This window comes from Neoarius graeffei, chromosome 7 (genome assembly GCF_027579695.1).
Source record: "Neoarius graeffei isolate fNeoGra1 chromosome 7, fNeoGra1.pri, whole genome shotgun sequence".
Taxonomy (NCBI): Eukaryota; Metazoa; Chordata; class Actinopteri; order Siluriformes; family Ariidae; genus Neoarius; species Neoarius graeffei.
This window is the reverse complement of record NC_083575.1, coordinates 62,160,011-62,232,099: the sequence shown is the minus strand read 5'-3', so window position 1 is coordinate 62,232,099 and position 72,089 is coordinate 62,160,011. Positions and strand designations below refer to the sequence as shown.

General features: G+C 41.4%; 3 protein-coding genes across 6 annotated transcripts in view; 1 reads left to right on the top strand and 2 right to left on the bottom strand.

The window, feature by feature from the left end:
• The window catches only part of LOC132888891 (L-threonine ammonia-lyase), a 24,301-nt gene extending 1,128 nt beyond the window's left edge, over positions 1-23,173 (top strand). Inside the window, exons 2-11 of the mRNA XM_060924986.1 lie at positions 4,095-4,446; positions 4,931-5,047; positions 5,812-6,053; positions 6,327-6,492; positions 9,077-9,176; positions 9,353-9,428; positions 10,413-10,538; positions 11,780-11,947; positions 22,797-22,854; positions 23,075-23,173. Of these exons, the coding sequence (XP_060780969.1) occupies positions 4,095-4,446; positions 4,931-5,047; positions 5,812-6,053; positions 6,327-6,492; positions 9,077-9,176; positions 9,353-9,428; positions 10,413-10,538; positions 11,780-11,947; positions 22,797-22,854; positions 23,075-23,173 (1,504 nt within the window). The remainder of the gene's footprint in view (positions 1-4,094; positions 4,447-4,930; positions 5,048-5,811; positions 6,054-6,326; positions 6,493-9,076; positions 9,177-9,352; positions 9,429-10,412; positions 10,539-11,779; positions 11,948-22,796; positions 22,855-23,074) is intronic.
• An 8,123-nt stretch (positions 23,174-31,296) lies between these two features.
• On the bottom strand, positions 31,297-59,520 carry tmem254 (transmembrane protein 254). 2 transcript variants are annotated; one of them, XM_060924805.1, is made up of 4 exons: positions 59,346-59,520; positions 37,965-38,068; positions 37,810-37,869; positions 31,297-32,911 (listed from the first exon to the last, which is right to left on the bottom strand). In XM_060924805.1, exons 1-4 carry the CDS (start codon positions 59,430-59,432, stop codon positions 32,788-32,790), a joined length of 375 nt encoding a protein of 124 aa, XP_060780788.1. In that variant the 5' UTR covers positions 59,433-59,520; the 3' UTR covers positions 31,297-32,787. The 2 variants fall into 2 exon arrangements, with proteins under 2 accessions (XP_060780788.1, XP_060780789.1); XM_060924806.1 differs by lacking the exon at positions 37,810-37,869.
• A 6,558-nt stretch (positions 59,521-66,078) lies between these two features.
• srfb (serum response factor b) overlaps positions 66,079-72,089 on the bottom strand; it is a 75,980-nt gene continuing 69,969 nt past the window's right edge. For all 3 annotated transcript variants that reach the window (XM_060926219.1, XM_060926220.1, XM_060926218.1), the window contains exon 8: positions 66,079-68,870. In XM_060926219.1, the coding sequence (XP_060782202.1) occupies positions 68,775-68,870 (96 nt within the window). In that variant the 3' untranslated portion in view covers positions 66,079-68,774. The remainder of the gene's footprint in view (positions 68,871-72,089) is intronic.

The following is a 72,089-nucleotide window of genomic DNA, read 5'->3' as shown; positions in this document are numbered from 1 at the left end:
TATTTGTCTCTGTGTGTCAACCCTGCGATGGCCTGGCGACTTGTCCAGGGTGTACCCCGCCTCTCACCCATAGTCAGCTGGGATAGGCGCCAGCTTGCCTGCGACCCTGTAGAACAGGATAAAGCGGCTACAGATAATGGATGGATGGAAGTAGATTTTTTTTTTCTGTAAGAGCATGACACATTTTATACCTTTCAGATGACAAACAACTCCAAATCAGAAAAAAAACCTAGGACGGTTTATTGAAATTGAAATTAAAACTGAAAACAATGATTTGTAAATAATCTTTGACCTGCTTTGCACCCAAAACAATACGTCAGCACATTATTTTATGTTTTACCTCATGAATTTTATTGCTTTTTCAAAATAAACACTTTCAATTCTGATTCTTGCAACATATTTCAAAAAAGTTGGGACAGTAAAGCATTTACCACTTTATAATGTTGCCATTCCTTCTCACAACACTTAAAAGATGTTTATGGACTGAAGAATGAAGCGTTTCAGATGTTATTTTGTCCCATTCTTCCTGCAAACAGATTGATCACATTTTTCGTCTCAAAATTCGCCACACATTCTTGATTGGGGACAGAGGGACAGGCACCCACTTCTTCCATAGCCATGCCTTTGTAATGTGTGCAGAATGTGGTTTTGCATTGTCTTGTTGAAATATCCCTGGAAAAGAGGTCGTCTTTAAGGCAGCATATGTTGCTCCAAAATCTCAATATACTTTTCTGCATTAATGGAGCACACAGCATCCATTTCTTAAAAAAAAGACCTGTAAATACTGATTCATCTGGCCACAGTACACATTTCCACTGTGTGATGGTCCATCTCGGATGCCTCAGTGCCCAGAGAAGTCGATGGCACTTCTGGACAGTTACCATAAGGCTTCCTTTTTGAACAAAGTTTTAACTGGCATTTGTGGATGTAAATCCGTATTGTAGTACTCGACAAAGGTTTGCCAAAGTAATCCTGAGCCCATGTGGTTATATCAGCTATAAATGAATGACGGTTCCCAATGTAGTGCTGTCTGAGGGATCAGAGATCATGGGTGTTCAGCTTAGGCTTATGCCCATGCCCTTTATGCACCGAAATTCCTCCAGATCGCTTGAACATTTTAATGATGTCATGCACAGCAGAGGATGATTTATCCAAATCCCTTCATATCTTTCTATGAGGAACATTGTTTTTTTTAACATTTCAATAATTTTCCCTCATATTTGTTGACAAACTGGAGATCTTCAGCCCATCTTTGCTCCTCAAACACTAGGCCTTTACTGGATACTGATTTTGTACCAAATCATGATTATAATCAACTGTTGACATCACCTGTTTCAAATCACGTCATTAGCTAATTGTTTTACCTCATTAATAGCCCTAAATTCCCCCGTCCCAACTTTTTTTGGAATGTGCTGCAGTCTTGAAATGCAGGAGTGGGTGCATATTGAGCCATGGAGCTCAGGGATGTCCTCGCTGACATCTTTAACATCTCCCTGAACCAAGCTGTTGTCCCCACGTGTTTCAAAGCTACAACCATAATACCAGTACCAAAGAAGCCCCTCCCATCTAACTATAACGACTATCAGCCCGTAGCACTGACTTCCATCATCATGAAGTGCTTTGAGCGACTGGTCATGCAGAGCATCAAGTCCATTCTCCCTCCCTCTCATGACCCATTCCAGTTTGCATATAGGTCAAACAGGTCCATAGAGGATGCTATCTCCACTGCTCTACACCCAGCCATCACTCACCTGGACTCAAAGGACACCTGTGTGTGAATGCTGTTCTTGGATTACAGTTCGGCATTCAACACAATCATTCCCCAGCAGCTAATACAAAAACTCGGACATTTGGGACTCAACACCTCTCTTTGTAACTGGGTGGTGGACTTTCTTACAGGGAGGCCACAGAACGTGTGGGTCGGCAGTAACACCTCCAGGACCATCATGCTGAGCACAGGGGCCCCACAAAGGTGTATGCTCAGCCCGCTGCTCTTCACCCTGCTGACCCATGACTGTGTACCAATCTACAGCACCAACCACATCATCAAGTTTGTGGATGACACAACTGTGGTGGGCCTCATCACTAACAACGATGAAGCCAACTACAGGAATGAGGTGAGCCAACTGGTCAAGTGGAGTAAAGACAACAATCTCTTCCTGAACATGGAGAAGACCAAAGAGATTGTAGTCGACTTCAGGAGAGGTCACTCACAGCATCCCCCTCTGACCATCGATGGTGCTACAGTGAAGAGGCTGAGCAGCACCAAATTCCTAGGGGTGCACATCGCTGAGGGCCTCTCCTGGTCCAACAACACTGCATCACAGGCCAAGAAGGCTCAAACTCGCCTCTGCTTCCTCCGCAAACTGAGGAGTGCACGAGTCCCACCCCCCATCATGTGCTCATTCTACAGGGGCACCATTGAGAGCGTCCTCACTGGCTGCATCGCTGCGTGGTACGGAGGCTGCAGTGCCTCCTGCTGGAAGACTCTGCAATGCATAGTGAACATGGCCAGCAAGATCATCGGTACCCCTCAGCCCTCCCTTACGGACATCTATCACTCCCGTCTCACCCGCAGAGCCATCAGCATCACTGGTGACATCTCCCACCCTTCACACTCACTCTTCAGCCTCCTGCCCTCAGGGAAAAGGTACCGGAGCATCCGGGCCTGCTCCACAAGACTGCTAAACAGGTTCATCCACCAGGCTGTCAGGATGCTGAACTCTGTCCACTATACCCCTGGTCTGTAACACATTCATTCACACAAGAAAACTACCTCATCCATTTGCACATCACACCACAAACATTAGCATTACTCATCTGTTTGCACATCACACCACAAACATTAGCATTACTGCTGTATCTGCTGCTATTGCTCATTTGCACTACTGTCATATACACCTCATAAGCTGCTCTTCTAGCACCTTCTCCGTTATTGTACTGTATTGCACTACTGCTATTTTGTACATTAATTTTAGAGTGTATTTTTATCTATATTATCTATATTTATATATATTGTTTTTCTTAATTTTTTTATCCATATTTATATATATTGTTTTTTCTTTTTTTTGTGTGTGTGTGTAATCTTTATCTGTTTTTTACGAGTAAGGTGAGAGAGAAACGGCATTTCGATTCTCCTATATGTTCTGGATATATAGTGAATTGACAATAAAGAATCTTTGAATATTAACAAATGAAATGAAGTTGGCCAGACAAAACATGAAATATCTTGGGTTCATACTGTCTGCAATGAAATACAAGTCAAAGTAAATTCAGAAATCACTGCTTTCTTTAATTTGCATTTTCTATCCCATCCCAGCTTTTTCTGATTTGGGGTTGTAGATCATGCACATGAATCTAGGACACAAACTGTCTTTATGCCTGTGAAGTTTGAAAGTTTGCTCAGTTACAATAAGAATATCATTATCAGATTATCTGTTATCAACTCTCACACTGCTGTTACCATATCAAAAATGGAATGGGAATAAGATCAGTCCATCCCTAAGATTATCACTTCCTTTCATAAATCCATCCATTATCTGTAGCCGCTTATCCTTTTCTACAGGGTCACAGGCAAGCTGGAGCCTATCCCAGCTGACTATGGGCAAGAGGCGGGGTACACTCTGGACAAGTCGCCAGGTTATCGCAGGGCTAACACAGAGACAAACAACCATTCACACGCACACCTACAGTCAATTTAGAGCCACCAATTAGCCTAACCTGCATGTCTTAGGGGGAAACCAGAGCACCCGGAGGAAACCCACGCAGACACAGGGAGAACATGCAAACTCCACACAGAAAGGCCCTTGCTGGCCGCTGGGCTCAAACCCAGGACCTTCTTGTTGTGAGGCAACAGTGCTAACCACTACACCACCAGGCCACCCATCTTCATAAATCATTGTCTCTTAATATATCTTTCTTGGCAGCTGTTCCAAAGAAAGCCAGTCACTACCTAGTTAGTTTCAAAGGTAGTCACGAATAATTTATTTTTCCAATCAAATGTATTCAATTTTCTTCATTTATAAATGAAATTATGATTCTTGGAATGAAAAAGGCATTTTTCCATAACAAATATTTTTATCTTTTTGTATCAGTGACCAGTATTTGAGCAGTAACATAAAGACATGCTTATCTCATGACGGCCGGTGTCAAAAAGACAGCATCATCAGCAATGGAGTCCTTACCCATCGACCCAACCTCATCTGCCCAGAGCGTCTCAGAGACTTTGGTGCTGAGGAGTACTTGAATGTGGACGTGAGACCCTTTAAGACCAAAGTGATTAAAGCGCCTGAGATGAAACTGATGGGGCCTCCTAAACCCTCCATCAACAGCAACAAGAACTACAAGCCTGCACCCAAGCCTCCTGCTGAGTACCTTGGCTTTGAAGACATCAGTGTAGCAGCATTAAATATCCAACAGTTGGGAATTCAGAAGACCCCCTGCACAGTATGTCAACCTAACCCAATTTCTAGCAGGATTTGAAAACTGGCCATCCACATGAGTCACATTCTGTATAAACATTTTGACCAAGATATTCTTTAGCCTGTAATAGCAAAAGCCATTAGATTCAACTTCAAAAGCCATCCCAACATCTTCATCCAAACAATATTCTACTCCTCAAATTTTTTGGCTAAACAACAAATGTAAACATAAATGGAGGCCAGTTTGTTTTTCCCAAAATATTTTCAGTTTAGAGACATTTCATGGTTTTTGGAGGAGGAGGAAGAGAAGGAGGAGGAGGTTAGTCTGGGATTGGGGTTGCATCTGCTGATTTTCATGCTGCAAAAATTTTAGCTGCCTCCATGTTTAGAGTAGTTTGGTTTCAGGAAGAATGAAAAGCATTCAGTAGAAAAACATTCAGTGGACTTGGACAGACAAACCATCATCCAACTCTGATGCAAACCAAACAAGTTATCATTTTGCTTTTCAGTACTCCAGACTATCTAAGCTATATGGCATGGAAATTTATCTGAAGAAAGAGTACCTCCACTACACAGGTTCAGTAAAGGAGAGAGGAGTTCTGTATCTGCTCTCCTCACTAAAACAGGTAAAGAACGCTTCACTTCTTTAAAAAAAAAAAAGAACTGAGTGACTCAGTTTAAATTAATTAGGTAAGAAATGTCAGTGCAGACAAAACAACCTTTAAAGGTTTCAGTAAGCTCATATTAAAGGAAAATTCTCCCAGCTCCAGGGTCCCTAGTTCGAGCCTAAGCTGGGCTGTGTGGAGTTTTGCATGTTCTCCCCGTTTCCATGTGGGTTTCCTCTGGGTTCTCCAGTTTTCTCCATCTGCTCAAAAACATGCTGGTGGATAGACTGGCTACACTAAATTGCCCCAGCTGTGTTTCCCTGTGATGTACTGGAGTCTCATCCAGAGTGCATTCCTGTCCCACACCAGCGTTCCTGGGATAGTCTCTGTATCCACTGCAACCAGGAGCAGGACGAAGTGGTTCCTGAAGATTAATAATAATAATAATAATAATAATAATAATAATAATAATAACTCATTACCTCTGCTGTGTAGCTAGTTGCCATCTTTATATCAATTCCCCATCTTCCACCATGCCAACAATCCACCCCTCCATCTCCCCACCCACTCCAGGACCCCAAGGGTCAAAAATCTGTTGCCATTCACGATGGATCAAACCATTTTTCAGAATTACCATTATTCCAAGCATATCCTTAAGGTGTGTTCAAAAATTAAGAACCCTTCAATTAGGCTTAGGTTTAAACCAAATTGCCGCACAAGTCTATGCAATTTTTTAAATAAATAAAGGTCTCCAAAATTCCTGAAAGTTTTGCACATATTTGCAGGATGAGCAGAAGAAAGGTGTCATTGTGGCCACAGACTGTAGTTTCTCCATGGCAGTGGCTCACCATGCAGTGCAGCTGAGAATCCCAGTCTTTGTCATAACGCCTGCGTACACTTCCCCACCACGGCTGCGCATGTACCGGGACTATGGGGCTGTGGTAATCTCTTATGGCAACACAGCACAGGACTCACAAAACCATGCCCGCCATCTGGCCAAGGAGAATGGCTACCTCTGCCTAGAGGAGTGAGTGCCTCAATGCTTTGCCTCATCCATCTGTTCTACTGCATATTTGTATGCTGAAACTCAATCATTAGTGATCATCATGATTCCAGCAGCCTCACTTAGGTGTATGAAAAGTCTAGTGGCTTTTTTCTCTCATCAATATCAAAAAGACTTTAAGAAATGTAAAGTGTGCATTAGCATTTTATCACCGAGTAATTTGGCTTTGATTGTTTTGGTGTTCATGCAAGCACTGATTCATCCACGTACCCATCTGTCTCCCTCTCCACCTTGCAGGGATGACAGTGCAGTGTACCTGGCAGGTCTGGGTACAGTAGGCATAGAGCTCTATGATCAAGTGCCCGAGCTTGACGCAGTCATTGTGCCTGCTGGGGGACAGACCGGAGTGCTGGTTGGGACTGCAGCTGCCATCAAACACCTCAACCCTCATATCTCAGTCATAGTATGTTTGAGCAAGATTCCAACCACTATACGCATGCAGACAATTTTATTATTTCTGTTCTTTAAGGCTTACTCTTACACTACCAGTCAAGTGCTTGGAGACACCTAGTTCAGTGGTTTTTCTTTATTTTTCTTTATTAAAAGGCACTTCATGTCTTAATGATGGATGTCATTTCTCTTTACTTAGTTGAGCGGTTCTTGACATAATATGGATTGCTACAGTTGTAGAATAGGGCTATTTACTGTATTTTTATTATTTACTATTTGATCTCAAACTCATTAAGACGGCAAGGAATTGCACTAATAAACTTTTGATGAGACACACCTGTTAATGAAAAGCATTCCAGGTAACTATATCATGAAGCTGGTTAAGATAATGCCAATAGTGTGCAAAGCGTCATCAAGGTAAATGGTGGCTACTTTGAAGAATTTAAAATATGAAACATATTGTTTGTTTATACTTTTTTTTGTTTACCACATAATTCCATATATGTTCCAGATATTACAGTGGTTCTCGAAAGTTTGTGAACCCTTTAGAATTTTCTATATTTCTGCATAAATATGACCTAAAACATCATCAGATTTTCACACAAGTCCTAAAAGTACCGGTAGATAAAGAGAACCCAGTTAAACAAATCAGACAAAAATATTATACTTCGTCATTTATTTATTTATTGAGGAAAATGATCCAATATTACATATTTGTGAGTGGCAAAAATATGTGAACCTTTGCTTTCAGTATCTGGTGTGACCCCCTTGTGCAGCAATAACTGCAACTAAACATTTCCGGTAAATGTTGATCAGTCCTGCACACCGGCTTGGAGGAATTTTAGCCCATTCCTTCGTACAGAACACCTTCAACTCTGGAATGTTGGTGGGTTTCCTCACATGAACTGCTCGCTTCAGGTCCTTCCACAACATTTTGATTGGATTAAGGTCAGGACTTTGACTTGGCCATTCCAAAACATTAAATTTATTCTTCTTTAACTATTCTTTGGTAGAACGACTTGTGTGCTTAGGGTTGTTGTCTTGTTGCATGACCCACCTTCTCTTGAGATTCAGTTAATGGACAGAAGTCCTGACATTTTCCTTTAGAATTTGCTGGTATAATTCAGAATTCATTGTTCCATCAATGATGGCAAGCCGTCCTGGCCCAGATGCAGCAAAACAGGCCCAAACCATGATACTACCACCACCATGTTTCACAGATGGGATAAGGTTCTTATGCTGGAATGCAGTGTTTTCCTTTCTCCAAACATAATGCTTCTCATTTAAACCAAAAAGTTCTATTCTGGTCTCATCCGTCCACAAAAAAATTTTCCAATAGCCTTCTGGCTTGTCCACGTGATCTTTAGCAAACTGCAGACAAGCAGCAATGTTCTTTTTGGAGAGCAGTGGCTTTCTCCTTGCAACCCTGCCATGCACACCATTGTTGTTCAGTGTTCTCCTGATGGTGGACTCATGAACATTAACATTAGCCAGTGTGAGAGAGGCCTTCAGTTGCTTAGAAGTTACCCCGGGGTCCTTTGTGACCTTGCCGGCTATTACACGCCTTGCTCTTGGAGTGATCTTTGTTGGTTGGCCACTCCTGGGGAGGGTAACAATGGTCTTGAATTTCCTCCATTTGTACACAATCTGTCTGACTGTGGATTGGTGGAGTCCAAACTCTTTAGAGATGCTTTTGTAACCTTTGCCAGCCTGATGAGCATCAACAATGCTTTTTCTGAGGTCCTCAGAAATCTCCTTTGTTCGTGCAATGATACACTTCCACAAACATGTGTTGTGAAGATCAGACTTTGATAGATCCCTGTTCTTTAAATAAAACAGGGTCCCCACTCACACCTGATTGTCATCCCATTGATTGAAAACACCTGACTCTAATTTCACCTTCAAATTAACTGCTAATCCTAGAGGTTCACATACTTTTGCCACCCACAGATGTGTCATATTGGATCATTTTCCTCAATAAATAAATGACCAAGTATAATATTTTTGTCTCATTTGTTTAACTGGGTTCTCTTTGTCTACTTTTAGGACTTGTGTGAAAATCTGATGTTTTAGGTCATATTTATGCAGAAATCTAGAAAATTCTAAAGGGTTCACAAACTTTCAAGCACCACTGTATTTCATAGTTTTGATGTTTTCAGTGTTGTTCTAAAATGCAGAAAATAGTCAAAATACAGAAAAACCTATAAATGAGTAGGGGTGTCCAAACTTTTGACTGGTACTATATACGTTATCAAGGATTCTGAGATGACGCATGGTTTATGGTCAAATTAGTTGGGCACTAATCGAGCATCACATGTAGGTGACATTTCATTTATTGCTTGCTCTTGTATAACTTGAATAACTTATAGCTAGTATAGGCTTTTAAAAATGTAATCGGATGATGAATGTGTTAAACGGTAATACATCTGGTAGGGTATTTGTTAAAAATGGTATGACTTATTACTAGGCATATAATTATGTTTATAGCTAATGATCAATAAAGAGGCATTAATCCTATAGCAAAAATCCCAAAGGAAAATGCAGGGGCCATTATCACTGAAATTATTACTCATCCTAGATGCTTCCCTCCCCAACAGGGTGTTGAGCCAGAGGAGTTTCCACTTCTGCTACAGTCCCTCACAACCGATTCTCTTGCCAGTGATTTGTCCCACACCATAAATAAAATGCTCTATAGGGGTAAGTGTGTTCCCCTGTCTATTAAAAAAAAAAGAAAAAGAAAAACCTGTTTCTCACTTGCTAACAATTATTTATCCCAAATCTTGTCTTATGTCTCTTTTCATCATTATGTGTTCATGGCAGGCTGTTCCATATTCAGACACATCTTTGACCTGAGCTCTTGCTTTGTTTCACAGATTTCATGCACTACTCTTTGGGAGCACACACTTTGCAAATGGCCAAGAAAATGGTGGATAAAACAATCTCTGTTAGGTACAATGTCTTGACGTACCAAACTATTTATTTATAAAAAGGGGGGGGAAAGGATGTCATGGGTTAAAAAGAATGAATGTCAATTAAGGTATTTTGAAGGTTTTAAGAAAACTAGGCTTTAAGATAAAAAAAAAAAACTAAAGGGTTTGTCACATTTTTATACGTGGCTCACACAAAGGGCCTCATTTATCAAGTTGGATAAAAACTAATGAACTAGTTCACCAAATTTTGTAAAATTCATGTAAAAATAATTCACTTGGAGGAAAGCAATCAAAAACAAATCCATAAATTAAAACAAATAAGGCCAGCCATTAGATTAGGACAAAAGAAAAGCTGCTGTATAAAAGGAGGAAGAGTTACCGTAGTGTGTGTCTAGGGTGACTGCAGGACTGTAAGTAAGCATTTACAGCATTCAGATCTCTGTGCGTTTTGCCTTTTATGGAGGTTTGTAGCGAACACAAATCAGCTATGCCATGAATGCACTGGTACTTTACAGCTAATTGAACGCAAGCAGCCATAATGACGTGTGTGAGAGTGTATTTGGTTCAGTTTGACCAACCAAAACATTCACACTTTTACGATAAGGTTGATCAATGAGGCCTCACATTCCCAGTCAGACTAAAACCATAACAGAAACCTTTGCTTTAACATTCTGATAGTTAAAATACTTAAATAACTCTGTAGAAACACATAAGAACAGACCAAGAAAAACTGGACAGCTTGAACGCTCTAGAAACCAAAAGTTCCTTAAATCATAACCTTCACAGATCATTCTGCTAATCTAAACTTGTTAGCTTCTTTTCTAAGTATCTCTTTTACATCATTTACCTTGCTAGCATCCATGGTGATTTGCTAATTCACATTAATATTAATTAAACTGATTCAGATGAGATCAACAAACCAACCAGTTTCTACTGAGCACAATTTCAGGACCATAAATGAAAGCTAAAGTCTCTTGACCCTGATTTATTGTTCTTACCATAGAGAGAAAGACAATTTGGTGGCCATGCTGAGGTTTCAGGAGTACGAGCACACCACTGTAGATACTGAGGGAGCCATTGGACTGGCAGCCATCTTGGCTGGTCAACTTCCAGAGTTAAAGGGTAAAAGGTGAGCTGCACTACAAATCATTTAATGGCCACTCAATGAGAGTAATCCTGAATGAGGTCAACACTGTAGTGAGAAAATGCTGCAATGACACTGCAGTGCTGCTACGCTACACTATATTGCTATTATAAGAAATTATAAGCCACTGAAGTGAGAGTAGTTCCGAATGGGGTCAATATGGGAGTGAAATAATGCTGCAATGACACTAGTGTTACGCAACAGGCTAATGCTATTTTAAGACACAGCATGCCACTGAAATTCAAAAAAAAAATGTGATTATTTTTTTTAAATATAGTGCACCTAGGATCAATATTAACCATAGGCACAGACTCAATATAAATGTAATGGTTTCAGAATAACATAATCCATGACTTTCTTGTCTCTAGGTAATTTAAGGTCAGTTTAAAGATACTGAATATAAACTAAATACACTCACTGGTCGCTTTATTAGGAGCACCCATACACCCGCTGTTTTACGCAGTTCTCTAATCAGCCAATCCCTTGACAGCAGCACAATGCATAAAATCATGCAGATACAAATCAAGAGCTTCAGTTAATGTTCACTTCAAACATCAGAATGGGAAAAATTGTGATCTCTGTGACTTTCACTGCGGCGTGGGTGTTGGTGCCAGATGGACTGGTTTGAGTATTTCAGAAACTGCCGATCTCCTGGGGTTTTCACATGCAACGGTCTCTAGAGTTTACACAGAATGTTGCGAAAAACAAAAAACATTGAGTGAGCGACAGTTCTGTGGGTGGAAACGTCTTGTTGATAAGAGAGGTCAGAGCAAAATGGCCAGATTGGTTCGAGCTGCCAGGAAGGATATAGTAACTCATATAATCACTCTTTACAACCGTGGTGAGCAGAAAAGCATCTCAGCATGCAACAGCAGAAGAACACATTGGGTTCCACTCCTGCCAGCCAAGGACAGAAATCTTAGAATCAAGAACAAGTTCCTATTAAAGTGGCCAGTGAGTGTATACTGATGTAAACTGTCATTCTTTTAATAACATCATCTTTTAAAGAGTAACAAAATGGGATATTTGCCTCAACATTTAAAAGGAAAGTTGACAATTCAGGATAGTACTATCATCCATCCATCCATCGTGGTGGAAACTGGAGTCAACCCCAGCTGACATGGGGATAGAGGCAGGTATAGTAGTATCATACCAGGATTATTTCTGTAGCTGTCAACAATTGTGTGTGTGTGTGTGTGTGTGTGTATGTGTGTGGACCCATACAGAGTAGCAGTGGTAGTTGCCAGCGCTAACATGGAGCTGGACTTGGTGAGGGAGTGTGTCGATAGAGCTCTGGTGCTGGACGACCGCGTGAGCCACTTCAGTGTGCAGCTAGGAGACGGGCCAGGAGACATGGCTAAACTGCTGAATATACTGGCTCGGGAAGACGTCAGGTCAGAAGAAAAGAGAAGGCTTTGCATCCAGTTAACTTTTAATTGTAGTTGTAGAGCAACTGCATGGGGATTGACAGCAATAATTTATCATTAGTAATTAATTATCACAAGAAAATGGTGATTTGCAGAAATACAGTACACACCACAAACATTCTCATATGACTGCACATGGAAAAGGAAGCAATAATCTGGTATCCAAGACAGAATTAATCAAGTTACCAGAATCTGTCAGTAAAACACACTTGAAAATACAATGCCTGGTCAAAAAAAAGTCACACTATAATATTTTGTTGTACCGCCTTTAGATTTCATTATGGCCCACATTCGCCATAGAATTGTTTTGACAACCTTATACAGTGTCACAACATTTATGTCCATCCAGAGTCACATAATTGTTTTTGCTACACTGCAAAAAATTGAAAACTGAATTTGAGGAGAAAATTACGGAATACTAGTGAAATTATCTTGCTGCATGGACAGATATTTTTACTTGATAAGACATCTTAGAATAAGTTGGTTGCAATCTAGAACTAAGTTTAATAATCTCAGAATTGGTGTCTTGTATTCTTCTAATAGGAAATGCTAGATCATTTTAATTATTTTCAAGATATTTTCACTTGCTAAGTTATCATTTTTTGCAGTGTAAGATCTTGGATTGACAACAGGAGAGTCAAACCACTCCGTAAAATCTTCTCCAAATGGGAACACATTTGGAATCCCAAAGATTTTCAGTGAGGTTAAAGGAGATATGCAGAACCTTTATTTTTAAATAAATTTCTGAGTGGATAGTATCTCCATCCTTGACTCTTGTATGCTGCATAAATGGGAATTTAAAAATATATATATATTTTTGAGAGTTAAAATCGACCACAAAGTTGGCATTCGAGCTGAGCCAGCCCTGAGCGTGTGGCATCACAGCAGGAACCGGTTTTAAGGCCGAGGCCTTTGACAGCTATAGACCAAAGTCATATAAATAAACATTTATGGTGAAAGTAAGAAATTCCGTTACCAACTTGCTCAACTAAGACTGATTTGATTTCATTGATTGTGGGTTGACTGTCATTAAAAGAGGATAAGTGTTATAACTTATGCAACATACATGTACATGCATGCATTTTCACTGATAAAACATAAAAGGCTAATTAAACAATCAGATGAACTGAGACAATCACATTCTGAAGCAAATTAAATAATCTTATACCGGTAATTTAAAGTGTTGATGACACGTTTCTTGTCCAGGGTGTACCCCGCCTTTCGCCCGTAGTCAACTGGGATAGGCTCCAGCTTGCCTGCGACCCTGTAGAAGGATAAAGCGGCTAGAGATAATGAGATGAGATGACACGTTTTTGACATCTTTGGCGATGTTTTATAACATAAAAAGTAATTCCCGATGAACCATATATTAATTCACGAAGGCGCCTATTTTACAAGTTATGATAAAAAACGCGGGGCGGCACGGTGGTGTAGTGGTTAGTGCTGTCGCCTCACAGCAAGAAGGTCCTGGGTTCGAGCCCCGGGGCCGGCGAGGGCCTTTCTGTGTGGAGTTTGCATGTTCTCCCCGTGTCCGCGTGGGTTTCCTCCGGGTGCTCCGGTTTCCCCCACAGTCCAAAGACATGCAGGTTAGGTTAACTGGTGACTCTAAATTGACCGTAGGTGTGAATGTGAGTGTGAGTGGTTGTCTGTGTCTATGTGTCAGCCCTGTGATGACCTGGCGACTTGTCCGGGGTGTACCCCGCCTTTCGCCCGTGGTCAGCTGGGATGGGCTCCAGCTTGCCTGCGACCCTGTAGAAGGATAAAGCGGCTAGAGATAATGAGATGAGATGAGATAAAAAACGCGGCTATTTGGGCAAATTTGATGGGGCTGCAGCACCCAGGAGACGAAAGAGGAGGAGGAGCTATATGACGTCAGCGAAAGAACCTTCGTCCTAACTTACCAGTTTGTTGTTGATGTGACAGGTGTTCAGTTTGTCATTATTAGTATTATATATATTAGTTATTATGCCTTCGCGTTGTGTTGCCGGCTTTTGCTCCAAAACCTACAAGGATGGGGTAAGTTTATTCAAGTTTCCCAGAGATCCCGAGCTGCATGCAAAGTGGGTGAAGCAAGTCAGGCGCACTCGTGACAAGTGGGAGCCCTCACCAACATCCGTCCTGTGCTCTGAACACTTCGATTTGGATTGTTTTGACACTCTTCCCAGCTTAAAAGAATCTCTTGGGTGTTCAGTTCAGCACAAACGTGTGTTACTACCATCAGCAGTGCCTACACAGTGTTGCCAGATTGGGAGGTTTCCCGCCCAGTTGAGCGGTTTCAAGTGCATTTTGGTGGGTTTTGAACATATTTTGGGCTGGAAAACGTCACCAGTATCTGTTGCCAGATACTGCTGACGTTTTCCAGCCCAAAATATGTTCAAAACCCACCAAAATGCACTTGAAAACACCCAACTGGGCGGGATTCCTCCCAATCTGGCAACACTGCCAGTATTCCGGAGGGGGTCTACTAGTAGCTATGCCGGATCCAAAGACAGTCCTCCTGTCAGAACATGTGTTGTGAAACGACATAAGATAAAGGTACGTAGAGCTATAGATTCTACATGATAATCATAAATGTAATCATAAAGTCGGCGTGATATCAGTCATGTATTTGCTTGTGAAAGCTTGCGGCTTTCATGTAACTGCCGCCTAGCAACGGGAGGCAAAGGGTAAAGAGGGCAGGCTATCATAGATTCTATTCGGAAGAGATCAACACAATTCTAGACTCCCAGAAGAAGAAGAGCTAGCACTAGAGAGTTCACCGGCGTTTTCGTGCACCATTTCCATTGAGTAGAACCAGAGTAGAACAGCCAGTGAACCGCAGCATGTTCTTCCGCTGACGTCACAACATGGCCGCGAGCCACGGACCCAGTTTTCTTGCGCTGTGCAATTAAAAGTTGGATATTTGCGTAACAACAGCTTCTTTTCATGTAATTATAACAGAAATCTAACATGTTTGCCGTGTTGTATAGTTTATTTAAGAAATTGCATAGTCATGTTCGTGTCATCAGCCCTTTAAACACACAATATAAGTTATATGTATTAATCTAAATGCAGGTAAACAACGATTGTTGTTGATTTTGTTGTTTTGTATGCAAATGAGAGTCGCAGCTTACCTGTCCGTGTTCTCGCTTCTTGAAGGCCGACCTTGTGGCCGATTGTTTTGAAACAATCTGACTTTCTGTTGTTCGTTCAGTTCTCCGTTCATTCACTTCATCCACGTAAGAAGCGAATGAATGGTGAGATATTGTTGCTGAGGCAAGCATATCCAATGGAGAAATCAGACGGCTGGTCCACTCATTCTCCGTTTTCTCCATACTGAGTACTCCGCCATTACTGCTCGGCTCAAACAATTACTAAAACCTGGGATGGGACGTCACCGGTTTTAGCAACAACCGCGGGGAGGTCACTGCCCGAGCAAAAATATGTCCCGTCCCATCCCAGGTTTTAGCAACATCCCTCAGCTCACACTCTGGGAGAACTGGTGCACCTGAACTTGCTTTCCTTTTCTTGTAGTTTTCTTTTCCTTTAATTGTTGGTACTGCACCCTCTTTCAATACGGGCTTATAGCCAATGCTCCTCAACAGATCAGAGGTTTTGCATGAGTCTTCAGTAAAATCTGCAGAGCAGAGGAGAGACCACTTCATAGGCGCCCAATGTGCCCGTGAACTTCTCGCAAAACGCATCCAAATCTTTGCAGTTTAAACATTCTTGGGCCATGAATGCAACGTAAATCCACCTTCTGTCATGTTGTTGCACCTGCGAGCAACACATCTACATGGCTTGGCGATAAATTAGCTCAAAATGGAGGATCGGAGTTGCAGTCAGCTCTGTGTTTTAGTATCGCGAAAATGGCGATGAGACCAGTAGCCTTACCGCGGTGACGCCACAGATGTCAAGGTAATTCACTCAGACCGCTACCGATATGAATCATTTTAATCATAAAAATGACTATATTAGATGTATTGTTAACGCTTAAAACTATTCCTGTGCCATTCTTGAGGTCTCAAGGCATTTATAAACAAAAAGTGAGGCCATGGTTCTGCATATCTCCTTTAAGGTTAGAACTCTGGTGGCCAATTCATGTGTGAAAATGATTCCTCATGCTCCTTGAACCACTCTTTCAGTATTTGAGCTCAATGAATCCTGGCATTGTCATCCTGGAATATGCCCATGCCAGCAGGGAAGAAAAAAAATCCATTGATTTGATAATCCCGTCATTCAGAACATTCAGGACTTCATTTTATTGCCCCATAACGTTGCTGAGCCTCGACCTGACCATCTGAAGCAACCACAGATCATCACACTGCCTCCAGAGGCTTGTACAGTGGCCACTATACATGATGGCTGCATCAATTCATGAGCTTCCCTTCTTACCCTGACACGCCCATCACTCTGGAATAGATGAGTTCACAAACACGGCAACGCGCAAGGAGTTGTGGGAAAGGTCAAAGGTTAAGGCCTCATAAACGAGCAGAAGTAGAGCACGTCAACAATGGCGGAGGCTACAGGCTCGCTGTGCGGACACTGTTGTGTTGTCGATTGCCACAATGGACGTTGACTGCGTGAACAGTGGATGTGAGAAGACTGTAGTGTACATTTAAGTGAGTGTATACAGAAAAAAGTATGTGAATCCAAGCACCCAGTTTAATGCAAAGGTTCGTTTACAGTGGTGCTTGAAAGTTTGTGAACCCTTTAGAATTTTCTATATTTCTGCATAAATATGACCTAAAACATCATCAGATTTTCACACAAGTCCTAAAAGTAGATAAAGAGAACCCAGTTAAACAAATTAGACAAAAATATGATACTTGGTCATTTACTTATTGAGGAAAATGATCCAATATTACATATCTGTGAGTGGCAAAAGTATGTGAACCTCTAGGATTAGCAGTTAATTTGAAGGTGAAATTAGAGTCAGGTGTTTTCAATCAATAGGATGACAATCAGGTGTGAGTGGGCACCCTGTTTTATTTAAAGAACAGGGATCTATCAAAGTCTGATCTTCACAACACATGTTTGTGAAAGTGGATCATGGCACAAACAAAGGAGATTTCTGAGGACCTCAGAAAAAGCGTTGTTGATGTTCATCAGGCTGGAAAAGGTTACAAAACCATCTCTAAAGAGTTTGGATTCCACCAATCCACAGTCAGACAGATTGTGTACAAATGGAGGAAATTCAAGACCATTGTTACCCTCCCCAGGAGTGGTCGACCAACAAAGATCACTCCAAGAGCAAGGCGTGTAATAGTTGGCGAGGTCACAAAGGACCCCAGGGTAACTTCTAAGCAACTGAAGGCCTCTCTCACATTGGCTAATGTTAATGTTCATGAATCCACCATCAGGAGAACACTGAACAACAATGGTGTGCATGACAGGGTTGCAAGGAGAAAGCTACTGCTCTCCAAAAAACTTGCTGCTTGTCTGCAGTTTGCTAAAGATCACATGGACAAGCCAGAAGGCTATTGGAAAAATTTTTTGTGGACTGCTGAGCCCAAAATAGAACAATTTGGTTTAAATGAGAAGCGTTAAGTTTGGAGAAAGGAAAACACTGCATTCCAGCATAAGAACCTTATCCCATCTGTGAAACATGGTGGTGGTAGTATCATGGTTTGGGCCTGTTTTGCTGCATCTGGGCCAGGACGGCTTGCCATCATTGATGGAACAATGAATTCTGAATTATACCAGTGAATTCTAAAGGAAAATGTCAGGACATCTGTCCACAAACTGAATTTCAAGAGAAGGTGGGTCATGCAGCAAGACAACGACCCTAAGCACATAAGTCGTTCTACCAAAGAATGGTTAAAGAAGAATAAAGTTCATGTTTTGGAATGGCCAAGTCAAAGTCCTGACCTTAATCCAATCAAAATGTTGTGGAAGGACCTGAAGCGAGCAGTTCATGTGAGGAAACCCACCAACATCCCAGATTTGAAGCTGTTCTGTATTGAGGAATGGGCTAAAATTCCTCCAAGCCGGTGTGCAGGACTGATCAACAGTTACCGGAAACGTTTAGTTGCAGTTATTGCTGCACAAGGGGGTCACACCAGATACTGAAAGCAAAGGTTCATATACTTTTGCCACTCACAGATATGTAATATTGGATCATTTTCCTCAATAAATAAATGACCAAGTATAATATTTTTGTCTCATTTGTTTAACTGGGTTCTCTTTATCTACTTTTAGGACTTGTGTGAAAATCTGATGATATTTTGGGTCATATTTTTGCAGAAATATAGAAAATTCTAAAGGGTTCACAAACTTTTAAGCACCACTGTATATCCTGACCTTGTCAGCTGTCAGATTCATGTTCATGGACCTGCCTTGATTTTCACTCTCGCCGATAATCATTGTCTGTAGTGAGTATTATCATGAATGCGATCACTTCCCGTCGCTGGGCACCCTTATTCAAAGACATCATTAGCCAACCCCTTGTATCTGTGCGTTTAATTGATCTAGTAGATCTTGTTTATTTCAGTATCTATCCAATCTAGCTTCTTCACATTTATATGATGTAATTTTAGGATTCAAGCACAATGTTGGCGCCTGCACATCAGGGGCACAGATAGGATTTTTGAACTGGGGGGGACTGAGCTGTCAGCAAATGATTCCATTTTGTATATTATATATATATATATATATATACACACACACACACACACACACACATACACACACACATACACACACACACTACCGTTCAAAAGTTTGGGGTCACTTTGAAATGTCCTTATTTTTGAAAGAAAAGCACTGTTCTTTTCAATGAAGATCACTTTAAACTAATCAGAAATCCACTCTATACATTGCTAATGTGGTAAATGACTATTCTAGCTGCAAATGTCTGGTTTTTGGTGCAATATCTCCATAGGTGTATAGAGGCCCATTTCCAGCAACTCTCACTCCAGTGTTCTAATGGTACAATGTGTTTGCTCATTGCCTCAGAAGGCTAATGGATGATTAGAAAACCCTTGTACAATCATGTTAGCACAGCTGAAAACAGTTGAGCTCTTTAGAGAAGCTATAAAACTGACCTTCCTTTGAGCAGATTGAGTTTGTGGAGCATCACATTTGTGGGGTCGATTAAATGCTCAAAATGGCCAGAAAAATGTCTTGACTATATTTTCTATTCATTTTACAACTTATGGTGGGAAATAAAAGTGTGACTTTTCATGGAAAACACAAAATTGTCTGGGTGACCCCAAACTTTTGAATGTTATTTCACCTCCCTCACTGCCATCACCAGGAACTACCTCCAGGCCAGGACAATGATAACATTTTAACATAGCCTATGGAAATCCAAAGTTTACACATTATCATCACGCACAGAAATTGCAAAACTGCAAAACTAGTTTTAAAACCGCTAAGTTCCAACTGTTAAACATAGCGAGAGGCTGGGCTACGTGTGTGTGTGTAAAGTGTAAACCAGTGCATCCTGACTTTCTAACTCTGCCTGTGTGTTGCGTGAGCGGCAGTCAGTCAACAACTCTTCGCAAAGTTTCCTTATGAAACAATATGCTCGCTGAAATTATGGCAGGGAACGCCAGATTAAACATTAAAACTGCCTTCTGAGCACTGTATCTACAGGCTACCACCGAAAGAAGGAGGCTACCAGAAAGGCATCTCTACTCCGTACGATTTTACTTTCACTACGACATTACTTTGAACAGACTATCAAAAAATTGCAAGGTGATATGATAAAGTAAGGCACAGTTTACTTACAGTCGTGTTTTTTTTTTAAACGATGCAATCGTTTTCTGCCTTTTGGCACCCTTCATCATGCCGTGTTGGGGTCCTGAACTAGGAGGCGCTGTCCCTGATATGCCTGTCAAACTTGTGGGTAACCATAGCAACCAAGCTCGAGCTCGCAACCTGTGCAGTCTGCGCAGTTCCAACTATGTATACACTGCTGTGCACCTCAATAAACCGAATGGTAATTAGTCTTTTGATTTTTCCGTGAGGTTTGCCTTATGCAAAGAAATAAGACAGCATAGACGTTTTTTCCTCCCTATAAGTGGGGGGGACCGAACGAGGTGAATTTAAATCTGGGCGGGACGAATCCCCCCCGTCCCCCCCTCTATCTGCGCCCGTGCTGCACATGCCCTCCACCTTTCTTGCTGTTCACCTTTCCTACTGAAAGGCAGAATCCTGATACACAGAAAAGAATGGATTCGGAAAAAAAGCAAGCTGGTCATGTTGTACTGGACTAATCTATGACTGATGCGTATAGTAAGTGATACTAGTACTGATACAATAAAACAGACAACTGTAATCTGGTAGGCAGCACGACTTATATTATTTCTCCGTGTCAGATATAGAACTATAACTATGAGTCGTTGACCTGTCAAAAACTGCAGTGGGCGTGGCAGTATCACCGGGTACATACCTCGATTTTTCTTCATCTTCCTTGGACGGTACAGGCTGGATTTTCAAAATATCTGTGGCATATGCAAGCGCCCTTAACTCTTCTACCCCCATGGTAGTTGGCAATCCCCGTTCTCTCATATGCCTCTGCAATTCTGCCTTCTTCCATAAGGCGTATTTGCTAAGGTTTGGCTTGTTTGCCACCATGTTTTCATCTCTGATGAGGCCTCGACCTTTGACCCCTGCGCATGCGCGGTGATACGTGTGAACTGGTCTATAGGGTAAATCTGGACTCATCAGACCACATGGCCTTTTTCCATTGCTCTAGAGTCCAATCTTTAACAAGTGGCTTTCTTATGGCCACACAGCTGTTTAGTCCCAATCCTGTGAGTTCTTGTCGCATTGTATCTATGGAAATGCTCTTGCATTCACGTTTAAACATAGCTGTGTGTTCTACTACCAATTTTGTACAATTTGACTTCACCAAGCATTTAAGTGATCTCCGACCACATTTCTTCCACAAAGTTGACGGTTCACCACAATCCTTCCATGTTTTAATAATGCGTTAGACATTTCTTAATCCAATTCCAGTAATTTCAGCAATCTCCTTAGTTGTTTTGTTTGCTTGATGCAGGACAATAATGTGTTCCTTCTGAAATACAGTAACATCTTTTAAATAATTATGGGATACGTTTTCTGACATGGTTTTTAAAGAAATGAGAACCCTTACAAAAAAAGAAGTTTATTCAAGTGTGCTTCTAGTATACTTCTTTTCAACTAAAAATAAGAGTATGCTTTCAGTTTCCTTTTTATTTACTTAGAGATATACTTAATAAAGTTATACATAAGTATACTTGACTTATACTGAAAAGTATATCGAAAAGTCTAAGTATATTAAGCTTATACTTAAACTTTTGATCAAGATATATTTAACAAAAGTGTAATAAAGTATTAAAATATTTGTGCCTTATGTTTAAGTGTACTCGCCCTGTAGTTGTGCTTATCCTTTTGATAGTAGCCTATAACATACTTCTTTTTCACACATATTGGCTTCTTTGTGATATACGGCAGCATGTTTTCTGTTACTGCTCTTTGCTGGGTTAGACAGCATTGTTGACTCTTAGATATGTCTGTGGTTCCATATAAGGTTTTTTATTTAATTTATTCATTCATTCTTTAGAGCTTGGATGTCAATTTCAGTTGTCATTGCCATGTTTTTATACTTTGGCATTTAATCCAATGTTGCTTTAAATTTTGATTTTTAAAGAAAATGAATGTTCTTAATCCTGAGTATCTGTTGTTATTTTGTGAATTCTTACCTTTATAACTTCATTGTAACTTAAGGTACAAAACACTTAAGTTGTCTACTGGTAGTGTCCATGAGATAAGGGTTAGAGCTAGAAAACTAATAGTATACCTCGAAGGGTAACTGCAGTACACTTCCAAACTAAAAAGTGGACTAGATGTATATAGCCAGTAACCAGTATATTTCTAATATGCTATAAAGTATATTTTTATAAACTAAAAAGTGGACTAGAAGTGTGTAACGAGTAAACCAATAATATATTTCCAGTACACTACAAAGTATACTTTAATAAACTAAAAAGTAGACTAGAAGTATAAAACAAGTAAACTCCTAGTATATTTCCAGTATACTATGAAGTATGCTTTTGTAAACTAAAGAGTGGACTACAAGTATAGAACTAGTAAACTATTAGTATACAAGTTTACTTGTGGTCTACTTGCAGTGCAAAATAAAAAATACTAGTTGTATACTCAGAATGTATTTCTCTTAGACTTAAAGTATACTTTTTATAAAAGTAGGCCAATTTAGTCCTAAGAAGTATTAGATTAGTTTACTTACAAGTATACTGGAAGTACACTGATAATCAGTATACTTGGTACACAAAAGTATACTTAAGGAAATATACTTTACTTAAGTATATTTAATAAAATGAACTTGAAGTATACTTCTTTTTGATAAGGGAAACTATTCACTGCATCAGTTAGGGTTAAAAGAATTGGTGCCAACTGAAACACGTTAATCAATGCAGTAATTATCCACGCCAAACAGGAAAGCCATGGTCTAATGGTTAGAGAAGCAGCTTTGGGTTGAAAAGGTCACCGGTTCAATTCTCCAGATCAGCAGGAATGGCTGAAGTGACCTTGAGCAAGCCAATTGCTCACCAGGCTGCTCTGGATACGTTGTACCTGTACGTCACTCTGGAAAGGAGCTTCTACTAAATGCTTGTAATGTAATCAGTCAGACTTTTAAATATGTGCTTAATCCAAATGGCTTTTTTTTGGCCAGGCAGTGTATGTTAGTACTTTGTCAATGAAAGAATAAGAAAATCCAACCGAAATGCTAACATTGAATATGAAAATGCTATTGATTAGTCCTGTTTCACAGAGACTAGCTATTTGTTTTGTGCCACTGATATTTGCACATATTTTTCTTCAGGTTGTTGGATATTTGCCACAGGAGGTACAGTGATGGGGTAAATCTCTTCCAAGTACAGGTAAAAAAAATAGCTTCTTGTGTCAGCAGTCTATCCCTGCCTTCATTTCCTGTCTGTATTGCATAATGGAGGCTTAAAGAGATCACTCAGGCTGTCACTTGCACATGCTTAAGCAGCCACTCACTCCACAGAACTAAATAGCACACTCACATCCTATTAACACAGTGTTGCTTATTCCAGAAAGGTTTTTCAGCCAAGATTGTGCTGCGTGTTTGAACAGGTTGAGTGTGTCGTGGAGCTGAGGGATAAAAATCAGAACTGTCACCTACGCAGGACGTTGTCTGATCTCTACCCCACACTGCACTGGCTGGATTGGTGAACTTGTGACTACGGACAACATAATGACTGCTGCTCTGTTAATGCATGCACAAACTCGCACACACATCATCAATAGCTTTTACAGACAAAAACACATCAATAGACAGAACCCAAACATAACTCAGACACAACAAAAACATAAATGCACACGTAGCATAAATATCACATACATCCATATTCACTGATCCACTGAGTCAGTGTTAATGCGAACTTTCTACAGCAATATTTCTAGTTATGTTGAACATGTATTAAAGTAGAACTGAAGGCAATTTTTTTTAATCAAAATTCTATTTCTCATTTTATTAAATACAGGAATGTATTTTTGATAGCTATTTTGTCGCTGCTAGAGCAAGTTATGAGTGTTTGAAATACGCTCTGTAATATGTCAGTCCATATGTCAAAGCAATGGCCGTAAACAAGATTCGTTGAGACCTGTGCGAGACATCGTAGGACGGAAGTAAAATGTACAGCGGAAATCAAAGTGACCAACATCTGCCAACGTTATCAAAAGACGCGCGCGCCCTCTTTCGAACGCTGATGTAATCAAGCCGGAAGTTTTGTTTGTTTTGATAGCAATCAGGAAAGTTTGAAAAAAGTAGGCAGTAATCGTCATTTAAACTCGTTTTTGTGCAATATTTCGTTTGGAAAACAGTTTTCAAAATGACAGCGCTGACGCCTGGCTGACACTTAACGTTTTGAAGTCTCGCAGAAGTCTCGTGAAGATCGCGCAGATAAGTGACGCCTGCCGTGGACCAAACGAACTAAATTCAACACGGCTAAAATCCGAATAGGCCGCTAAGTATAATATTTAATTGCAATTAGCTGCCAATATGAGTCAGGATATAAGGTTACTAAAACCGAAAACGTAATTGAAGAACATGTTAATTAAGAAATAAAGCAAGTTTAAAAATTACTTCAGTTCTTCTTTAAAATAGATGATTTAATTAAAACAGAAAGATTAGAAGTGACATTTGTTAAAAGGCACCGTAAGCACTACTGCAAATTTATAGGAAGTTTAGTTGTACAAAGAATATAAAATGCTGGATATTTTTGTAAAATGTATCCTATTATCAAGAAAACCCCATGTATTATTATATTAGGATTCATAAGAGATTCTAGTATCTGCAAATAAATGTTCTTAGTATAAATACACAGGTGATTACAGAAAATCATGCGCACTGATTGGTCGAGAAATTTGGACTATTTCTTGATAATCACCTCAAGTGACTAGACAAAATGGCGGCCAATCGTTTGTCACTGTAAGTGAGGAAGAATTACACATTATGAAAGAAAATGCTGTTCCTAAAAGCACTAAAGATGCTACGAAGTTTGGTCTAAAATGGTGGAATCGTGATTCATTTTATCTATTTCAAAACAAAGTATTTTATGTGACTCGAACAGACAAGTGACAAGTCTGTGCGTGCCTTTATTACATTTGCATGCCGCTTTTGAAGTTTTAAATAAATGATTTTTTAAAATACGATTAAAATTTTTTTTAAACAATTGCCTGTGTATTTATACTGGAACAATTATCCGCCTCAGGGTCAGTGAATATTGGTGAACTTTGTCTCGAATTCATCTTGGTTATTATTCACTGATATTCACTTTGCCTTCGGTGAATAATTGTTAAATAACATAGCCACTGTCCACTTTATTAGGAACACCTGTACATTTATGCAGTTATCTAATCAGCCAATCGTGTGGCAGCAGCATAACATTTAAAAAAAAAAAAAAAGCTTCGGTTAATGCTCACATCAAAAAGAAGAAAAAGCGTGATCTCTGATTTTGATCATGGCATGGTTGTTGGTAGCAGATGGGCCGATTTTTCAGAAACTGCTGATCTCCTGGGATTTTCACACAACAGTCTCTAGAGTTTACACAGAATGGTGCGAAAAACAAAAATCATCCTGGGTTTGGAGGGTCTGCAGGCTGAAACACCTTGTTGATGAGAAAGATCAGAGGTTTGATATGACAGAAAGTCTATAGTAATCACATAAATGTACAGGATTTTACCAGTTCTGTCTCTGTATTATACACACTCATACCTACTACATATATAATGAATGGAGATAGAGAGAGAATATAATATTTTCCCCGAGCTGACTGTGTATTTCATCCTTGTGAATAAGGCTCATGACTGTAACTCACTCCATGATGACCTTTTAATACTGTGTGATATGCAGAGTGAATGACGCCGCCAACCTGCATCAGCTGTCATTAGCTCTTCCATCCATCACTCGAACTGTTAAACACAGTTTGGCTCTTGTCCTGGTGTGTGAACATTAGTTCTCAGCCTCATCACACAAGTAAATGGTGCATGTTAAGATCTGCCGCAGAGGGAGATGTATGTTAAGATGGATAGTGGAAAGAAAGTGGTGCAGCAAGGACGGCATGCTCTTGAGTAAAGACCGGCGAGAGTGCTTGGAGAGAGGGGTGATTAGCGCAGTGTAATCTTTTAAGTCCATTAGCTAAGGTCATTCTGTCCCATAGACCCACAACCAAATGCAGGACACGAGACGCCCTAAAATAACAGGACAGACTGGTTACGGTAATCCTGTAGTCTTCTCAGAGCTGATTTGTAGTAATAGACCTATTATTTTTGTTATCGTGCAATATAAATGTGCTGCACTTAGCTGTGTAAGCTAAGAAAGCACACAAACATATTTATGCATTTGTGCAAGTCTCTAAAAGGTCATTTGCTTTTCTCTTGTGAAAAACCAACTGATGAAAATAAGTCGAAATGATACTTAGCAATAAGCCCAACAAACGCTTTGAAAGTCGTTATTGTTAAAGCAGTTTGATTTAGCATGACTGAAGCAAAGAGGAATGAGGTAAGCTCCTGCTCAGTCTTGCAGAAAAATGAGTAAGGTTATGCTTAGTGAAGGATCAAATTCACTAAGTATGGTTTGAAGCTAATTGCAAACCCCAGGCCTGGAATTTGGCTGGAGAACTCAGCCTTAATTCTGCAAAGAACATCAAAATAGTTGGTCGTTTGAGCTTTTTAAATGTCCGATTACACATTTTGGTTCTGTATAATAATAGATTAATATATTTTCCACTGAACAAACTACAAAACAAAATAGTGAAATGGTACTAGGGTTGAACTTTATAGGAGCGGTTTATGTGTCAGACACATAGATCATATTTTGAACCCAAGAATGATCAGTTCAGATTTGTTTCTGTCTCCTGAAATATTCTGCCAGATAGTATGTGTGGAAGTCTGGGAAATCCATTGAGATGCTGCTGTGTCTGAAGTCTAGCCAATATTATATTGGGGTAAGGAACCAGTTTAACAAATGCATTGGTAAAAACAGTCAGTAGCCTAAAGATGTCTAAAACCATGCTATCAAATCATGATGTGTGTTTTCCTCACACAAGGAATATCAGGCTTTAATCAAGTTTTTTTTTTTTAAATAGCTATGTGTCTTAGCAACACATTTTCAACAAAGGTTACTTTCAGCTTATGAAAGCTGAACATTAAAATGTTTAAAAATTAAAATTCCAAGACTACTCGTTAAATCATTGCTTTACTTTATGTACAGTGGTGCTTGAAAGTTTGTGAACCCTTTAGAATTTTCTATATTTCTGCATAAATGTGACCTAAAACATCATCAGATTTTCACACAAGTCCTAAAAGTAGATAAAGAGAACCCAGTTAAACAAATGAGACAAAAATATTACACTTGGTCATTTATTTATTGAGGAAAATGATCCAATATTACATATCTGTGAGTGGCAAAACTATGTGAACCTCTAGGATTAGCAATTAATTTGAAGGTGAAATTAGAGTCAGGTGTTTTCAATCAATGGGATGATAAGTCAGGTGTGAGTGGGCACCCTGTTTTATTTAAAGAACAGGGATCTATCAAAGTCTGATCTTCACAACACAAGTTTGTGGAAACGTATTATGGCACGAACAAAGGAGATATCTGAGGACCTCAGAAAAAGCGTTGTTGATGCTCATCAGGCTGGAAAAGGTTACAAAACCATCTGTAAAGAGTTTGGACTCCACCAATCCACAGTCAGACAGACTGTGTACAAATGGAGGAAATTCAAGACCATTGTTACCCTCCCCAGGAGTGGTCGACCAACAAAGATCACTCCAAGAGCAAGGCGTGTAATAGTCGGCGAATTCACAAAGGACCCCAGGGTAACTTCTAAGCAACTGAAGGCCTCTCTCACATTGGCTAATGTTAATGTTCATGAGTCCACCATCAGAACACTGAACAACAATGGTGTGCATGGCAGGGTTGCAAGGAGAAAGCCACTGCTCTCCAAAAAGAACACTGCTGCTCATCTGCAGTTTGCTAAAGATCACATGGGCAAGCCAGAAGGCTATTGGAAAAATGTTTTGTGGACAGATGAGACCAAAATAGAACTTTTTGGTTTGAATGAGAAGTGTTATGTTTGGCGAAAGGAAAACACTGCATTCCACCATAAGAACCTTATCCCATCTGTGAAACATGGTGGTGGTAGTATCATGGTTTGGGCCTGTTTTGCTGCATCTGGGCCAGGACAGCTTGCCATCATTGATGGAACAATGAATTCTGAATTATACCAGCAAATTCTAAAGGAAAATGTCAGGACATCTGTCTATGAACTGAATCTCAAGAGAAGGTGGGTCATGCAACAAGACAACGACCCTAAGCACACAAGTCGTTCTACCAAAGAATGGTTAAAGAAGAATAAAGTTTTGGAATGGCCAAGTCAAAGTCCTGACCTTAATCCAATCGAAATGTTGTGGAAGGACCTGAAGCGAGCAGTTCATGTGAGGAAACCCACCAACATCCCAGAGTTGAAGCTGTTCTGTATGGAGGAATGGGCTAAAATTCCTCCAAGCCGGTGTGCAGGACTGATCAACAGTTACCGGAAATGTTTAGTTGCAGTTATTGCTGCACAAGGGGATCACACCACATACTTTTGCCACTCACAGATCATTTTCCTCAATAAATAAATGACCAAGTATAATATTTTTGGTTCATTTGTTTAACTGGGTTCTCTTTGTCTACTTTTAGGACTTGTGTGAAAATCCGATGTTGTTTTAGGTCATATTTATGCAGAAATATAGAAAATTCTAAAAGGTTCACAAACTTTCAAGCACCACTGTATATAAAGCGGTATACACACACAAAAAAAAAAAACAAATCAGGAAAATGTTGGGACGGTATGGAAAGTGCAAAAAAAAAAGAAAGCAGTGATCTCTAAATTTACTTTGACTTGTATTTCATTGCAGACAGTATGAACCCAAGATATCGAATGTTTTGTCTGGTCAATTTCATTTCATCGGTTAATATACTTTCATTCCTGTATTTCAGACCTGTAACACATTCCAAAAAAAGTTGGGATAGGGGAAATTTAAGGCTAGTAATGAGGTAAAATAATTAAATAACGGTGTAATTTGAAACAGGTGATATCAACAGGTGATTGTAATCATGATTCGGTACAAAATCAGTGTCCAGAAAAGGCCTAGTCTTTGATGAAAAATGATGGGCCGACGAGCTCCAGTTTGTCAACATATGTTTGAGAAAATTATTGAAATATTTAAAAACATTCCAGAAAGAATGATAGGAAAGGATCTGGATATTTCCCCCTCTATGGTGCATATCATCATTAAACAATGCAAAGAATATGGAGGCCTTCCGGTGCATTAAGGGCAAGGGCGCAAGCCTAAGCTGAACACCCGTGATCGCAATCCCTCAGACGGCACTGCATTAGGAACCGTCGTTCATGTATAGCTGATATAACCACGTGGGCTCAGGATAACTTTGGCAAACCTTCGTCAAACACTACAATAGAGTGTTACATGCACAATTGTCAATTACAAATTTACTGTGCAATAAGGAAGCTTTATGTCAACTGTATCCAAAAGCACCATCAACTTCTCTGGGCTCAAAGGCATCTGGGATGGACCATCACACAATGGAAATATGTATGTAGTCAGATGACTCAGTATTCCAGATCTTTTTTGGTTGTGTCAGTGCCCTCGGCAAAGGTAACTCGCGTTTCTTTGATGGCAGCATTAATGCAGAAAAGTACATTGAGATTTTGGAGCAACATATGCTGCCTTCAAGACGACGTCTTTTCCAGGGATATTTCAACAAGAGAATGCAAAACCACATTCTGCACACATTACAAAGGCATGGCTGGGGAAGGAGAGGGTGTCTGTCCCCAATAGAGAATGTGTGGTGAATTTTGAAATGAACAGAGGTGGACAGTAACAAAGTACATTGACTTGAGTATCTGTACTTGAGGCTTTTTTTTTTTGGAAACTTTTGACTTTAACTTCACTACGTTTGAAAGAGAAATATCGTACTTTTTACTCCACTACATTTCTATCAAGGTCCTCGTTACTATGAAGCAGCTTTGAAAGTGGATGTGTTTTTCTTTTCTAAAACGTGATTGTTTTTTTTGCAGGTGACCCTGAGACAGCCTATCAGTAAATCACTAGGGTCACGTCCACAGACTGTATAAAACCAAGTTCAATGATTTCTCAGCAGCATATGATCAGTTGATGGTGGAATGGAAGGAAGCGGTTCTTCTGGGGAATGCACACACCCATGGCTTTACCTAGAACCCATTTTTCAGTTTTCTGAAAAGATTAAAGATTCATTTTGTTTTAAACGTTTGCTTTGTTTGCCAAAAACGAACCACATCACAGCCTCCAAAAGCTCGCCATCCAACCTGCGGAAACATATTGAGGTATATAAACGTTTTATTCCACGAGAAAGCTTGCAACGAAGTTGTCTGTGCTTTTAGAGCTAGCGATAACGTTGCAATAGCTATGCAGTCTGGTTAGTCAAATGATTTTCTATGGATTTACCTGCCAAGTTGCCGTAGCCTTGTCCACGGCTAACGATAACACATAGCTAGTTAACTTGGACACTGTTAGTTAGCATGGAAACATGGAGTTATGCTAACATGAATAACGTTAACTTATCTGAAGTCCTTTCAGAAATACATGTTTTAGCATAATCTTGCCAAATAAACAATGTAGAAATATTTTTCTAGTAACATTAGCTACCTGATATGATTTTGAGTTTGAAAAGAGTTTGCTAGCATGTCAGGTGGTGTTTCACTGACTAGCTAGCTTAACATTAAACCGCCATGATGCACAGCATGCGTTCATTTTGTGAATTCACATTTCTGTCTGGGCGGCACGGTGGTGTAGTGGTTAGCGCTGTCGCCTCACAGCAAGAAGGTCCTGGGTTCGAGCCCCGGGGCCGGCGAGGGCCTTTCTGTGCGGAGTTTGCATGTTCTCCCCGTGTCCACGTGGGTTTCCTCCGGGTGCTCCGGTTTCCCCCACAGTCCAAAGACATGCAGGTTAGGTTAACTGGTGACTCTAAATTGACCATAGGTGTGAATGTGAATGGTTGTCTGTGTCTATGTGTCAGCCCTGTGATGACCTGGCGACTTGTCCAGGGTGTACCCCACCTTTCGCCCATAGTCAGCTGGGATAGGCTCCAGCTTGCCTGCGACCCTGTAGAACAGGATAAAGCGGCTACAGATAATGAGATGAGACATTTCTGTCTTTGGTCACGGCATTAGGTTTTGTAAATGTTGTGGCAATAATACAATGACGTGTTGACAGAAAATGTACTTTTAAGACTTAAGTAAAAATTTGAGTGGACAACTTTCACTTGTATCGACGTAACATTTGACCAGTGGGATCTGTACTTTGACTTAAGTAATGAAGTTGGGTACTTTGTCCACCTCTGGAAATGAAAAATATGACAATGACCCTGTACTGTTGCACACCTTAAGACCTGTTTGCAGGAAGAATGGGAGAAAACACCTGAAACATTTCATCGCTTGGTGTCTTCAGTCCCTAAACATCTTAAGTGTTGCGAGAAGGAATGGCAACATTACAAAGTGGTAAAGGCTTTACAGTCCCAACTTTTTTTGGAAGTGTGTTGCAAGAATCAGAAATGAAACGTGTTTATTTTAAAAATAAAATGAGGTAAAACATTTAATAATGTGCTGTTGTATAGTTTTGAGTTCAATACAAGTTCAAGATTTTTTTTTTTTTTATTTCAACATTTTCTGATTTGGAGTTTTATATCATTCTGATTCTTGTAACATTTAAAAATAGGTTGGAGTTACACACACACACACAGAGTCCACTATATAAGGCTTTATTATGAACACCTAATACACATATGAATAGTATATAATTAAAAATCCATTGCATACAAGCGCTACAATATTTTTAAAAATCTCATTCAATTCATTCCTTATTCCCATAAACCTATTAAACCACTTTAATTCTTTTTCTGTGTCAGGAATGCTGAGCATCACACATCTGTAAAACCTGTAACCTGATGTTTCACTCCAGCCACTGTGCTGTGATTAATAGCGGATGTCAGACTGGTGCCCTGCTGTTATATAGCTGGAATACATGAGACTGATTCTGCAGGAAATCTAATGTGAAACTGCACCAAATGGTTTGCATAGGTATATTTTATTTGGCAGTGTGCAATCTTCTGGTATGCAAAAGTATTCACTTCAAAAGGTGATGCAAATTCAGTTCAGTGAGTAATTGAGGGCATTCTGGAAAACAGTCCGGTTAAGACCAGCCTCATCCAGTTTAATACTGAACTTCTTGGAAGAAGCTGACCTACATTATCAAGTAATCACAAAAAAGTTCTTATCAAAAGGGCTATTCAACATATTGCTTAAAATATTGCTAAGTATTATTTGTAACTCTGATTTCCAAAAAAAGTTGAATTATTAAATATATAACTTTCAGTGAGGAGCTGATTAAGGGTAAAATATAAAATCAGGAGAGAGACAAACTTTGTCAGTATGGCTGACTGTCATTGTGTTCAAGCTTGTCTGATAACACAAAGGCATTTGAAGCAACCTCTCTATATTCCAAAGCAATTGTGCTCAGTACAATTTAAAAAAAAAAAAAAAAAAAAAAACCCCTTCCTACTCATGTTTGCCAATTTTATCCCAGTGTTTGACATACCGTACACATTTTCCATTCAGGTGGCCCGTTCTCTAATCTGTGACAGCACCAATAATCTACGTGGGTGAAGGCATAGATTATAGTGTGTGAATCATGGCTCTGTGAAATTGCTAACTGCCAAACTAAAATGATGAAACTCCCACCCAGTGAGTGCTTAAACCCCAAGTCACATTCGGTGCAAGGAACAACAGGGTCTTAAATTCAAATCTTAAAACAATTTTAACTGGTTGACTTTAGATGCCATTATGGGCAAGGACATATCCGGTTACTTATCCCCATCAAGAAATTATTAGACCCAGAAAACTGGGTACGAGTCGAAGGCACGCATTTTCATTGCTCTGAAACTGGGTCTCTAACTTGGAAGAGCATCGACAGTAAAACTAATAATTCTAGTTTGTGTATGGAGGTTAGTATTTAAATCTTCCATTAAAAAAAATAAAATGTATTCTTGTCAGGAATGTTACTCTAAGAGGTTGTGTTCATGCCCAGAACTTGGTCATATCAGATCCTGTTTCATAGAGCTATGTAGTTCTACATCTGTTTTTGAAATATGGTCCACATATTTGTATTTGATTAGAAGACTCTAATCCTGATTTATCCATTGGAAAATAGCGTTCCATTTCAGAGCAGCGTACGTCTGTAGCTGCTCAGTGCCGTTTGGCATGACCACCCGCCTTATATTTGAAGAGCAAACCCAGAGATGCAAAGCCAAAGAAAAACGTCTGAACAAACCACAGGAGCCGAGTTGATGGACTGTCGATGCCTTTATCACTGCAGAGAGAGAGAGAGAGAGAGAGAGAGAGAGAGAGACACAAACAATGGTTAGAGTTACAGTGATGTAAAAGTAGTCACACCAAAAGATAATGTGGCACTCTACTGCCCCCGTGTGGCAGAAAATGAAAAAAGTCTTGAATTCTGATCAGTTTGGATATTGGGCGATTCTTCAGCAGCGGCGCCAAAATTATGAAGACTGCTTTAACTTGTCAGCTCAGTGATATTACTAAAAAGTATGGAATCCAAGGCAAAATGTACTGAAAACCATATTTTAAAAAATCACCACCCCAATTATAGCAACGTCTCTTCAGAGAAATCATGGTTTGAATTTTAAGAAAGGAAAGGTCAGTTTTTTCTGGCACAATTTCTTGACTAAAAAAAAAAAAAAAAAAAAAAAAAGATTGTGTGTTCAGGGTTAAACACAGTCAATTTTCCATGCTTTTTAGGGTCAAAAGATACCTCATACAGTGTGAAATTTTTATTTAACACCATTACCTTGAGTACTGCAACTAAAAAAAAAAAAGTTACGACATTCTGCTGTGAATGTAATTCCATTACTAAAGAACTACCCATATATACAGTGGTGCTTGAAAGTTTGTGAACCCTTTAGAGTTTTCTATATTTCTGCATAAATATGATCTAAAACATCAGATTTTCACACAAATCCTAAAAGTAGATAAAGAGAACCCAGTTAAACAAATGAGACAAAAATATTATACTTGGTCAGTTATTTATTGAGGAAAGTGATCCAATATTACATATCTGTGGGTGGCAAAAGTATGTGAACCTCGAGAATTAGCAGTTAATTTGAAGGTGAAATTAGAGTCAGGTGTTTTCAATCAATGGGATGACAATCAGGTGTGAGTGGGCACCCTGTTTTATTTAAAGAACAGGGATCTATCAAAGTCTGATCTTCACAACACACGTTTGTGGAAGTGTATCATGACACGAACAAAGGAGATTTCTGAGGAACTCAGAAAAAGCGTTGTTGATGCTCATCAGGCTGGAAAAGGTTACAGACCATCTCGAGAGAGTTTGGACTCCACCAATCCACAGTCAGACAGATTGTGTACAAATGGAAGAAATTCAAGACCATTGTTACCCTCCCCAGGAGTGGTCGACCAACAAAGATCACTCCAAGAGCAAGGCGTGTAACAGTCGGCAAGGTCACAAAGGACCCCAGGGTAACTTCTAAGCAACTGAAGGCCTCCCTCACATTAAGCAAATGTTCATGAGTCCACCATCAGGAGAACACTGAACAACTGTGTGCATGGCAGGGTTGCAAGGAGAAAGCCACTGTTCTCCAAAAAGAACATTGCTGCTCATCTACAGTTTGCTAAAGACCACATGGACAAGCCAGAAGGCTATTGGAAAACATATGTTTTGTGGCTAGAGGAGACCAAAATAGAACTTTTTGGTTTAAATGAGAAGCGTTATGTTTGGAGAAAGGAAAACACTGCATTCCAGCATAAGAACCTTATCCCATCTGTGAAACATGGTGGTGGTAGTATCATGGTTTGGGCCTGTTTTGCTGCATCTGGGCCAGGACAGCTTGCCATCATTGATGGAACAATGAATTCTGAATTATACCAGCAAATTCTAAAGGAAAACATCAGGACATCTGTCCATTAACTGAATCTCAAGAGAAGGTGGGTCATGCAGCAAGACAACGTCCCTAAACACAAGTCGTTCTACCACAGAATGGTTAAAGAAGAATAAAGTTAATGTTTTGGAATGGCCAAGTCCTTAATCCAATCGAAATGTTGTGGAAGGACCTGAAGCGAGCAGTTCATGTGAGGAAACCCACCAACATCCCAGAGTTGAAGCTGTTCTGTACGGAGGAATGGGCTAAAATTCCTCCAAGCTGGTGTGCAGGACTGATCAACAGTTACTAGAAATGTTTAGTTGCAGTTATTGCTGCACAAGGGGGTCACACCAGATACTGAAAGCAAAGGCTCACATACTTTTGCCACTCACAGATATGTAATATTGGATCATTTTTCTTCAATAAATAAATGGCCAAGTATAATATTTTTGTCTCATTTGTTTAACTGGGTTCTCTTTATCTACTTTTAGGACTTGGGTGAAAATCTGATGATGTTTTAGGTCATATTTATGCAGAAATATAGAAAATTCTAAAAGGTTCACAAACTCAAGCACCACTGTACCTTATATTTTACCCAATATGCAATATATACACACAATTGATTTTAATTATTAGCGATATACAATCACTGTCCGCTTTAACGGGTTCATCACGTGGCAGCAGCGCAATGCATAAAGTCATGCAACTGCAGGTCTAGAGCTTCAGCTAACGTTCAAATCAAACATCATAATGGAGGGGAAATGTGATCTCAGTCGCATGGTGGTTGGTGACAGATGGGCTGGTTGAATATTTCAGAAACTGCTGATCTAGGATTTATGCACAACAGTCTCTAGAGTTTATACAGAATGATGAAAAAAAAAATTCCAGTAAGATTTGGTTCTGTGGGCAGAAATGACTTTTAGAAAAGGAGAATGGTTCGAGCTGACAAAATAATCAAGTGACATTTTTCAAATCTTCAGCTGTCCAGTTTTAACGAGCCTGTGCATTTAGTCTCAGATTCCTGTTCTTAACTGACTGGAGTGGAATCCATTATGGTTCGAGTTCTGTGCTGTTGGAGGCCATCTGCCTCAAGGACTGACATGCTGTGCATTCTGAGATGCTTTTCTGCTCACCACATTTGCCAAAAATGTTGATTTTGTTTACCATAGCCTTCCTGTCTGCTCAAACCAGACTGGCTATTCTCCTCTGATCTCTCTCATCAGTAAGGCATTTCCATGCACAGAACCGCCGCTCAAGTCCAGCCTTCTGTTTTTCTACATCGTTCTGTAGAGACTAGCCGGTGTGAAAATCCCAGATCATCGGCGGTTTTTGAAATATTCAAACCAACCAGTCTGAAAGTCACGGAGATCACTTTTTTTTTTTTTTTCCCTCATTCTGATATTTTATGTGATCACTCCCTGAAGCTCTTGACCTCTATCGGATTGATTTTATGCTGTACACTGCTGCCACATGGTTGGCTGGCTGAAGAAATCGCATAAAGGAGCAGGCAGAGCATTTTTTAAGGATTTTCCACTAGGAGACCAACTGGTCTAGGCAATACAATCACAGGCCCCAGAGTCCATGCGGCTGCACCGCTGCGGCATATTCTGTGATGCAAAATGGTTCACCAATCACCATACAGACAAACACACTACAGTGACTACACAGCTATCAAGAGCAATTACCAAGCACAAATGTTGTCAAAGACACTCAAAGTTACACAGTAATGACATCGGATTCTGACATCAGCCATCTCAGTAACCAAATTTTAGTTTTGTTTTTCTTAACCAACATGATCTTGTGTGTATATATCTTATAACATAGATCTCTGTTTTCCTTGTTAAATGTATACTTGCATGGTACTTGGTTAATTAATTGCAACTGATTGAACCAACTGATAAGACATAACTTGGTTTAAAATTTGGTCTCCCAGTGAAGCTGGTTTGGCATTGACTAGGAGACCAAATCTGGCCACTGGGAGACCATCTGGTCTCCCAGTAACCATGTTAAAAAATGCTCTGGGAGCAGGTGTACAGGAGTTCCTATTAAAGTGTCTGGTGGTTGTGTATAGAGCAGGGGTTTTCAAAGTGTGGGAGAGTCAGCCCCCCTCAGAGAGCAAATAAACAACAGCGCCCCCCCTTACAATTTTTGTTGTTGCTATACTTAATGTTCCATTCGTCTTTAAAAAAATGGCTGTTGTACACTTTTTTCTTTTACACATTTGAAACATCTGTGCTTTTTAAAACATCCTTTTTACACATTTGAAACATCTGTGCTTTTTAAAACATCTTTTTTTTACACATTTGAAACATGTGCTTTTAAAAAAAAAAAACAACACATCTTGTTTTACACATTTTAAACATCTCATAGCATCGTTAGCTAGCACCTCTTGGCAGACAACACACTGTGGCAGTGGAGCATCTTCAGATCCAGTCCATGAAAATCCAAACTTTAAATAATCGTGGTCATACTTCCTTCTTTTTTTTGCTTGGCCCAGACTGTCTCCTCACTCACTGTAGCTTTAGGTACTAAAAATCGATCCATTTTGTCTCTGGTAAAGGCTAGCTGAAGTTGGCTAAATGTCCGCAATAGTAACTTATTCTGGTTTATTTTTCCTCACGTTGCGCCCCCCCTGAAGAACTCTGGCGCCCCCTAGGGGAGGCGCACCCCACACTTTGAAAAGCCCTGGTATAGAGTATTGTTCATGACAGGTGTGCGTGCGCGCTCAGGTTACAGGCACAACAATCATGACTGCTATTTATACAAACTCTTAACTCTCATTTCAAAATGACCTGAAAGTAAAAGTATAACTACACGAGTATGGGCTTTCCCCCCCATGCTCATTGGGTAAAGGTGAAAGCATAGAAAGTTTCATGTTTAACATGTTTTTTCACCTTTAGCAAAAAACTGTAAATGAGCGAAACGGTCAGTGCAATTTCTTTAAATCTGCCAAATTAGAATCATCTGTTAAGACGCATTATACCACAGCGCTGCTGAATTCATAACTCTGATCAGATGATTAATTTTCTACAATAGCAGCTCTGACAATAGTGTTGGCTGCTAGATGAATTGCATGTTTAGATTATACTCCTCATTATTACTACTATGGTAACAATTAACATAGGTATAAGAGGAACACTTGGAGAAATGTGGTTAATCACATGACCTAGTTTTTCATCATTTTCCTAGAACACGATGCCTCATGTTTTATTCCTTGCTTAGAAATATAAAGGTGGTATGAGCTAAGGTTCCACACAGAGCCAGAACTGCTCTCCCCCCCAATTACGGTTATACGTTCAGTCCTGTTTACCTGCATACTTTCAGTGCCACCAAAGCTTCACACACATGGATAGCCCAAGCAAGCCACCATCTGAAACACACCCAACCACAACACACATAAATCTCCATTTTTATAGGCAGAGAGTCCGCCAAAGAACAGCATGCGTACAGAAGAGATAGACTCACCCCTTGTACATGAAACTGTGATATTCCTCGACCAGGTACTTTGTGAACGCTCCGAATGGACCCAAAGTGTCATAAGGGAGATGCTGTGGCCAAAACACTGCCCACTGCAAAGCACGAAACGTGATGTTCACTATTACCAAACTCTTATACTCAGTGTAAAAATATAGTGCAAGCACATAAAAAGTGAGTCCTATAAAAAGTGTAGTAACTCCAGGAAGTATTAGGGGTTAAACATTTTATCTTGTTCGTGGTGATGGCTGGTAGTGACTGAGAATGTGATATATTTGTAGATAAAAATGGAAGTACACGGGGTGGATTATTAATTTTCTGAAATGCTTTTGAAGGAGAAACTCTAAGGAACAGATTAAGCACACACTATCCAATCCATGTACAAATTGCACACAACAGAAATGGTTTAGTGTTGACCGAAAGGGATACAACTGCAATGTTTACCATGTTTGGTATTCAGAGGAAACACGGCAAGAAGCCAGTAGAGTGTTGCAGACTTTAAAAAAAAAAAAACACACATGAATGCAGCTGGCTATCTGCCTTTAAGTGTGTGTGTGTGTGTGTGTGTGTGTGTGTGTGTGTGTGTAAAAAAGTAATACTTTATCTCCCTTCATCCTTATTACATAGATGAGACCGTACGATATAATAAATTGCTCAACTATAAATAGGCCAGCTCACCCTTCCCAGAACCCTCTGCACTATGCAGCAAGTCACCATTTTCTACACACACAATATTCCAAAAACAATCCAGTGACATCCCAGGCTATAAATCTTAAACTGACGGGGCCCTTTCTGTATGGAGTTTGCATGTTCTCCCTGTGTGTGTGTGTTTTTTTTTCCTCCAGGTGCTCCGGTTCCCCCCCCACAGTAAAATACCCAGCCACTGGGATTGTACAACCCTGATTCCAAAAAAGTTGGGACAAAAGTACAAATTGTAAATAAAAACAGAATGCAATGATGTGGAAGTTTCAAAATTCCATATTTTATTCAGAATAGAACATAGATGACATATCAAATGTTTAAACTGAGAAAATGTATCATTTAAAGAGAAAAATTAGGTGATTTTAAATTTCATGACAACACATCTCAAAAAAGTTGGGACAAGGCCATGTTTCCCACTGTGAGACATCCCCTTTTCTCTTTACAGCAGTCTGTAAACGTCTGGGGACTGAGGAGACAAGTTGCTCAAGTTTAGGGATAGGAATGTTAACCCATTCTTGTCTAATGTAGGATTCTAGTTGCTCAACTGTCTTAGGTCTTTTTTGTCATATCTTCCGTTTTATGATGAGCCAAATGTTTTCTATGGGTGAAAGATCTGGACTGCAGGCTGGCCAGTTCAGTACCCGGACCCTTCTTCTACGCAGCCATGATGCTGTAATTGATGCAGTATGTGGTTTGGCATTGTCATGTTGGAAAATGCAAGGTCTTCCCTGAAAGAGACGTCGTCTGGATGGGAGCATATGTTGCTCTAGAACCTGGATATACCTTTCAGCATTGATGGTGTCTTTCCAGATGTGTAAGCTGCCCATGCCACACGCACTAATGCAACCCCATACCATCAGAGATGCAGGCTTCTGAACTGAGCGCTGATAACAACTCGGGTCGTCCTTCTCCTCTTTAGTCCGAATGACACGGCGTCCCTGATTTCCATAAAGAACTTCAAATTTTGATTCGTCTGACCACAGAACAGTTTTCCACTTTACCACAGTCCATTTGAAATGAGCCTTGGCCCAGAGAAGACGTCTGCACTTCTGGATTGTGTTTAGATACGTCTTCTTCTTTGAACTATAGAGAGCGTGCACGACGTCACGAGGTCACATGATATTTGTTTATCTGCCATCTTGGACGTCATGGCCGCGCATAGAACTTAGACGAACCCGTTCTAATTATCAAGTGTGTGGGAGTAGATCTTTCGAGAATGGTTATATCTTGTTCAGCATTTGGTTGTACCAATAGACAGGGCCAAAAGGAGGGCCTGTCATTTTATAGATTCCCCGCAGACGAGGAGAGACGCGCAAAATGGGTGTCCGCTGTGCGAAGAGAAAACTGGTACCCCAGTTCTACCAGCCGAATTTGTAGTGAACACTTCATATCAGGTAGGTGTAATCTTCTAATTCAATACTCCTAGTACATCTGTTAAGTTGATTTTCGGATTGAATGATAGCTGCATACTTAGAAACTAGACAGAATAGTGTTTGTGGCCGTTAGTCCGCTTGATCTCTAATGTTTAAAATGGCTATGCCTAGCCCTACTACCCTGGCCTAGTCTATGACAATGTTTTATCTTTTTGGCTCATATATGCCTTTGAAAGGCCAATCCATAGTAGGGATGGCGAAAACTAAAAAAAAATCTTGACTGACCACCGGTTAAAGTCGGTTAACCTACGAGTTTAAACAGGGATGCATAATTCTGTGCAGATAAAGATAGCGGTGATTTGTGATTTTTTTTCAGACAAAAACATACATATTTACAACCCTGTCATTATCTGGAACTGAGTTTAGATTTCGAACATTCCTACGACAAAACGTCCTGCATAGTCTCTTTATGATAAACGTCTTAATGCCACTTACCCGTGAGGTTATCAAGTAGACTTCCTTCTTCGGAACCTTCCAGAGGTATAGTTGGGATACCCATCCCGCAACAAAATATTTATAAGCTTCCAGGCTCTTGTAAGCTTTGAGGGCTTTGCCAGTGTAACACGATTAACGGGAAAATTGTAAAATGTCGTGGTAGGCCAGATCGGGCAAATCGCCGGCACCGCAGCTCCGAATTTCCCTGAACAAGGATTGCGGCAAGTTGTACAGATCTGCAATCCCCAACCTGGAACACTTTTCTACGTAACGCTGCCTCACGTCACCTTCAAGATGCTGAACAAACTTAGACAAGTAATCGCGCGATGTAGATGGGGTATTTTCCGAATTTTCTTGGGGATTACTCCCTGGATCCATTACGCTCGCGCAAGATAAACAATCCTGATGCCGTCCAATATGGCGGAGTACATACATGCAGGTCACGTGACTGCACATCCTCTATAGAGTTTTAGCTGGCAACGGCAGATGGCATGGTGAATTGTGTTCACAGATAATGTTCTCTGGAAATATTCCTGAGCCCATTTTGTGATTTCCAACACAGAAGCATGCCTGTATGTGATGCGGTACCGTCTAAGAGCCCGAAGATCATGGGCACCCAGTATGGTTTTCCGGCCTTGACCCTTACGCACAGAGATTCTTCCAGATTCTCTGAATCTTTTGATGATATTATGCACTGTAGATGATGATGTGTTCAAACTCTTTGCAATTTTACACTGTCGAACTCCTTTCTGATATTGCTCCACTATTTGTTGGCGCAGAATTAGGGGGATTGGTGATCCTCTTCCCATCTTTACTTCTGAGAGCCGCTGCCACTCCAAGATGCTCTTTTTATACCCAGTCATGTTAATGACCTATTGCCAATTGACCTAATGAGTTGCAATTTGGTCCTCCAGCTGTTCCTTTTTTGTACCTTTAACTTTTCCAGCCTCTTATTGCCCCTGTCCCAACTTTTTTGAGATGTGTTGCTGTCATGAAATTTCAAATGAGCCAATATTTGGCATGAAATTTCAAAATGTCTCACTTTCGACATTTGATGTGCTGTCCATGTTCTATTGTGAATACAATATCAGTTTTTGAGATTTGTAAATTATTGCATTCCATTTTTATTTACAATTTGTACTTTGTCCCAACTTTTTTGGAATCAGGGTTGTACAAGCCAGTACATACTTAGTGCTGGTCCCAAGCACCAGGGACTTGGGATTGTGGAGGGTTGCGTCAGGAAGGGCATCCGGGGTAAAACCTATGCCAAATCAAATATGTAGAACAGATCCGCTGTGGGGACCCCTAATAGGATCAACCAAAAGAAGATTCTGTTGTAATGGACCCAAGCCAGCCTCAGCCATCTCATGTGTGGTCGTGAAGGAAAGGGGAAAAAAATAAGGCATGTTTTGCTCAAAGTTTCCACATATTAAGAAAACGTTCATGGGTAAAATTTGCGGCGGTTTTGCTGCACAGCGAACTAGCAGGAAGCGGTCACATGCTTTCAAAACAAACAACGAATCGGATACTGGGAAGGGCAAGTCGGTCCCTTTCATAGTTTCAAAGTAGATGCTAGATTTTAACCTTGTCATCTAATATCACAACCAGCCAAATTACTGCTGATTTATATTTAAGCTACAGTTTACTGTGCTGTGTTATCATATTGTCAGCTGTGACTATTGTAGGGCCCTCAAAACGATAAACTCCTGCTTTAATATCTGTAGGCTAGACCATTTTTGTTTAAATGATCAGATGATACAGCTCTTAGAGACAGTGGCTATGAATGTTTCATGTTGTTTGAGGTTTCTGAATTTTAAAATCAGACATTATTTCACTAGAAATGTTTATAGCCAACTTGTAATAGGATTTAAATTAAAACGGCCTCATACATCATTCCCAACTGTACTTACTCGTACATGTTTAATATTAAAAGGAAAGGAAAAAAGTCAGCAGGTACTCCTTCCTAAAACCAGGAATCATGTAAAATCACAATCGTTCTGGTTTTAACCATTAGAAAACACTGATCTAAGGGAGCGCACGAGTGCTCAGAGAGGGAAGGAAAATGACAGCAGGACACCTGTTGAGACGCTGCTCAACTAGTTAGCGGGCTACAAAATATCAAACATGTTGGCACTGATGGTGGGATTACTATGAAATAAAGTTTCAGAATTTTATTGGGTTGAGCAGAGTGTACAAATCATAAGAGACCCGAGAGAAACTCTCGAGTCTGTTGCACATGACAAAGCACAGATCTGATTTAAATTTTCTGAAATACTCAAAACAGCCCATCTGGCACCAACAACAATGACATAATCAGTGTAACTGAAATCACGTTCAAGCCTCTTTCTGATGTTTGATGTGAATATTATCTGAAGCACTTCACACCTGTTTCAGTGTTTTCCCCAGAAAAAAATTAAAGCCCTAAATTCTGTTCTGATAATACACAGACAATTGAGCGCCAACGGCATGAAGTGAAACTAGGGGGGTCCGGGGGCATGCCCCCCCCGGAAAATTTTTTGAAAACAGATGCTCTCAGGGGGCGGCACGGTGGTGTAGTGGTTAGCGCTGTCGCCTCACAGCAAGAAGGTCCGGGTTTGAGCCCCGTGGCCGGCGAGGGCCTTTCCGTGCGGAGTTTGCATGTTCTCCCCGTGTCCGCGTGGGTTTCTAATGAATTAAGTTTTCTACTCCTTTAAAGCGGATTAATTCTCCTTGGCTTTTGCTTGGCCCAGTGTTGGGGAACCCTCTCATAGTCCATCTTGCTGTCATCCATGCTGATGTGGATCAAATTGTCCAGCGAGTGCTTTTTGAGCCAGTCGCTGTGATCAAAATTGATAATGTTTTCGTTGTCGTGACAGTTGTCTGGTTTTGTGCGCCATCACTCACGTGGGTTTGTTGACGTTTAGTCAACCAATCTTTGATCGAAGCCATAATGATAATAGACGAGGTCAAACTTTTGTGATCAAAATCAGTCGGCTTTGTCCGTCTGGTGGGGGGCAACATCGGCAGCCAATGAGATCGCTGATAATGAATCGGAAAATTCCAGGATGTCTGACATTTTCTTTCAATATTTTTATTGGACGGTTTGAACACGTGATCTTGACATAGCCAACAGATTACAGTTTGTTTCCATCATACCACGCGGACATATTACTTTGACAGAATCAACACAAACACTGGGGAAAAAAAGACGACTTAACACAAATATCAATCAATATGTAAATGGATCTGTTATTTGCTCTCCTATGTATCTAGTTACTTGTGGGTAGGAAATTTAACGTATCGGTATAAATCTAAGCATATCGGATTTTAACTAAAGCAACTAAGCATATCGCCAGGCAGAGCAAGCATATCGGGCCCGATACGTTAAAACGCTTTGAGGAAAACCATGCTGTTTGTTTCTGTGTGATTTTATGTACTACAATACTGGCACAGAATTGTCCGATTCTTGCATGAATACGCAGAGATACAAGTGTTCCTATTAAAGTGGTCCGAGTGCATGCGTTTGCATGTTCTATTTACTAAAGCACAAATGGCTTTTGGGCGGCACGGTGGTGTAGTAGTTAGCACTATCGCCTCACAGCAAGAAGGTTCTGGGTTCAAGCCCAGTGGCCGACAGGGGCTTTTCTGTGTGGAGTTTGCATGTTCTCCACGTGGGTTTCCTCCAGGTGCTCCAGTTTCCCCACAGTCCAAAGACACGCAGTTTGGTTAGCATGGGGCGGCCTTAGGCTGGGGTATCCTTGAGCAAGGCACCTAACCCCCAACTGCTCCCCGGGTGCTGTTAGCATGGCTGCCCACTGCTCTGGGTGAGTGTGTACATGCGTGTGTTCACTGCTTCAGATGGGTTAAATGCAGAGAGGAATTTCACAAGTGTACATGTGATTAATAAAAGTTGTTCTTCTAAATAAATACTCCATATAGATGATTTGGCAGGAGTTTTATGCCAGGTGTCCTTCCTGACGCAACCCTCCCCATTTATCCAGGCTTGGGACTGGTGCTTTGGGACTCTGGCTTGTGCACCTCACTGGCTGGGTTATCATCCACAGGCTCCAGAATTCTGGAGATGGAGTTGCCAGGTAGAAGGAAAAGAGGAAGAGCAAAAGGTAAGATTTACAGATGTGGTGAAGGAGGACATGAGAATGGTTGGTGTGACAGAAGATACAGAGGCACAGTGGTTAGTACTGTCACCTCAGAGCAAGAAGGTTCTGGGTTTAAGCCCAGCGGAGGCCTTTCTGTGTGGAGTTTGCATGTTCTCCCTGTATCTTCATGGGTTTCCTCCGGTTTCCCCCACAGATCAAAAAGATGTGCGGTTAGGTTAACATGGGGCAGCTATGGCCTGAGGTCAGGCTGAAGTGCCCTTGAACAAGCACCTAACCCCCAAGTGCTCCCTGGGTGCTGTAGTATAACTGCCCACTGCTCTGGGTGTGTGTGCACGTTCACTGCTTCAGATTCAGAGGAGGAATTTCACTGTGTGCTTAAGACTGTGCTTAAGTGTACGTGTGACACTCCTTCAGAGGACAGGAGGTGATGGGACATTATCCGCCGTGGCCACCCATAACGGGAACAGCCAAAAGACGACGACATAAAAGCTCCAAAGTCTGACATGCTGGATGTGATGTACATGAACACATCAAAACCAACGAACCCAACTAGCACTGAATTATGGGACACAGGTTCCAGGTTTAAGCTGGATGTAACAGCTATGGAGCCCCCTAAGGGTCGGGATTTTTTTAAGCCGCTTTGTTGGTCCCTTGCAATAGGGAGGGAAAGTGAAACACAGCGATCCTAGTGGTAACGTTCCTAAGCTGAGAGCCATACTATTGAAAATCCCATAGACCCGATTTTTTTTAAAATCCCACCAAGTTATGACGTGGAACTTGTACACCCCCCAAAAATATGTTGTATATGTTGGGATTATCTACCAACTGTGAAAGTATCCTTCTAGGGCTTAGTGGTCACATGCGTGGACAGCACTTTTTAGAAATTCGGAACAAGAATCCACATATGTGGACATACTTTTTCTCTAAAAGTACATTTTATCAAAAGATGATGCTTAGTTTTTATTCTAATCAGGTTCTAATAAGCGCAAATAGCAAAGAGAAATAAAAAAATGCATGTAAAAAAACAGCTTGGGCCTTAGGAGGTTAAAAAGATATTTAAAAAAAAAATCCCCACCATGACCCTTAGGGGGCCCCATAAACCGCTTAGATTAGTTGGGTTGAGTCATTCTACGCATTAAGGCCAATTTATGCTGACAACACAGTCCTCGCAGATGGCGTCGCAGACAGCGTCTGCGTAGCCCCCCCACCTTCGCAGACGCTCTGCGCGCACCTCCCAAAAATTGTGACCACTGCAGAAGCCTCGCAGACAGCGTCGCAGACAAGAGGGCTCTCATTGGTCCACTCTACATCCGCTGTACACGCACTTCCGCTTCCCTACTTTCCCGGTTTGTTTTGTTTTCACGACCGCCATTTTTAAAAACACGAGCGAAGATGGAGCAGCACGAAGAGCGGTTGATCGAGGAAGTACATATACGACTCCAGTTCTAGTCATTATAAGTAACCGGAGGATAAACACTCCACTAACCACACCCACCAACTACTCCTAGCGATTTCGCAACTTCGCGCCCCCTTGCGTTGTGCCGGTGAGTAACATCGCGCATGCCTATTACTCCCCGCTCAACGATAAATTACAACTGTCTGCGAAAAGCTATCTGCAAAAGCCTTGTCGCAAGAGCATGCAGAGGCCATTAGTTTTGGTCTTTGGCTGACTTGATAGTCAACGTGATCAAATTCATAATGAGTGTACATTTACAAAAACAATAGTGTATCAGCTTGAAGATTAAATATCTTGTCTTTGGATTATATTTAATTAAATACAGGACAAAATGGATTTACAAAATCACTGCATCGTTTTTATTAGCGTTTTACACACAGTCCCAGCTGTTCTGGAATCAGGAGTGAGGAAACACGGGTCTTTTTTTGGGGGGTCACCGGAGATTCCAGCCAATGAGGGTCATGCTCTGATGTCACGAAGGAGAGCACGTGCAGCCGTCTTGCTCGCGCGAGGTTTTAAGGTCTTGTGACACGGCGACGTTTCGCAGCGCTGCCGAAAGTCGGACAAAAAAAAAAAAAAAGTTTGTAAGCCGCGCGTGCCAAGTTACAGCAGCGCTGCGATTAGCGCACCCTTTAATCCACTGCTGTACAGCACGCGAGCCCACAGCCTCTCAGGACGCGCTGCCACAGCTCATCTGATTTATTTGGCAATAATACAGTACATAAAAATGATAAGCGTAACAAAATAATCCAAAATAAACATGAGCACAAAAAAAAAAAAATAAAATTAAAAAAATAAATATTGCCAGGGATAACAAAAAAAAAAAAGTTAAACTTATTTCCACTGTGGTCCCCATAATACAAGATGTGACAGAGATATATAAACCTAATACTAATAAAAATATGAAAATTATTTTTTTTAAATAGAAGTCATAACATACAAGCCTTAACATTTAACCAAGACTGACTGAAGTAGAAGGAAGACTATTCCATAACTGAGCACCAGTGATACAAAATGAAGACTTAGCAAAAGCACCAAAATGAGGAATGATTAGCGAATGTTAACATGAACGAGTATTATGAGAATGTCTTCCTGAGATGGAAAGGAATTGGTCAGAAAGGTACTTAGGAGACGTCCCATCAAGCACTCGGTACATATGATCTAGTTTTAATTGCTCTACTCTATATCGGATAGGGAGCCACCCTAAGATTTTAAAGTGCTCAGTAAATAACGATGGTCTTGGCTGTAAATTTAGAGTAAAACGAACCAATTTATTCTGAGAAATCTGCAGTTTTGTTTTCTTAGTCAAACTTGACTACCAAAAAGAGCAGGCATAATCATAATGACATTGTACCAGTGCTGATGCCAACAGTTTCTTGGTTCTTAAATCTTAATTTTGATTTTTGATATAAACATTTTAATCTGGCGTGTACCTTACTCAGTACCTTTTTGGCCATTGCCTCTCCATTTAAGGATTGGTCCAACTCTGCACCTAAATATTTTACTTTCAAGTAATATTTGATTTCAATACCAAAACATTGGCACCCCACAGGGATGCGTCCTCAGCCCCATCCTCTACACCAGGCCTATTCAAATAGCAGCCCGGGGGCCAAATTGGCCCGATTGAAATTTAATCCGGCCCGCGGCAGATTTAAAAAAAAAATTAAAAAAATCATATCTACGTATCTGCCGCGGCACACAGTTTTCTCTACCGCTCTGGCACAGACCAGAGTACAGGTCGTCTCCATGGTGACAAACACTCATTCTCGCGCTGTGACACTCCATGCAGCTACAGCAGTGGCAACATGGCGCTGTCCAAGCAACATCGCAAAGTTGACAGAGAAAACCGTAAATTTCAAAGCGAATGGACTGAAAAGTACTTATTTACTTTGCCAACTACGGCAAGCGATAGACCTGTGTGTTTATTGCGCAACGAATCAGTAGCTGTGGCCAAAGAGTACAACGTGAAGAGACATTTTACAACAAAAGATGCTTGATTTTCTGAGCAATACCGAGAGGGCTCCGAGGAGAGACGAAGGAGAATAGACAGACTGGTAACTTCTTTTGAACAAAGTCAGCGTGCAATTGGTGGCTTTTGCACAGAACAAGAGAGAGCTCACTGATAAATACGGTAAACTAAAGGAGGAAAAAACTATTCTTGTGAGTAGTTAGTTTCCATCAAGAGTATGTTTACAGCACATAGTTTTAATTAGCAGATTTGTACTTACTTACTGTACACTTGAAATGTTGATCTCGTTTTAAAATGAGTACTGTTTTAAAGGTATATTTCAGGGATATTTGAATGTTATCACCCCAAATAAGATTTGATACTTGAAACTGCAGTTGCAGTTTGCACTTATGGCAGCTTTATTTTGATTGTCTGAATTTGTTATACAAGCTATTACTTATGTTTACTGTTTTAAGGGTAAAATTTGTGTATATTTCTCAGTATATTTGTTATCACCCCAGGTCTTATGCAGTATTTGCATTGCAGTTTTGCACTTAGGGAAGCTTTTGTTGTAATCATTACAACATGTTCAATGTGTTGAATGCTTTCATAATAAAGAAAAGGAAAAATGTACCTTATTTTATTTCATATATTATGTACCTTAGTATAGTATATTTTAATTGCCTTTAGCTGATATCAATTTTATGTCAATTGCCCCTCCGGCCCTCACAAATTTTATAATTTTCTAGTTTGGCCCCCCTGCAAATGTATTTGAATAGCCCTGCTCTACACCCTGTTCACCCACGACTGTGTCGCCTCCCACAAGGACATCATCCTGAAGTTTGCGGACAACACCGCAGTGATAGGACGCATCACTGGCGGAGATGAAACGGCCTACAGGAGGGAGGTGGGCCTGGCACGATGGGCGGGCCTTTGGGGGCCTGCCCTAGCGTGGGCCCGCCCGCCGTCATAGGCTAGGGCCAACAGCTTAACACAATATTTAAAATAAATAAATAGCAGGCTACTACAATTAAAACGCTTTTTTTTTAAAAAAGGCATAATATTAAAGAAAAAGTCCTTAATTTAAAATGTGTTAAAACTATTTGTAATCATCTGATTGGTTATTTCGTAATGATCTGGGTTAAACGGAAATGGTGTAGCAGCTAAGCTTCTATCAGAACTTAGCGTTAATGTTCCTTAGCCGTTATGAGCAGTCATTAGATGAAGACAAATCTCAAAATAACATGACGAAAGTGTAAACTAAACAAGATGGACATACGACGGTTCTTCAACAGACAATTCGAGGAGGACGTGGAAGAAACCCAAGCATCTTCAAGCGTCAATCATCAATCTTCAGGACACACTGTTTTCTTAACGTTTCGGCCTGCGCCCAACTCGTCAGCCCTGCGCGGTCATGCACTTGGTGTTTGATTTGCAAACTAAGCACTGGAGGTAAGAAACTGGTTTTGACGTTTCAGTTAACCTACAAAACACATCTGTATTAAAGATTAATGTTGTCATGCTTCACAAAACTAGATTTGAGACATAAAACTTTTAATGCGCATGGTTTCACTTAGAAGGGATTCAGTGACTGCAGTTAGGCTTTGTGCAAGGAGGATGAGTGTGGCACGGGGGTACGAGTGTGATGTAATCTGTTGCGCACTTTTTTTTTTTTTAAAGATATGTTTTTGGGCTTTTTTCACCTTTTATTGGATCGGATGGTGTAGAGACAGGAAATGAGCGGGAGAGAGAGACGGGGAGGGATCGGGAAATGACCGCGGGTCGGAATTGAACCCGGGTCCCCGGATTTATGGTATGGCGCCTTATCCACCTGAGCCAAGACGCCCCCCTGTTGCGCACTCTTAATTGTAAATATCAATCTTAATTTGCTGTCAACATTGATCACAATCATCCGTTTGCGCATTCAGTGTTGGGTATTCAGAACGAGTTTACAACATGACTCGTGCGCAAACGGAATACTGCCAATATTCCTTATGAAACGGAATATTCCCTGCAAATGCGCTCAGTGACGGACAATATATAGCAGCGGAACAGGGTGTATGAAGAGCTCAAAATACACCATTTTAGAGTGTTTTTTTTTTTTTTTTTAAATTTCTTCCAGGGGAGCATGCCCCCGGACCCCCCTAGTAAAATTGGGTTCGCCGATGCGTGCCCACCCCCAGCCAGTGCAATGCCCGGCTACTAGACCGCTTCTGCCGCCGGGTCTGGAGGGAGGTGGCCAGTCTGTTGTCATGGTGTGAGGACAACAACCTCACCCTCAACACAGACAAGATGAAGGAGATGATAGCGGACATGAGGAGACTTCATCGGCCACTGTTCATCCGGGAGCTTGAGGTGGAGAGAGTGACCAGCTTCAAATACCTGGGTGTTCACATCAGTGAGGACCTCACATGGACACCCAACACCACACAGCTGGTTAGGAAGGCTCAACAGCAACTTTACTTTCTGAGGAGGCTGAGAAAGTTTGGTATGTCGCCCAAGAGCCTCAGCAACTCCTACAGCTGCGTGATTGACAGCATTCTGACCAACTGCATCACTGTGCTGCCATACCACACAGTGATGCAGTTGGTCGGCATGAAGCTGGACTCTCTGGTGACGGTGGCAGAGAAGAGGTCTATGGACAGACTATTGAACATCATGGACGATGCCAGTCACCCTCTGCACACCGTCATCAGTGCAGGTGCATTTGGTAATTGAGTGATCAAGCTCATTGAATCTGAAGGTTAATAATTAAAATCATTCATGGAATCAGTCTCATTAATTAATACCATTAATTTTGGTGCTTAATAAGAAATTACCAAACAGCTAAATTATGGTATTTCCAAATTATTATGATCACTTACCGTATTACACAACCTATATGCACCTTTGAATTCTTTTGAGATTGTGTGACTTCATAAATATCGGAACACACAAACACAGTTTCAACAATAAATGAATTTATTATAACAAAGATAAAAATGAATAATGGCAGTTGAAATATATACAAATATGATATATATACTTGAGTGCGTGTGTGTATGCGTGCGTGTATGCGTGCATGTGTGCGCGCGCGTGTTTGGTGAAGACAAAAGATTAGCTTTGTGTGCTAATTAAGATGTGTTTGTGAGGCCTGGTGACCACGTGTTTCTGAGTAACACAAGAGAGTTAGCTTTGGTTGCTAATTGAGATGTGTTGACCACATGTGGAGGCACGGATTAGCCTTGTGTCGCTAGCTAAGACAAAGGAATGCTAGCCAAGGTGTGTTTGTGCTAGCTAAGGTGTGGGGGAGGGTGACCACGTGGTAAGGCCTTACAGTCCCTTGAGACAATGCAGTTAGCTCTGGATGCTAATGGGACAAAAGAATTAGCCATAAGCTAATTTCACTAGCTTATAACAGTACTAAATCCACTGAAATTTTGATGCGGTCAAGATGCGTGTAATTAATGAAATTAAAGTGTTAGAAAGAGAAAGAGCATGCAACCTATCTATTAAACAAAACAGAGATCATAGAACAATTATGGAAACAAAAATCAGTGTGCACACTTAAACAGTTCCTGAGTTTAAATTCACACTACTTCAATAAAAGCAAATTCCTAAGACTAGGTTTTATGCCCAAATGCCAATCTACTCCAGTTTCTTGTTTATAGCAAGATTATGGAGACATGTTCAGAGACTTTGGAGTTTCCGTTGTGAAGCACGTGAGTTGCTTCTGTAGAAAACGCAGAGAATTTCTTGGTCCGATGGTCGCTCGTGATGAAAAGAAAGTCTCTGATCAGAATAACGTGCACAGCGCTTTAATTAGGAGGAATTTCGGTCGCTCCCAACTTTTAATTAAAACTGCTCTGGTTGCAGTCGTACGTACTTATAATGAATAAAACCGGTTGTAACTCGACTGGAGTTAAAAATCGCGCAATTCTGGATTTTTACCGTGGCCAAAGGTAAGTTTAAAAAAAAAAGCACGAAGCTCTGATTCTTGCAAGAAAGAAGAAAAAAGAAAAGACGTCTTTATCTTGGATGCTCTGGTGAGCGGGCCTCCTTATCTCTGCAAAACGCGCCGGTCATGACGAGTTCACAGCACCAAAGAGGAAGAAGGAAGTGTTGCGCTGTTACTTATTCCTTCATGGAGAATGTGACGTAGGTGATCCCGCCCCGGCATGACGTAGGTCAACGTAGAAGTTGGCTGATGGGAAATGTAGTTTCTTAAAGGGACTGTATGTACCTATATCAGCAACCAGAGGAGCCTGTTCAGTGACAGAATGCTCCTTCCCAAGTGCAGGACAAACAGACCCAAACTCCTTTGTCCCTCATGCCATCAGACTGTACAACTCCTCTCTTGGGGGGAGGAGGGGTAACAGGAGGACAGAGGACGGGAAGGAGCAGTAGCCTAGCCTAACAATAAGCAATACTGGACAATGTGCAATATCTCTCCTACCGCCGCCCCTTCCCCCCACCTCCCCCATATCTTATTCTTTTTATATTTGTATATGTAAATACTTTATTTTATCTAGAAGTCTTCTCTATTTCTTTTCTTTGTTTATCTGTAATGATGCTGCTGGAATCTTAATTTCCCTGAGGGAACCCACCCAAAGGGATCAATAAAGTTTTATCTAATCTAAAATCAGAGGGTGGTGAAGACTGCTGAGAGGATCACCAGAACTCCAGCATCTAACACCACAGAGTCCACAGGAGAGCTGCTTCCATCCTCAAAGACCCCACACACCCCCAGCATGGACTGTTCACACTTCTACCCTCAGGCTGGAGGTACAGAAGCGTGAAATGTAAGACTGTCAGACTAAAGAACTCTTTCTTTCCCCACCAGCATCAGACTCCTGAACAGCTGACAGGAGTCTATAACCATGAACTTGTTTGTTTTATCTGTAACCGCTTATCCCATGCAGGGTCACAGGCAAGCTGGAGCCTATCCCAGCTGACCATGGGCGAGAGGCAGGGTACACCCTGGACAAGTCGCCAGCTCATCGCAGGGCTAACACACACACACACAAACAACCATTCACACTCGTGGTCAATTTAGAGCCACCAATTAACCTAACCTGCATATCTTTGGACTGTGGGAGGAAACCCACACAGACACTGGGAGAACATGCAAACTCCACACTTGTCGGCCACTGGGTTCCAACTCAGAACTTTCTTCCTGTGAGGCAACAGTGCTAACCACTACACCACCGTGCCACCCAACCATGGACTACCTCCCTGTAAACTGTCCTTGAGGGCAATAACTGACAACACTCAGAGGGTTTAAAATTAAACTGTGTGGCTATTATAGAAAGAGCAAACTAAACAAATGTATGATGACTTAAAGGCCCAAAGGCCATCTTGGACAACACAGTTTTCCCCAGATATGAATAATTTATTGAGTGGCATGCAGAGAACATTGGTAACTGAGGCAACTTAGAAAATTCAACAACTGTGAACACACAAGTACAAACGCCGATTTCTGTGAAACTTGTTGCAATTTTATTATCTTTTCCAACCTTGCTTTTAACATGCCATAGAATACAATGAAAGAAATCAACTATGAAAAATGTTTAGAACTGATATTTGAGATCATGGAATGTACAATAACTGACGCAACGTTCTGGGTAACTAATGCAACACTTTCCAAATTTACATATGATTTGATGTACAGAGAGCGATGAAATGTGGCAAGTCTCTCTTTCTTAGTCATATCATCAATCAGTGAACAAAGCTAGATCTAAAAGCGAACAAAGTTAGATCTAAAAGGCCCCAAAGCCGTGATACTCAATGGAATCAATTTTTTCATGGAAATGTAAAGAATAAGGTCCATTTGATATTTAAAAAAAAACCCACACAGTTTAACTTACCTGCTGAGGACTTTTGACAGCGGTTTGAGTGCTTCTTTGTGTCTGTTAGTTTTGGGTTTCAAGTATGTGCTTGCAGCTGCCAATTTCAAAATGGCCGCCAGTCATGTGACTGGAGTTCAGCACAAAAACATTGACTGCAGTGAATGAACCAATCATTATGAATAATAACCCAATCAAATTTAACACCATATATACAAAATTAATTTTCACCCCTTGGGTTGACCATTTTGTGGAATTGCCCTTGACTGTTTACATCTGTTTGCACATTACCGCCCTTCGTCCAATCACTGCCTTATTGTTGTATTATACTGCCTATTTTGCACTTAAAACAGAATGCATGTGCATCAGTGAGAATGGGGATGAGTGTAGTGAAGATGCAAGGAGTAGATAAAGAAAGTTGGTGAATTCAACTCCCCACAACTCATCTCATCTCTCATCATCTCTAGCCGCTTTATCCTGTTCTACAGGGTCGCAGGCAAGCTGGATCCTATCCCAGCTGACTACGGGCGAAAGGCGGGGTACACCCTGGACAAGTCGCCAGGTCATCACAGGGCTGACACATAGACACAGACAACCATTCACACTCACATTCACACCTACAGTCAATTTAGAGTCACCAGTTAACCTAACCTGCATGTCTTTGGACTGTGGGGGAAACCGGAGCACCCGGAGGAAACCCACACGGACACGGGGAGAACATGCAAACTCCACACAGAAAGGCCCTCGCCGGCCCTGGGGCTCGAACCCAGGACCTTCTTGCTGTGAGGCGACAGCGCTAACCACTACACCACCGTGCCACCCCTGGGGACAATTGTGCAGGAAAATGGGGGCTGCGATAGTGAGGTGAGAAAGAGAGTGCAGGCAGGGTGGAGCAGTTGGAGAAGGATTTCGGGAGTCATTTGTGATAGCAAAGTCCCAGCAAAAGTGAAAGGTAAGATGTACAAGACAGTAGTGAGACCAGCTGTGATGTACGGATTGGAGACCGTACTCTTAACGAAGAGACAGGAGGCAAAGTTGAGGATGGTAAGGTTTGCGATGGGAGTGACACAGTTGGACAGGATAAGGAACGAGCACATCGGACAGCACATGTGGAGAGCTTGGGAATTAAGCTAAGCGAGGGGAGACGGAGATGGTATGGGCACTAGGGTGCATCAGTCGCCCTCACTTTCATAAAATCTGATGCATTTTTGTTCGGGTGTTCCTTTTCACCAATAAAGACAGCCTGTAAAATTTTTTGACCATATTCAAAAGTCTAATGGTGGCACCATGAGGTTCATTTTTTTTTTTGCCAAAAAACGCTTATTTTATATATGTTTTCGCGTAAGGTTTGAAATCACAATGTTGGACTCCATTTATTGATTTCTTGTGACCCAGAGATCATGTTAAGAACCTTTGCAAGGGATTGAGAAGCATTAATGTGATTCATAATACATTTGTATTGTTTAAAAGTAGTTGAACAATGATTCAGTGAACAGCTAAAACTCAAACTGTGCTTGATAATATATTTAGAATATGTACTAAAAATGTGTATCTAAGATATCTGGTATACTCTATAAGGTGCCATAATGTCTCATGAAAAGTGATCGAAATTTTGTCATAAAAGTCATAAAATAGCAGCTTTTTCCATAACTTTGAGCTCCTGGTGCCACCATTAAACTTTTGAATTTTGTCAAAATATTTCACCCAGTGGGCGGCACGGTGGTGTAGTGGTTAGCGCTGTCGCCTCACAGCAAGAAGGTCCTGGGTTCGAGCCCCGGGGCCAGCGAGGGCCTTTCTGTGTGGAGTTTGCATGTTCTCCCCGTGTCCGCGTGGGTTTCCTCCGGGTGCTCCGGTTTCCCCCACAGTCCAAAGACATGCAGGTTAGGTTAACTGGTGACTCTAAATTGACCATGAGTGTGAATGGTTGTCTGTGTCTATGTGTCAGCCCTGTGATGACCTGGCGACTTGTCCAGGGTGTACCCTGCCTTTCTCCCGTAGTCAGCTGGGATAGGCTCCAGCTTGCCTGCGACCCTGTAGAAGGATAAAGCGGCTAGAGATAATGAGATGAGATTTCACCCAGTGTGTTTTCTTACCAAAAGGAACATAAAAACAAAAATGCATCATGATCGGAGGAACTTTTCATTTTTAGGGGGCAACTGATGCACCCTAATGGGCACATCCTGAGAAGAGATGCAGAGCATGTTGGAAGGAGAATGTTGAGGATGGAGCTGCCAGGCAAACGAAAACGAGGAAGGCCAAAGAGGAGATACATGGATGTGGTGAGAGAGGACATGAAAGCGGCAGAGAAGGAAGCAGAAGACAGGGAGCAATGGAGACGAAAGATCCGCTGTGGAGACCCCTAATTGGGAGCAGCCAAGAGAAGACGACGACTGCCTATTTTGTACTATATTTACCTTTATTTTGTACTATACTGGGTTTGTGCTTTTATTTTGCACTACATTGCCTTTACTCGGCATGGTGGTGTAGTGGTTAGCGGTGTCGCCTCACAGCAAGAAGGTCCGGGTTCGAGCCCCGTGGCCGGCGAGGGCCTTTCTGTGTGGAGTTTGCATGTTCTCCCCGTGTCCGCGTGGGTTTCCTCCGGGTGCTCCGGTTTCCCCCACAGTCCAAAGACATGCAGGTTAGGTTAACTGGTGACTCTAAATTGACCGTAGGTGTGAATGTGAGTGTGAATGGTTGTCTGTGTCTATGTGTCAGCCCTGTGATGACCTGGCGACTTGTCCAGGGTGTACCCCGCCTTTCGCCTGTAGTCAGCTGGGCAAGGCAAGTTTATATGTATAGCGCATTTCATACACACAGGCAATTCAATGTGCTTCACAAAAAATAAAAGCATAAGAACAGTAACAAATAATTAAAGTAAAATCATTAAAATCCAAGATTAAAAAGAAATTAAAATAAAGTAAAATCATTAAAATCAAAATTAAAAGAAATTATATTAAAGGAAATTACACTTTAGGTAAAAATTAATCAAGTGAAAGCATCTGAAAACAGCTTTGTCTTGAGCCTGGATTTAAAACTAACAACAGTAGGAGCATTTTTGATCTCATCTGGAATTTGGTTCCAAAGCTTAGCAGCATAGCAACTAAAGGCTGCTTCATCACACTTCGTTTTGACAGCTGGTATTACTAGCAAGTTTTTCTCTTGTGATCTTATAGACCTAGTTGATGCATATAATTGAAACATATCCAGTAGGTAGCTGGGTCCCATCCCATGTAATGTTTTAAATAGAAGAAGTAGTGCTTTAAAGTCAATTCTATAGCTCACTGGGAGCCAGTGCAGAGACCTTAGGATTGGAGTGATATGGACTACCCTTTTTGTTCTTGTAAGAACCCTGGATAGGCTCCAGCTTGCCTGCGACCCTGTAGAACAGGATAAAGCGGCTAGAGATAATGAGATGAGATTGCCTTTACTTTGTATTATTTCTTCCACATATTTATTTATTTGTAATTGAGATTCATGGAGGCGGCACGGTGGTGTAGTGGTTAGCGCTGTCGCCTCACAGCAAGAAGGTCCTGGGTTCGAGCCCTGGGGCCAGCGAGGGCCTTTCTGTGCGGAGTTTGCATGTTCTCCCCGTGTCCGCATGGGTTTCCTCCGGGTGCTCCGGTTTCCCCCACAGTCCAAAGACATGCAGGTTAGGTTAACTGGTGACTCTAAGGCCCAATCCCAATTCTAATTTCTGCCCTTCCCCTTGAAACTGAGCTACAAGGGATAGGGCTTGAAATTCAACCCCTACGTATTGGGATAGCCCTTCAACGATCGCATACGTCATCGCGTACCTCCGTCAGCGTTTACGTTAGCAAAACGCGACCAAATGCGTCATTGGCTGCGACCAGCCGCTACAGTCAGAGCCAGAGGCAGAACCAGAAATCTCTGCTGGCAGGGTGTGATTTGTTAACTAACACCACTGAATGGGATATCTTTGGCGCTTCGTGCACCACATCCGACAGAATGAGGTGTCAGAACACTCATGTAAACAATAAAAGCGAGAATAACAGAACAAAACGTACGCAGTCAAGCAACCGAAAACAATACTCACTCCCAAAGCTTTTTAGCAGCAGCTTGGATTTCAGAAATCGCTGCTCATTCTCAGCTTGAAAGCGAATCAAGCGGCGTGTTTCCTCTGGATAACAACTTAAAACACGTAAATAATGGAGAAAATACATTTATGACAATCTTTCGCCGCGGGAACCGCCATCTTTCTGAAATCCGCATGAAATCTCGCTGAAATCCGCATGGCATTGTGGGAAATCACTCAAACCCCTTCGTTCGGAGTCAGCTCCAGGAAAATCTCCGTTTGGAGGGGTACAGAAGCCCTACCCCTTCGCGTTAACTGGGATTGGGATACCCCTACCCCTTCACGTGAACGCGCAAAATGGAGGGGAAGGGCCAAGGGGTTGGTCCAAGGGGTGAAATGGGATTCGGCCTAAATTGACTGTAGGTGTGAATGTGAGTGTGAATGGCTGTCTGTGTCTATGTGTCAGCCCTGTGATGACCTGGCGACTTGTCCAGGGTGTACCCCGCCTTTCGCCCGTAGCCAGCTGGGATAGGCTCCAGCTTGCCTGCGACCCTGTAGAACAGGATAAAGCGGCTAGAGATAATGAGATGAGATGAGATTCATGGAGGACAGCAAACTCAAAATTTCATTGTACAAGAGGACATGTCCTTACTGTGTATAGGACAAAACACTTTGAACTTTGCACACAATGTCCAAATTAGGATTTTTCTTCAAATTACTTTTAGAGCCAAACACCATAGATAAAGTTTTCCAGGCTGTAAAGCGAACACCTGTTAGCCACTAGCCAATCACTAACAGAGGATAATTCGATGAGCGCGTGCATGTGCGGTAGACAGAGCATGCGCAGTAAATCGAGCATGCACATCTTTTAAACATCCCTGATATTATTATTATTATTATTATTATTATTATTATTGGGGGCCATTTTGGCAGCTAGCCATTTCTAAGCTCTACACACACACACACCAAAACCACTATTCATCCACTGACCTGCCCGTTATTTCACTAAAGCTGCCATTTCGGCGTTTTATTTTCACCGTTAGCCAGAGTAACCTCACACACCACTGAATAATGTAGGACTCTGACCCTTCACCACACTTAGACTTTATCCTATAAAGCAAATAAACTCTTCCACACACCCACACCATGCTGTTTTATCTGAAGTGTAATAAACAACACGCTTCACCTTTACTCTAGACACAGTACATCACACACAGTACTCACAAAATCCAGCAAACTCCACTAAAAACTCACTGCACCTGCCACGTCACAACCTTCTAACTGCAAAAACATCGGCATGACACTCATTTCCCTGCTGCAGTTAATATTCAGCTACTGATACACAGAGAATGAATAAACCCCATGAGTCACGGTGCATGGATGGACAGTATTAAGTGTTTCACAGACTTTTAGTTTATCTTCTTGCTAATTAAACCAACTTACCGTGTAGTAACCCATGGACAGAGTTACAGTTACTATCCAGAAGAGACTGCACCTCCTGAAATATGAGCTGCCATCACTTTGAGCCATTTGTGATGCACTCAGGTTTGTCCCAGTATCAGGTCTGAAACACTCTGTTTATTACTCAGCGACAGGACAGTGAGGCAAAGCGGGCTCTTTAACAGCAACCGGAAGCGACAATTTCAAATTAAAAGTCTCTAATATGTCTTACACGTGCGTTTAAAGCTCAACGGCAACGGTTTTAATTTTATGCACATTTGAAACTTTATATGTTAAAAACCCCTCTGTAATTTTCTTCTGGTCCCAAGAAGTACTGTTAATAATAATAATTAAAATAAGTTAGTGCGAAATCACGGCGAATTTCTGTTCGGCTGTTTCCATGACCACTCGGCGCGTGACGTCATTTAAGACAAACAAACCGCTTGAGTTGAGCCCACTTCCAAAAATATATTTTGAGTCTCTGTCACATATCGAATCCAACAAAAAGTGCTCATCAGCTATTCAATTATTCAAATTACATTAAGTGAAATTGTCTGTCGTTTCAATTTGCCCTGTTTTATATCTCCTTTTCTTTCTTTAAACTTATTTCTATTTATTATTTTATGTTATTTTATTCACTTATCTCATCACCCCTATTTTTTCCTCTATATTACTTATTTTTTTATTTATTCCTTTGTCATGTCTTGGAATGTCTGTCACTTTGTCTTTCTCTTGTTCTTACTGTTTTGTTGATGTATTGTCTAATCTTAAACTAAATAAAAAATGGAGGGGGGGAGAGCGAGTCCACTTCCGGGTATTTTCATTGCCGCTCGGCTTGAGTGTGTTCAGGAATTTAAAAAAAAAATAGATAGAACTCGACGCCAACGGCGTCGATGGGAATGCCTCCGCCCGGTAGACTACACGCCTTATAAAGTTGTGATTTGGGGATGGACATTTGACCTCACAGTAATCTTGACCTGGTGAAATTACTTGTATTAGCCTTGGAGATACTGTGTTCACAAGGTTTTCAGACAGACATTTGACCTCACAGTGACCTTGACCTTAGACCTTTTGATCTCAAAATCTAATCAGTTCATGTTTGTCCCAAAGCGCACAAATGGTGAAAGTTTGGTGAAATTCCTTTCATCTGCCTTTGAGATATCGCGTTCACAAGGTTTCAGGACTCACGCACAACCCAAAAACATAATGCCTCCTGCACCTTACGGTGGCGGAGGCATAAAACCATGCCTTATGGCCCTTTTCCACTACCCTTTTTCAGCTCGCTTCAGCCCGACACGGCTCGCGTTTCGACTACCAAAAAACCAGCACGACTCAGCTCGCTTCAGCCCTGCTTAGCCCCTAAAACTCGCACCGTTTTGGAGTGGGGCTGAAGCGAGCCAAACCGTGCCGACTGAGGTTGGGGGCGTGAGCAGACACTCCCCTGTGCACTGATTGGTGAGGAGGAGTGTCCTCACATGCCCACACACGCCCCGCGAGCGCGCTGGGATCTGTAAACACCGCAAACCCGGAAGGAGAAGAATTACGAGAATTTCTGAAGCCTTATGCGCCTCGCCTCATCTATACGCTCTTGCCAGTATCTGTCCGCGCTGTCGGTGACAACAAGCCACAGCACCAAGACCAGCAACACTAACGACTCCATGTCCTCCATGTTTATTGTTTACTATCCGGGTCGTGAGACTACCGCTTAAAAGATCACTGATGTCACTGTTTGCGCTGCTTAACGACATCACGTGACGTCCACCCACTTTCGCTAACTCCACCCAATGTGTCCACCCACTTCCAGCCAGCACGGTTCAGCGCGGTTGTAGTCGAAATGCAACTCCAACAGCCCCGCTCAGCCCGACTCAGCACGGCACGGCTCAGCCCAACTCAGCCGCGTTGGTAGTGGAAAAGCGGCATTATTGTTGTGTAGTGAACTGTAACAACGGGACCGGTTCAGGAAGAAGTTTTTAACCTTTTTCCAAAAAAGGAGAAGAGGCGGAGAGAGTGGGTTGGCTTTTTCTGAAAAAGTAGAAGAGGCGGAGCGAGTGGGTTGGCTTTTTCCGAAAAAGGAGAAGAGGCGGAGCGAGTGGGTTGGCTTTTTCTGAAAAAGGAGAAGAGGCGGAGCGAGTGGGTTGGCTTTTTCCGAAAAAGGAGAAGAGGCGGAGCGAGTGGGTTGGCTTTTTCCGAAAAAGGAGAAGAGGCGGAGCAAGTGGGTTGGCAGCCGGGTAAACGCGCCGCTCTGGGCTCTGATCACTTGGAGGTTGATTTGTGAAGAATCCCCATCTGTTGGAGAGTTTAGGTGTCAGTGTCGCACAGAGAAGCTCAAACCTGACGCTGTTCCGACAAAACTCGAGCACAAAAGCAAGCAGTCAAAGAAGAAACTGACCCGCAATGCTCAAGCAAAAAGGAGAAGATTGGAGATAAACATTTTTACCTTTGCTTGCAGTTTTTCAAGTAAAGAATCCTGAGTGATCCTGAACAATCACTGTGGAAATGAGACAAAAGGGAGAGTTTGTCATGGCTACCTGCCAGCGTGCTGACATGCTGTTGACTAACATGATAAATGTCTCTGTGAGTCCAAATGCAAGTGTTCCTAATGAAGTGGCCACTAAGCTGAAGTGATACCTGCGGCCATGCTAACATGCTAACATCTCACATGCTATTTGCACGCTAAATGTATGTGCGTGTTTATACAGACACACGTGTTCCTAATAATGTGGCCTTGAAGTTGATTAGTCACTGCTCGCCGCTCACATGCTCAGTGGCTGAGCTGCTCAGTGGATGGTTTTACGCAAGTGTTCCTAATAAAGTGGCCACTAAGTTGAAGTAGATTTGCAGTGGCTCCCTGCCAGCGCGCTGCTGACTAACATGATGAGTGTGTGTTTAGAGTCGCTATAAATAATGCTTGTATTAATGTTAGCAATATAAACGAATCGGCGTTCTGTTACAGGGACTGAGTGTGTGTGTCAGTGAGGAAGCGCATTAAATGTCCTGGTGTGTGTTATTGAATGGTTGTGAATCCGCCCTGTCTGTTTCTCTCCAGCAGAATAATAAAGTCTATTGATGAAGCGGTTAAATAAATGAGGCTCCTCACGGCGCGCGCGGTTCGCAGGGAAACACAGAGCTGCTCCCGGTCTGTTTGGCTTAAATGACGTCACGCCGCCCCCTGGTGGTGAAAGTGCGGATAAGTGAGATGGAAACAAACCTTCGGACTGGAGCAAAGCAGCATAGTTTAACCGTTTTATTCAATTTTAGGGTGCAAATTACACACCAGGAAGATTTAATTCGCTTTTTGGGTCGTTCTTCTAGACAATAAAGTTGATATTCTACGTTTCACCTCTGACCTTGCCTGTGACCTTTAAAAAGATGTTTACATCTCACTTATGCGCACAGCTCTGCGTTTACTTGCGAACTGAGCACACGTGTACAGACTTTGGTCGTGAGAGGTTGTGTAAAATGTCTGAAAGCGATAGCAATTTTGAAGTAGGAACTCTCCAAATTGAATATCGAGAGGTGAAACCATATGAACCTATGGTCGTTGCGAAGCAATCGGTGAATGTGGCTCACTGGTTTGACCGTGCGGCCTCGGAATCGGGCAGCGACTCGGCCGACTCTGATCGCGGTGACCCCGGGCCTCAACAAGACTCGCCCAAACGATTTATCCTGGTCGTTATGATAAATTCCTACTTTCGTCGTAATACTAAAGAAGAGCCCTTTATGGGGAACGATTACCGGACAGTGCGCCGGTAGGCCACATTAGCCTGCCATCCATGGCATTATACTATTTATAGCCGACTCTAAGCGAGGAAATATCCCTTTGTCTCATTTCCACAATGATTGTACAGGAACCCTCAGGATTCTTGATTTGTCAATTGCAAGCAAAGGTAAAAATGTTCACCTCCAATCATCTCCTTTTTGCTTGAGCGTTGCTGCTCCGTTTCTTCTTTGACTGCTTGATTTTGTTTCACGCGCAGAATCCACTCTCTCCGCTTCGTCTCCTCTTCCGGAAAAAGCCAACCCTCTAGCTTCACACGCACAATCCACTCTCTCCGCCTCTTCTTTTTTCGGAAAAAAACAACCCTCTTGCCCCGCCTCTTCTCCTTTATCGAAAAAAAACAACTCTCTTGCCCCGCCTCTTCTCCTTTACCGAGAAAAAACAACCCTCTTGCCCCGCCTCTTCTCCTTTACCGAAAAAAACCAACCTTCTTGCCCCGCCTCTTTTCCTTTATCGAAAAAAACAACTCTTGCCCCGCCTCTTCTCCTTTACCGAAAAAAACAACCCTCTTGCCCCGCCTCTTCTCCTTTATTGAAAAAACAACCCTCTTGCCCCGCCTCTTCTCCTTTATCGAAAAAAACAACCCTCTTACCCCACCTCTTCTCCTTTTTTGGAAAAAAAAACAACCCTCTTGCCCCACCTCTTCTCCTTTATCGAAAAAAAACAACCCTCTTACCCCACCTCTTCTCCTTTTTTGGAAAAAAACAACCCACTCTCTCCACCTCTTCTCCTCTTTTGGAAAAAGGTAAAAACTTCTTCCTGAACCGGTCCCGTTGTTACAGTTCACTGCACAACAATAAGGCATGGGGTTTTTCTTTGGAAATTCCTGAACGCACGTCTGCGCTCAAGCCGAACGGCAATGAAAATACCCGGAAGTGGGCTCAACTCAAGGGGTTGGTGTGTCTTAAATGACATCACGCACCGAGTGGTCATGGAAACAGCCAAACAGAAATTCGCCGCGATTCGCGCTAACTTATTTTAATTATTACTTATTAACAATACTTCTTGGGACCAGAAGAAAATTGCAGAGGGTTTTTTTAACATATAAAGTTTCAAATGTGCATAAAATTAAAACCGTTACCTATGAGCTTTAAAGAAGTGTCAACATTTTAGGAAGTGACAAATGTGAGATTATTGAACGCATGACCTACAGGAATAACTGTGGCACAAAATGCAAGGCTCAGGCATCTTTCAATATGTAAACGTTGTGATATTAACCCGGTTTAGGGGAAAAGAGAGGCCTGAAGGGTGTGTTTATTTTAATATTAATAGGATCTAAGAAGGTGGCACGGTGGTGTAGTGGTTAGCGCTGTCGCCTCATAGCAAGAAGGTCCGGGTTCAAGCCCCGTGGCCGGCGAGGGCCTTTCTGTGTGGAGTTTGCATGTTCTCCCCGTGTCCGTGTGGGTTTCCTCCGGGTGCTCCGGTTTCCCCCACAGTCCAAAGACATGCAGGTTAGGTTAACTGGTGACTCTAAATTGACCGTAGGTGTGAATGTGAGTGTGAATGGTTGTCTGTGTCTATGTGTCAGCCCTGTGATGACCTGGCGACTTGTCCAGGGTGTACCCCGCCTCTCGCCCGTAGTCAGCTGGGATAGGATCCAGCTTGCCTGCGACCCTGTAGAACAGGATAAAGTGGCTAGAGATAATGAGATGAGGATCTAAGAATAAAAGATGTGGATACTACTTTTTTCTGTTGAACCATTATTAAAAAAAACATTAAAAACCATTTTTGGCTGAGCAGTAATAGTTTAAAGCACAATTCATACACTTGCAATGTGTAAATTTCCCTGAGGGAACCTCCCAAAGGGATCAATAAAGTTCTATCTAATCTAATCTAATCTGTGTGTGCTTCCAAGTTTGGGGAAGACACTTTGAGAAGCTAAGTACATGAGATCTAAACTCGTTATTCTTAAAACCATTCCATGATCAATATATACTAAGGTTGAAATAAAAAAAAAAATTATATATATATATATATATATATATATACACACACACACACACTAAACCATATCTCATCCCCTCTGGAAGTGAAATGGCAAGGCCAGGTGTTTTGTTTTTGCTATAAAAAGACTTGATTCAGATTTACATTTAGACGTGTTAAACTCAAAACATAGCACCTTTTGTTTGAACCCACCCATGTTTCCAGTGATCAAAAATACTGGAACACGTGACTGACTCCATGTTCCTTGATGCCCAGGTACGCCCTGTTAGGTTGTTCATTTTAAACAGCAGCTCTGAAAGTCTACTCCTGGTTTGAGGCTTGGGTTTCACCTCTGAATTTTACATTTGATGTTAAAAAGGATAAACCTACATAAAGACCAGAGAGATGTCTATGGGAGAAAAACAAGTCATAATGAAGCTTAGAAAGAAGAAAAAAAAGAGGGAAATTGATCAGTCACTGCAACAGCATAATGAGAGAAAACTGGTCAGTCATGTGAGCCAATATTTTTGCAAATAAATGTTAACCCAGTATTCAGTTGTTCTGTATCAATTACTAAACAAACCCATGTTTAAAAAAAAAAAAAAAAGAATTTGGGCAGCCCGATGGTGTAAATGGTTAGCACGGTTGCCTCACAGCAAGAAGGTTCTGGGTTCGAGCCCAGCGGCCAGTGGAGGCCTTTCTGTGTGGAGTTTGCATGTTCTTCTCGTGTCTGCATGAGTTTCCTCCACAGTTCAAAGACGTGGTTAGGTTAATATGGGCCGCCTAGGGCTGAGGCACCCTTGAGCAAGGTACCTAACTCCCAACTGCTCCCCAGGTGCTGTTCGCATGGCTGCCCACTGCGTGTGTATGCTCATTGTGCATGTTCACTGCTTCAGATGGGTTAAATGCAGAGAGGAAATTTCACAAGTGTGTGATGAATAAAGTTGTGCTTTCTTTCTTTTCTTTTCCAGATATAACCCTAAATGTTGGGTTGCATGTTCATTACTCTGAACCTTCTCCAAACAAGGAAGGAGATAAAATCAATAGAATTTTATTACAAAACTTTCTGTACACTTGCTGTTACATGAGGATTTCCCCCAAAAAAGAAAATAAATGGAAAAAGCAAGCAACAACCTTAAAATCCTAACAATAAAGGAACCAGTGTTCGTTCTGTTTCTCACGCCACTTTATAACGATAAAAACAAACATCCAAAAATGTATCAAAGATTTCAGTGAAAGATTTCACATTTTCTACAGGAGAAAACAGTGTGGGAGAAACAGTGTTTGGCTTGAAGAGAACCTTGCACAACTCCATGCCACCAAATGATAAACTGGGCACTGAATACAAAATCGTGAAAGCTGCATCAACCAAGAAACAGAAAGCCATTCCCACAAAAATGCAGATATAAATAAACAAACATGTACAATACTATTCCAAAATACAGCATTTCTACAAAAAGGCATAAGGGCAACGTGTGCGAGAGCTGCAGCATGATCATACTTTGTCATTTGGTAAAACGAGAAGTCAGAGTGTCAAAACCAGGGGTGGGGGAACGGGACCTGTCTATTGTATTGAACCAGTCCAAACTCTCCCTCACGCCGAGGCCTGGTTCAGAACCAGCGGTTGAATAAAACTGGGCTTGAGCAAATATAGGCGAGGCTGCGATTTTAGCAGATGTTTATCTTGGTAGGTGCTGGTTAAAATGAACAGAGATAAAGCCGCATTGTGAGTTTTGTTTGACGGATTAACAGTCAACTGAGCCCTTAAGCATATACAGAGTGACTTCAGTATGAAGAGTTCAGGTTGCTCTCATTACATGGTCATTGGACAGAGTCACCTAAAGCTCTTACAAACTGCATAACAGTTTGATGCTCATTTTGCAAAGGCTTTAGTGTTGTTATAAAATGTACACCATTGTATTAAGTACGTACACTGTACCTTCCCCCCCCCCCGATAAGGTTCCAACATCAGAGAGAAGTAGAAATTTCCATTTCATATCCTTGATTTAAATCACACCGTCTCAGTTCTGAGTGTGCTCAACATTTATAGTGTCTTGTACAAGTATTCACCCCTTTGAACCTTTCCACATTTATTATTTGTACTGTTAGACCCTGGAACTGAAATTGGCCCAACTGGAGGTTAGATGTTCTGAAACTACACACAACACACACCATATTCTCTCACCTGCAAGCTGAGCAACACTATCCAATTGGGGGCCTGAGAACTTGTGTATACAGGAGAGGACAATTGGTACTCTCTCCAAAACGTATTCCACTGCCTAGCGATGCCGAATGGGCAGCAGTTTGAGGAAGGGATCCAGTGGTTGGCTTCATATATCAAAGAAAATCAGGTGCTTTATTTCACCCAGTCGCTGTTGCGTGATGGAGAACAGCTACCCGGTGGGTGGGAAATTAGCTGCCTCTCTCATCTGCTCCCGTTAGGGGTCACCACAGTCGATCTGTTCTGCATATTTGATTTGGTGTAGGTTTTACACTAGATACCCTTCCTGACACAACCCTCCCCAGTCTAACCGGCTGGGTATGTTACCTAACCTGCATGTTTTTGGACTGTGGGGGGAAAACCAGAGCAAACCCATACAGACACAGGAACATGCAAACTCCACATGGAAAGGCCCCCGTCAGCTGTGGGGTTCGAACCTGGAACCTTCTTGTTGTGAGGTAACTGTGCTAACCACTACATAGGTAAGAAATTAGCAAATGACCAAACTTGGTAAAACTTTGGCACAACTCTGATCTAAAATGTCAGTAAACAGGTGAGAATAGCATTAGTTTATGTAGCTTAAATGATAAGAGCTCATTTTCAGTCCCATTTTAGTTCCAGGCTGTAACACTACAAAAAGTGTAGAAAAGGTGAATACTTGTGCAAGGCACAAAATACTACAAATAGAGTGCAGTGTTTTCAGCTGGTCTGCTACAGCCTTCAATAACAGTATTACAGCAAAGAGACAGCTGGCCAATGCATAACATTATGCTTACAGAATACAGTAAAAATTGCGAAAGCATGATTTTTTTTTTAAATCCTTTTTTTTGTACAAACAACCTTGACCAAAAATTCACTCTCTCCATTATCATAGAATCAATAAAATATATATGTATATTACATAAATTTACAGTTAGTAAATTTTTTGGATAAGTAAAATACAAAACATCTTTTTAAAAAAGCCACACAACTACAACACATGCCATTGCACTATCGCTAAAATAACAAAATACAAAAATATGTACAGCTTGTTTGATTTTCTTTAAAGCCGCCACCTATTAATATCATTCTTACTTGAGACCTCTTCCCTGTCATAGCTCACGCCTCCACAACGTATTCCTATTCCAGCGCGCACGCACACACACACACACACACACACACACACACACTAATTCATCTTTGGCCAAAGTAAGAGACTGCAGCGTGTGCGCAACATTTGGCAAAACACTGGTTTTTCGTTTCCCTTTGACTCATACCTTCACACACATACAAATAACATGCAGAAAACGCATGTCAGAATTAGAGTCCTATAAATTTCAACACACATCAGAACTGAGAAGACTGACTTTCTCTCAATTCATCAGCGTCCTTGTGAGGTCAGGACACATTTACAGTACAAACCGTACAATCACACTCAGATGGCGTAAATGGATGAAATGCTTCAAAATAGAACAAGGCATCAATAAATAGTGATGTAAGTCTCTGGTGAGCCTTCAGTCAGCAGCACCTGTCAATCACTCTTGGTGCTCTGTGGGGTGTCTAGATTGACCACCTGAAGCTCCGTCAGATTACTATTACTGCCGCTGGACTGCTGGCCAATCACCATCTGTGAACAGTGAAATATTAGATGTAGTAGATTAACCCTTTCAATTAACAGCTTGTATTTCAGCTGACAGCATGCCACCTGATATGCACAGAACGCGAGTACACAAATACACACATGCTTTGTCGTAACGTATTACAGCTTTGCAATTTAATAGGACCAAGTTGTGATTTCATTATTCCTGGCTAAATATGGAGATCAAATCAGAGCTGCCTTTCTTAATTCAGAAATTTTTATACTCTGATGTAGAAAAATTATTGGAGTAAAATCCTTACTACTATTGGTATTATGTGAACAAATAATGCAAGACTAAATATAAAATGTTATTCTACCCACATTCACTGGATGAGCAATCGTGCACTCTGATTGGCTATTCTACGACTAGGCTATCAGCTCATATACTGTGAGTAGAGAAAAACAAAAGTGGTGGAGCACATCAAGTCAGATATATCACTATCAAGTATTTGTCATCAAATGAAACAGAACATAGCCGCTTCCCCCACCAAAATATCTCCGTTCCGCACTCCAGCCCAATGGGTGGCGGTAACGCACCTTTAAGTTGGTTTGCCAACTGCCAAAAAAAAAAAAAATGGCAGCACGTGTTGCTGAACCAATTGAGGACGAAATAAAAACCCTACTTGAAGACACCCCCCCCCAAAAAAAAGCAACAAAATGCAGAACAAACATTCGATGGCAAGAATGTATATTTTTCAGGAATTATTATTGTAGCATTTTTCACAAACTGATTGTAAATAAACCAGTGAATTGACCAAGCACAAATGATTTGACATTTTGTATAAAGTTTCATCTCATTATCTGTAGCCGCTTTATCCTGTTCTACAGGGTCGCAGGCAAGCTGGAGCCTATCCCAGCTGACTACGGGCGAAAGGCGGGGTACACCCTGGACAAGTCGCCAGGTCATCACAGGGCTGACGCATAGACACAGACAACCATTCACACTCACATTCACACCTACGGTCAATTTAGAGTCACCAGTTAACCTAACCTGCATGTCTTTGGACTGTGGGGGAAACCGGAGCACCCGGAGGAAACCCACGCGGACACGGGGAGAACATGCAAACTCCACACAGAAAGGCCCTCGCCGGCCACAGGGCTCGAACCCGGACCTTCTTGCTGTGAGGTGACAGCGCTAACCACTACACCACCGTGCCGCCCATATAAAGTTTTTATTTATCAAATTTGCAAAAAATAATTCTCCGTTTCTCAAAATCCAGTGAATGTTGATATAATAAAACAGTTATTCCACTTAATCTCATTGTACATGACCAATAGCCAACTCTGTGCTTTGCACCTTCTTGGCTATCATGTACAAACTGATTTCGTGGAATAACTTAAATATTACAAGTAGCGTTTTTGGTCATTTGACAACAATCTAAGCATACTTATTATATAAATTAATAATAAAATCAAACACCGATGCAAATTGATGGGATACAACTTATCCGCCTTCTGGTTGGAACAGTCAGTGCATAATGAGAATGGGGAAAGCCATGGTTTAATGGTTAGAGAAGCAGCTTTGGGACCAATAGGTCACCAGTTCAATTCCCTGGACCAGCAGGAATGGCTGAAATGCAGTTGAGCAAGGCACCTAACCCCTCAACTGTTCCCCAGGCTGCTCTGGGTAGGTTATCCACAGTGATGTACAAGAGCATCTGCTAAATGGCTGTAATGCAATGTCTCGTAACGGAGTGCTCAGATTTCAGTTTTGCTCATTTTTGTTGTCTGATCTCTCCAACATGAGCAGCAGTAAATGTCAGATGCGGCAACTGAACTCAGATGAGCACACAGTGCAGCCCCTTGTCACACTTGGTAATATACGGGTATTTCTGAGAACATTCCAGTAAGAACACTTGCACGAATTTTGTATTTTTAGTTTGTGGCGTGTTTGCTTCTTCCTTTTCAGAATGGCCCAGTGTCTGCCATTTGTAAAAATAAATATATGATTTCTCCAGTCAAAAGACAATGACAATCCTAAAACTGTGCTAAATGATGGTTGTTTCGGATGGAGATTGGAGTTTTCGAATGCATGAACCGGAAAATATCACGACGATCGTCAACGCATTCACACTACAACAACATGGGGCTAATTTTGAAGTCGGTTGTTTGAACTCCAAGTGCTAAACCGGAAACAAAAACAGCTTTGTTTTTAATATTTTACTTTGTAAATCTCAATTTTTGCATGCATTTTATGACACTTCCTTTTGGTTCTCAGTTTATTTTCATATCATTCTAAATATTTCCGTACCACTGCATTTTGCGATGAAATTTCATAAATATGGAAGTTTAGTACCGGTTGGCAGCTCTGAAACATACGACTAGAGAACATTTATCAAGGCCTTTTTGAACATTTCCCCATCTAAAGGCATCGCAACTTTTTAGATTTACACCAAAATTTAAGAGTCTATGAAGAACTATAGCAGCACAAATTGTAGGACATAAAATGTTGCACCACATACCCTGTCATTTTATATTCTGACCTCATGTTCAACCAAACAAATCAACTGTGTCAACTCTTGTTTCAGGACTTGTGAGGGGGGGATGGAGTCCTTCATACCTTCATGTCATGGGGGAGAAAATGAACCCCCATCACCCAGACTGTAGCCCCTTTTTCCCTGGCCCCCTGTCTATAACATCCAGTTTAAGTTTGTAATGGTGTAGTCCGCCCACATTACTGATCTGCTCCCAGACCCTGAAGAACCTTTCTTTGGCTGGTCCATGGTCACAGCTGAAGTATACTATACTTCTGTATTAAAAGACTACTTCTGCAGTAACTGCATCAAGTGGAGATTATGGAACATGGTTGAACTTTTTTCTTAGGTGGCGTTTACATTAGACCATATCCGTCTCGTTTTCTTCGCGGATGCACTGTCCGTTCACATTAAAACGCCGAGAAACGACTCCACAGGTGGAACAACTTGAATCCGCCAGGGCCCACGTATTCAATCCATTACGTATCTGATCCGGTGCTGTGTAAAGATTGAGGAACGAGGATACGCTGTGCTGAGCTCTAGCTGACGTCGTCATTGGACCACGTCACTGTGACATCCACCTTCCTGATTCGCTGGCGTTGGTCATGCCACGTTGGTCATGTGACGCGACTGCTGAAAAACGGCGCGGACTTTCACTTCCTGCTATTTGTCCCGAATCACTGCTCGTGCGCTTCACTCGCGCGCTCTGTGAGCTGCGCAGGGCCGGAGTGCG

Excerpts from the sequence above, each read along its gene's own strand:
- tmem254 (XM_060924805.1), bottom strand. The coding sequence starts at position 59,432 with ATGGCTCAAAGTGATGGCAGCTCATATTTCAGGAGGTGCAGTCTCTTC. Across the intron at positions 37,870-37,964 it reads CACAGTTTCATGTACAAGGG|ATGGTGGCTTGCTTGGGCTA; the intron begins GTGAGTCTATCT and ends GGTGTGTTTCAG. Across the intron at positions 32,912-37,809 it reads GTGGCACTGAAAGTATGCAG|TGATAAAGGCATCGACAGTC; the intron begins GTAAACAGGACT and ends CTCTCTCTGCAG.